The following is a 60,948-nucleotide window of genomic DNA, read 5'->3' as shown; positions in this document are numbered from 1 at the left end:
GATGTGGTTGGTGGAGCCATGAGATCTGAGTCACTGCAGATGGGAGGTGCCTGGTGTTGAGTCAAGAGCCCTGGATCTTGAAACAGAAGACCTGGGTTCCAGTCTTGGCCTTGGTGCTCCAAGCTCTGTGGCCTTAGGCAAGGTGCATCGTTTCTCCGAGCTTCTTTATCCCATAAGGGCAGTCATCCACACCTGATACAGCCAAGAGGATTAAACGCCATAAATCCCAATCCAGTGACGCAAACTAACCTCACGGTAAGAAGACAGTGAGTGGGGACCTGAAAATCTGGGCCAGGGAGGTGAGAGCCATGGAAAGACAGACTCGAATAAGAGATACAGGCTTCTTGCCCGTGAACCAGGCACTGAACTGGTTCCTCTCCCCTCCAGGCTGTTCCCCAGTTCTCTGATACCATGGAGTATATTTTAGGATTCTACAGACTCAAAAGAGAGGCAGATAACCCAAGCGTCAATCTGCATCCCCCTGGATGAGGCTCACACAGACCTTGAACCCATCTGATCCTTGCCTGGGCCACCTTGAACAAAGTCCCTCCTTGATTCTTCCTAATTAAAAAAAAAAAATCTCCAAATTACTTAACCCTAGGATCAAACCTTAGGCCCCAACGAGGAACCTCCAACCCTTTCTCCATTATCACTATGTCACACTTTGTGAGAGGCCTGGTCATAGCTGTCATTTTAGGACAAGCGGGTCCAGGCTTCCCAGGAATCAGCCCAATATGCGGCCATTTTTTCCAGGTTCGGAGCATTTAGAAGAGCTCATAGCTTAAGGGCCAGCTGCCAACTGCCTGGTTGCCAAGGGCTCCCTTTCTCCCCGCCGCCACCCCCGCTCCCCAGACTCAGAGCCTGCACTGGTTTGGGCATGAGAGAGGTCTGGCAGTCCACGCTTTCCTAGCACTGCCATAGAACCTTGTCCTTTCCCGCCATCTGTCTCTCTTTTGAGTCTGTAGAACCCTAAAATATACTCCATGGTAGCAGAGAACTGGGGAACAGCATGGAGCGGAGAGGAAACTTCAGTTCAGTGCCCAGTTCATGGGCAAGACTCACGACAAGACTCATACCCCATCAGACAACACTGCTGTTACTGGTATGTCATGATGCAAAGAGGTAGAAAGATGCCCTGTGAAGCAGCCCTGGGCAGAGAGGCCCCAAAACAAGACTCCAGATTAGGCCTGAGGCACCCCTACCAGGATGAGAAGGCAACAAGAGACTTAGGCTGAAATATCCCCAGAGGTCGCAAGAAACACGGGCTGCTCTCTGCGTAGACAGCACATGGCGTGAACACACAGACCTGCAGATTCAAACCCCCCAAAATGAAGTTTATTCTTTGCCACTTCATACTTGGCAAGGGATGATCATGATGTCAATTTACACAATGATTAAACTAGTAAAATACATCTGGACGGGAAGGAAACCTCAGAGACCAGCTTTGATTCCATGAGCACAAGGTAAAGGGCCCAAGATGGGGAGACAGCAGAGGGAGGGTTAGGGGACTGATTAGCCAGTGATTAAATGTCATTTTTCTTGAGTCAAGTGATTCTTGTTTTATTCAAGTGTCCAGGAAACAATGATGAAAAATTTTTTTTTTCATTTTTGGGGAATTCTTTTTTTTTTTTTCCTCTTTTGGTCCAATGAATAGCTCAACCATATGGTTTTATAAGTATTGTGCAATTCCTAAATTACAGCCTTTAAAAATCAGGCTGACACTGTCAACTCCTGCTGGTTGGGATTTTCTGAATCACCTACAGAAAAACGGCTGCTCCGCCGAGAGCCTGTCTGAGAAACGGGCCGGTATATTCTGTGCCCCAAAGCATCTATTTCCTCAAAGATGTAGCCAGGAGGCTCAGGGTATGAAGCCAGGCACCTACTCATTTCCTTAGGAGTAAAGCTGATGGTGTATGTGGTCTGGCCCTCCACAGGGATATTTCCTCGGGGCCCAGACCAGACGGGCTTGCAGCTTTTGGTCATCATGGGCAGGTGGGGCACATAGTGGGTTCGTGTGGTGGTCAGGCAGTCCAAGGGCTCAGTGGGAAGGTTCAGCTGGGGGATGGGCTTGACTGGCTCTGTCCGCGTGCTGGCCCACTGCTTGTAGTCCTCTTTGGTCGTGGTGGAGCCTTCAAAGCGGCCACCCTTCTTGACCGAGAGCACAGGTCGGCAGGACTCAGCTGGGGCACCCTTAGGGTACGTGTAGTGGGCTTGCACAGTTGTCAAAAGGTCCATCTTCTCTTCAGGAGGGACATACATGGCAGGAGGTTTGGAGAACACCTGGGGCGTTGGCCAGGCTTGGTACTTATCTCGAAACTCAGTGGTGTTGGAAAATGGCGTGTCGAGCCCACAAGGCCTGGCAGGTTTCAAGCTCTTGGCTGGCTCCCCCATGAGACCCCGGTATGACTCTTTGTGGGTGGTGAGGCTTTCAAAGGGGATTTCACAGGGTCTGAACTTCTCTGACTCATGCACAGAGCGCTTCTCCAAGGGGTGGGGCACGTAGCTCATCTTGTAGTTTGTCAGATCCTCCAGGGGGATGTTACAGAGCTTGGGCACAGCTGGAGGCTTACAGCTCCTGGTGTTCACCAGGCCCTTCATGGAATAGTCGTCCTGCTGTGTGGTGCGACTATCAAACTTGGTTGATGCCGGCCGGTAGTGGTGAGGTGGACGAAGCAGCTCTCGTCTTGGTTGGTTCCAGGGTAAATAGTCAGCTGAAAATAAAGCAGAAGCGGTGATTATTCATAAATCCCATCACTCAACCTGCATGTATTCCCAGAAGCCACAAGCCAGTCTTCAGGGAGATGTTTCAGGAGACAGAGGAAAACCAGACTAGATCCCTGCCACCACCTCAACCAAGGGTTTGATGTTTCAGCTTTGTGGTATTTGCAGATTATTGTGCAGCAGAAGGCTTCCCAAGTGGTGCTAGTGGTAAAGAACCCGCCTGCCAATGCAGAAGATGTAAGAGGTGCAGGTTCGCTCCCTGGGTCAGGAAGGTCTCCTGGAGGAGGGCAAGGCAGCCCACTCCACTATTCTTGCCTGGAGAATCCCCATGGACAGAGGAGCCTGGTGGGCTACAGTCCATGGGATCACAAAGAGTCAGACACGACTGAAGTGACTTAGCACACACACACATGCAGAAGAGGCTAATTTATAGGAGTCTCATCACACCCACAGTGCTGCATGTGGGGACTGTAGAGGGTCCAGGGCCATGAGTGGACCCATGGAATGGACTCCAACAGAGGAGTCCAACTGCTGGTTTTCCCTTATCCAAGAACAGTTCCATTCCTCTAAGGGAAGGTGCCCTCTGTGAATCAGCAGAGTGACTGGGCCACCAGCCAGACCTGCTAGGCCTCCTGGTCATCCATGGGGCAATTGCCATTATGTTGCTATCATCACACATACACTCCACATACATCAAATATGGCACTCCAGGGGAATAAGGGGCACAGCGCTGGCTAACCAATTCTGAATCCACAGGGAATTCTCTTGCCTACAACTTTACAAAGAGAACAAAAGTAGTCTTTGAGGTATATAGCCAATACCAGTGGAGTCCACAGGCACACTTTTTTTAAACAGCTTTCTTGAGGTATAATTCATATAAATGTAAATGTACCATTTATATTTATAGAAATATAAATATAAAATGCACCATCTTACACACATAATAATTTCTACAGAGTGGTGCAACAATTTATAATCAAAATCTAGTTATGCTGAATCCCTTGCTGTACCACATAAATTAACAAAACATCGTAAATCAACTATACTTTAATAAAAAATTTTTTTTAATCTAGTTATAGAACATTTCCATCACCACCCTAAAAATCTAATCAAGCCAATTTGCAATCTTCATTCTCATCCCTGGGCAATAATTAATCATTTCTTGGTCACTCTAAATGTGCCTTTTCTGGACATTTTCTATAAATGGAATTGCACAATATATAGTGTTTTGTATTGGCTTCCTCCACTAAGCATAATGTAAAGGAAGTTCATCCCTGTCATAGCATTCACCAGTTGACTCCCTTTTATTGTTGAATAGTATTAGAGTAAATTTTGTTTATCCATTCTTCATTTGATGGGCATTTGGATTGTTGTCATCATTTCGTTATTATGAAAATTTCTGCTAGGAACATTTATAGACAAGTGTTTCTGAGGCTACATCTTTTCATTTTCCTTAGGTAGATACCAAGAAGCAAAATTGCTAGGCTATATGTTTAATTTATGTTTAACTTTTCCACATACCGCAAACTTTTCCAAAGTGGTGCGTGCCACTTCACATTCCCACCAAGCAATGTATGAAAGTTCTCATTTCTCCACATCAACACTTGTTATTACGATTTGTTTTTTAATTATAGGCATTCTATAGTGGGTGTTTAGTGGTATCTCATTGTATTTTAATTTACTTTGCCCTAATGATTAAAATTTTTGAGTATCTGTGTATGTGCTTGTTTTTGACTGTATAGAGCTTCTCCATCTTTTGCTGCAGAGAATATAATCAATCTGATTTAGGTGTTGACCATCTGGTGATGTCCATGTGTAGAGTCTTTTCCTGTGTTGTTGGAAGAGAGTGTTTGCTATGACCAGTGCATTTTCTTGGCAAAACTCTATTAGTCTTTGCCCTGCTTCATTCCACATTTCAAGGCCAAATTTGCCTGTTACTCCAGGTGTTTCTTGACTCCCTACTTTTGCTTTCCAGTCCCCTATAATGAAAAGGACATCTTTTTTGGGTGTTCTAAAAGGTCTTGTAGGTCTTCATAGAACCGTTCAACTTCAGCTTCTTCAGCATTACTGGTTGGGGCATAGACTTGGATTACTGTGATACTGAATGGTTTGCCTTGGAAACGAATAGAGATCATTCTGTCGTTTTTGAGATTGCATCCAAGTACCACATTTCGGACTCTTCTGTTGACCATGATGGCTACTCCATTTCTTCTGAGGGATTCCTGCCCGCAGTAGTAGATATAATGCTCATATGAGTTAAATTCAACCATTCCAGTCGGTTTTAGTTCGCTGACTCCTAGAATGTCGACGTTCACTCTTGCCATCTCCTGTTTGACCACTTCCAATTTGCCTTGATTCATGGACCTGACGTTCCAGGTTCCTATGCAATATTGCTCTTTACAGCATGGGACATCACCAGATGGTCAACACCGAAATCAGACTGATTATATTCTCTGCAGCAAAAGATGGAGAAGCTCTATACAGTCAACAAAAATGAGACCAGGAGCTGACTATGGCTCAGATCATGAACTCCTTATTACCAAATTCAGACTCAAATTGAAGAAAGCAGGGAAAACCGCTAGACCATTCAGGTATGACCTAAATCAAATCCCTTATGATTATACAGTGGAAGTGAGAAATAGATTTAAGGGCCTAGATCTGATAGATAGAGTGCCTGATGAACTATGGAATGAGGTTCGTGACATTGTACAGGAGACAGGGATCAAGACCATACCCATGGAAAAGAAATGCAAAAAAGCAAAATGGCTGTCTGGGGAAGCCTTACAAATAGCTGTGAAAAGAAGAGAAGCAAAAAGCCAAGGAGAAAAGGAAAGATATAAGCATCTGAATGCAGAGTTCCAAAGAATAGCAAGAAGAGATAAGAAAGCCTTCTTCAGCGATCAATGCAAAGAAATAGAGGAAAACAACAGAATGGGAAAGACTAGAGATCTCTTCAAGAAAATTAGAGATACCAAAGGAACATTTCATGCAAAGATGGGCTCGATAAAGGACAGAAATGGTATGGACCTAACAGAAGCAGAAGATATTAAGAAGAGATGGCAAGAATACACAGAACAACTGTACAAAAAAGATCTTCACAACCTGGATAATCATGATGGTGTGATCACTCATCTAGAGCCAGACATCCTGGAATGTGAAGTCAAGTGGGCCTTAGAAAGCATCACTAAGAACAAAGCTAGTGGAGGTGATGGAATTCTAGTTGAGCTATTTCAAATCCTGAAAGATGATGCTGTGAAAGTGCTGCACTCAATATGCCAGCAAATTGGGAAAACTCAGCAGTGGCCACAGGACTGGAAAAGGTCAATTTTCATTCCAGTCCCTAAGAAAGGCAATGCCAAAGAATGCTCAAACTACTGAACAATTGCACTCATCTCACATGCTAGTAAAGTAATGCTCAAAATTCTCCAAGCCAAGCTTTAGCAATACATGAACCGTGAACTTCCTGATGTTCAAGCTGGTTTTAGAAAAGTCAGAGGAACCAGAAATCAAATTGCCAACCTTCGCTGGATCATGGAAAAAGCAAGAGAGTTCCAGAAAAACATCTACTTCTGCTTTATTGACTATGCCAAAGCCTTTGACTGTGTGGATCACAATAAACTGTGGAAAATTCTGAAAGAGATGGGAATAACAGACCACCTGACCTGCCTCTTGAGAAATCTGTATGCAGGTCAGGAAGCAACCGTTAGAACTGGACATGGAACAACAGACTGGTTCCAAATAGGAAAAGCAGTACGTCAAGGCTATATATTATCACCCTGCTTATTTAACTTATATGCAGAGTACATCATGAGAAACGCTGGGCTGGAAGAAGCACGAGCTGGAATCAAGATTGTCGGAAGAAATATCAATAACCTCAGATATGAAGATGACACCACCCTTATGGCAGAAAGTGAAGAGGAACTAAAAAGCCTCTTGATGAAACTAAAAAAGGAGAGTGAAAAGCTGGCTTAAAGCTCAACATTCAGAAAACGAAGATCATGGCATCCAGTCCCATCACTCCATGGGGAAACAGTGGAAACAGTGTCAGACTTTATTTGGGGGGGGGGTCCAAAATCATTGCAGATGGTGACTGCAGCCGTGAAATTAAAAGACGCTTAACTCCTTGGAAGAAAAGTTATGACCAACCTACGTAGCATATTAAAAAGCAGAGACATTACTTTGCCGACTAAGGTCCATGTAGTCAAGGCTATGGTTTTTCCTGTGGTCATGTATGGATGTGAGAGTTGAACTGTGAAGAAGGCTGAGCCCCGAAGAATTGATGCTTTTGAACTGTGGTGTTGGAGAAGACTCTTGAGAGTCCCTTGGACTTCAAGGAGATCCAACCAGTCCATTCTGAACGAGATCAGCCCTGGGATTTCTTTGGAAGGAATGATGCTAAAGCTGAAACTCCAGTACTTTGGGCACCTCATGCGAAGAGTTGACTCATTGGAAAAGACTCTGATGCTGGGAGGGATTGGGGGCAGGGGAAGAAGGGGATGACAGAGTTTGAGATGGCTGGATGGCATCACTGATTCGATGGACGCAAGTCTGAGTGAACTCTGGGAGTTGGTGATGGACAGGGAGGCCTGGCGTGCTGCGAATCATGGGGTCACAAAGAGTCGGACACGACTGAGCAACTGAACTGAACTGAACTGTTTGCGCTTGTTAGCCATTCATTTGTCTTTTTGGTAAAATATCTACCCAAATCTTTTGTCCATTTTTTAATACAGTTGTTTGTCTTATTTTTGAGTTATGAGTTATTTTTGTATTCTAGACTACAAATCCAATGCCGGATAAGCGATTTGTAAATATTTTTTCGCAGTCTGTCACTTATCTTTTCGTTTTCTCGCTAGTATCTTTTAAAACACACGGAGATTTTGAATTTTTATAAAATTTACTTTTTTTCCCTATGTCTTAGTTTAAAAGATTTAAATTTTTAGCTCTTACATTTAGATCTCTGATCCTTTTTGAGTTAAATTTTTAGTATGGTGTGAAGTAAGGTCTAAGTTCATGTTTCTGCAAGTGGATATCAAATTATCTCAGCACCATTTGTGAAAAAGACAAATTTTCAGCTACTTTGGTTTGACTTTCATAAATAAAATTTAGAATCATACCATGCCAATTTCTGCAACAACAAAAAACCTGCTGAAATTTTAATAGGAATAGCACTGAATCTATTAATAAATTTGGGTGGAACTGCACCTTAAACTGCATTGAATCTTCAATCTACAAACATGGATTCTCACTACGTATTTTGATACTATTTCTCATTCTACAAGGCTACCATTACCCTGATAACCAGATAACCAAAACCAGACAAAGCAAAAGTGAAAGTAAAGTCGCTCAGTCATGTCTGACTCTTTGCGACCCCATGGACTGTAGCCTACCAGGCTCCTCTGTCCATGGGATTTTCCAAGCAATAGTACTGGAGTGGATTGCCATTTGCCAAAAAGGAAATTACAGTGATACCAATATCACTGATAAACATAGATGCTAAAATCCTCAACAAAATACTAGCAAACAGAATCCCACAACCCAGTAAAAGGATCATATACCATGATCAAGTGAGGTTTATCCCAGGGATGCAATGCATATACTGATACTTCAGTATATGAAAACCAATCAATGTGATATACCACATTAACAAACTAAAGGATAAAAACCATATGATAATCTCAATCAATGTAGAAAAAGATTTCAACAAAATTAAACCAATTTATGATTAAAAAAAAGAAAAACTTTCCAGAAAGTAGGCATGGGGGAACCTATTCTCAATATAATAAAGGCCGGATACAACAAACCCACAGCAAACATTATTCTCAATTTTTGAAAAACTGAAAGCATTTCTTTAACATCAGGAACAAGATGAGGGTGCCCACTCTCACCACTATTATTCAACATAGTTTTGGAAATTCTATCCACAGCAACCAAAGAAAAAGAAATAAAGGGAATCCAAACTGGAAAAGAAGAGGTAAAACGCTCACTGTTTGCAGATGACATGATACTACACATAGAAAATCCTAAAGATGCCACCAGAAAACTACTAGATCTATTTCAATAAAAAATGTAGTAAAGTCACAAAATACAAAATAAATACACAGAAATCTCTTGCATACTTATACACTAACAACAACAAAATCAGAAAGAGAAGTTAAGGAAACAATCCCATTTATCACTGCAACAAAAAGAGTAAAATACCTAGGAATAAACCTACCTAAGACAAAAGAGCTATTTACAGAAAACTATAGACACTGATGAGAGAAATCAAAGATGACAAAAACAGCGGAGAGAGACACCATGTTCTTAGACTGGAAAAATCAATACTGTGAAATTGACTATACTATCCACAGCAAATTACAGATTCAGTGCAATCCCTATCAAAATTACCAGTGGTATTTTTCACAGAGCTGGGACAAAAAAATTTATAATTTGTATGGAAACACAGAAGACCACAAACAGCCAAAACAATCTTGAGAAAGAAAAATGGAGCTGGAAGAATCAGGCTCCCGGACTTCAGACTGTGGTTACTGCTTAGTTTCTAAGTCATATCCAAATCTTTGTGATGCCACGGATTGCAGGCTTTTCTGTCCATAGGATTTTCCAGGCAAGAATACTGGAGTTGGTTGCCATGCCCTCCTCCAGGGAATCTTCCCAACCCAGGGATCAAACTCATGTCTCTTATGTCTCCTGCATTGGCAGGAGGGTTCTTTACCAATAGAGCCACCTAGGAAGCCTTCAGACTATACTACAAAGCTACAGTAATCACTATAGTATGGTATCGGCAGTTTTTTCTTTTTAATTGATCGTACTTTTAGGCCTAAATTTCTGAGCTACCCTCTATCACAGCATAGTTTAGTAACCTGCCTCTGATTAACCAGAAGTTACACGTAAGCACCCTCCTCCTAGTGGCTCAGACGATAAAGAGTCCACCTGCAATGTGGGAGACCTGAGTTCAGTCCCTGGGTGGGAAAGATCCCCTGGAGGAGGGCATGGCAACCCACTCTGGTATTCTTGCCTAGAGAATTCCCATGGACAGAGGATCCTAGTGGGCCACAGTCCATGAGATCACAGACTTGGATACGAAAGAGTGACTAAGCACACATACTTAGGCACCTTAAGCCACTAAGGTTTTCACCATTTGCTAATGAATCTGTGTGTGAGTTGGAGAATATAGTCAAAGATTGTACAGTTTGCAACTTTTTCCCAGCTTTTATTTTCTGCCAGGCTGTCTCATATCTCCTCTGCATGTGCACCAGGCATCATGTTCAGCCAGGAAAGATGAGTGAATAACTAGACCCTTTCTCTGATCTCTTGAGCCTGCACACTGCCTTGCCCATATGCACAGTCTTCCAGACCATCAGGAATATGTACGAGCTTATCAAGGCCCACCTCTGAGTCTGTCTCATTCTCTGAGTCTCTGGTAAATTTCTGACTGATCTACTGGTCTGTTGCTTGTTTCAAGTAGTACTGCAACCTCAAACTAACCGCAGAAGCTGTCTTCCCTAATTTTTTTGCCATTAATGTCACTATTGTTTTCACTGAATTGACTGAGTACGCACTTTTCTCCAATCAGCCCCCACTGGCAGCAAAGTTGCTGGTTTTCGCAGCCTAGCCTGCCCAAAGCAGAACTACCACACAGATGGAACTTGAGGGAGGGGTGATGGAAGCAGCCCCAGGATAAAACACCACACACTCCCACTGTTCATAACATGGTTTAGTAGTTTTTCTTGAATAAATGGTTCTCAATTTGTTGTACCCCTTGGGTTGAGTTCCAGAACCCTAAAATGGTTGGTTTTTACTGTTTTGTCCAGTTTTATTGTTGCTCTTTGGGGGAGAGAATTTGTCAAGTTCCTCACTCTGCCACGCTCTAAGTCCTGACATCCCCACCTCCAGGCACACTCTTAAGCTTATTTCAGGCTAATAATACTACCAACTATTTATTTTAAATTGGCTTCATTTTAATTGAAAATCTAATCTTTCTCCAAGAGCTATTAATGGCTCTATCAGCATCTTGAAAGCATTAGGGGGCCTTAGAGGGAACCATCTTGCTGAATATAAACCACATGTTTCCCCTCCTCAGACTTCAAGCCTCACTGAAATGAGGGTATCTACCTGTAGATGCCTATACACTGCCTCAAGGTACCTGGGAGTGGGTAGGACAGGGTTTTCTGGGCCTCTCCTGTGATGGATGAAGTGTTAAGAAAACAGGTTCCTAAACTGAGAGTTGCCTCATATGATTTCTGATACCCAACAATACAGTGGAAACCACATTATTATCCAACCTCCTAACTTCCTCCACCCAGCGTATATTACAAAAAAACCTCAGAATTCCACATGACAAACTATTCACATGCCTGAAAAGCCATCAGTAAGAGCCCTTCAGGGCCAGGGTGTCATGTGCATAATTGGCAAGAACCTCTTTAAAAGGGATTCCATTCAATAATGTGTCTTTAAAAAAAAAAAGAAAGAAAAGCAAAGCTAAACCTAAAGCTGAGCATCAAGTAATTACACTCTCAATCTTTCCAATTGCACAGTGTTTTGAAAATGTTAAAATTACAACCAAATGCTGCTGGAGCAAATTTTACTAGTGGTTTTCTGGAGGCCAGTAAAGGCACTGGCCATAGAGTAGTAAGAGAAAAGTCTGCATATTTTTCCTATGCAACAATAGCAAGCAGAGCATATAGACAGAGTAGAGATGCACCCATTGAAATACATCTATTTAATGGCCTTGATCTTTGGTTTCTACCCCACCTTCCCTTTGGAAGGAGAATCAATGTATAGACAGAAAACCATAAACACTGCTGCAGAAGACTTATTAAGGCAATACTATTTCCATAAGAGAAACAAGTCATCACATGAGCGATCAGCCAACAGATAAGGCAAGGATGTGGCCCCTCAAATATGCATGAGGCTGTGCAGGAGGCAAAGAGCAAATGTCCCGGGTCTTCCCCAGGCTTCACTCCTGCCCTTGGCTGGCACCCACCGAGAAACAGACCTGGTGGGAATCTGTGCGACTGTAATGCCAAACCACGTCACCAGGAGCCCTTGTAAACAGAGATCTGGAACCATTCGTTCACTTATTACCTCACTAAACACATCTTCACCGCAGCATCCCCTGTGCTAAAAGCGGAAAATAAATGTTTGGCATTTAAGGCCAAGTTTTGGAAGCCGCTATATCCTAGAGGAGTAATGGAAAAAATTAACCAGAGATTATATGATATGGTAAGTATTATTCAAAAAACTACGTTACACATAGGTTACAACTGACACCGAATGACAGATGTTTTCTTTGACTACAAACTGAATTGATTTTAAACCTGAATTTCAGAGGAGAACTATGAAACCTACCCTCAGGTACAGATGGAGCCAGAATAAACCCCAAAGGTCTAAGCATGCCTGGTTCAGAACAGTCCTACTGCTACTTCATTAAGCCTGGGTAAGTACACGTTTGGTAGGAATGTAAATTGGTGCAGCCACTATGAAGAACAGTATGGAGGTTCCTTTAAAAAACTAAAAACAGGGCTTCCCTGTTGGCTCAGTGGTAAAGAATCCACCGGCCAATGCAAAAGACATGGGTGCGATCCCTGATCTGGGAAGATCCCACATGCCTCTGAGCAACCAAGACCGTGTGCCAACATCACTGAGCTGTGCTCTGGAGCCTGCCAGCCGCAGCTCCTGAAGCCCAAGGGCCTAGAGCCCGTGTTCCACAACAAGAGAAGCCGCTGCAATTAGAAGCCCACACACTCAACTGGAGAGCAGGCCCTGCCTGCTGGAGCTGGAGAAAAGCCTGCACAGCAGTGAAGACCCAGAACAGTCATACATAAATAAATTACTTTTTTAAAAAAGAATGAGAACAAATCTTTTGGGGAAAAAAAAAATGAAAAACAGAGCTACCATTTGATCCAGCAATCTCACTACTGGGCATATCCTCTGGGAAAAAAAAAAAAAAACAATTTGAAAAGATACATGCACCCTCAGTCTTCACTGCAACACTGTTTACAATAACCAGGTCATGGAAGCAACCTAAATGTCCATCAACAGAGGAGTGGATAAAGATGACATGGTACATGTATACAGTGGAGTATTACTCAGCCATGAAAAGGAACAAAAGCATGCCAATTGCAGCAACACGGATGGACCCAGAGATTATCACACTAAGTGAAGAAAGTCAGACAAATACCATATGATCTCACTTATATGTGGAATTTAAAGAAAGTGTACAAATCAACTCATCTATAAAATAGAAATAGAATTACATATATAGAAAAATAAACTTGTTACCAGGGGGCCAGAGGGAAGGAATAAACTGGAGTATTGGGATCGACATATACACACTATTATATATAAAACAGATAACAAAGAAGGACCTACTTTATAGCACAGGGAACTCTACTCAATACTCTGTAATGGCTTATATGGGAAAAGAATCTAAAAAAAGAGTGGAGTTGATATATAGCTGACTCACTTTGCTATACAGCAGAAACTAATACAACAGTGTAAATCAACCGTACTTCAATTTAAAAAAAAATTTAAGTCTGTGTCAGCAGACAAATTTCTGGTACCTATTATAACTGCTTTATAAAAAAGAAAATAGGGTTTTCTCAACACTAACTTTCTCAGTAAGGCAAAGTCAGCCATGACTCAGTTTTAGCAGTAGAATACTATCCTCTGGTTTGCAGAGCGTAATTTGAGATGTAAATGTTTAGAGAAGGGGAAGAATATGGCAGATTAGATATTTTTTCCTGTGTGTTGATTTTGAATGGGGATTATTTTGTGGGAGAAGTGGAGGGAGATGTCCTTTTAAATAATATCACTGGGATACTCCATCCTTGTCAACCATTAAGGAAAGCAGGGAGTATTTCCCAGTATTTCTCTCCTTGCACCCAGGGCAAGGTGGAGAGGAGAAGTTGAGCTGAGCAGACAGCTGTTCTGAGGAGCCTCTAACTCTGTCAAGACTTGTAAATCCAGGAGCCCACAGGGAGAATGTAGAGAGGAGAGGATGCAGTCAGATGAGCCCTACCAGAAGCCCTGCCTCCTCACCCATCAAAGGGAAGTGCTCAGTTGGGCTCTGTTTTTTTCCTGCCTGCTCAGTGTCCATCTTTTGCCCTCCTATAAACACTGGGATGAAAAGGGAAACAGAGGAGCCCTGCGGAGGCCAAAGTGCCACCCCATAACGTGCCTCATTGGGCTGACTCCTTAATACAACATCTGCTATGGTGCCTGCCTTGTTGAGGGTAACAGACAAAGAAAAAGGCAGACCCCTGCTCTCTTAGAGCCTGCAGTCTAGCCAAAGAGACAAATGTTAAACTAAGTTACAAAATGAATTACAAAACAAGGTAGGACAAGTCAGCCTTCAAGCACCTTACAGGATGTGTCTGGTCTGGCATCACACCTTCGGAAGGTGTGATGCTTCTGCCATTTGCAGAAGGATGAGCACTGGAGAGGGGACGGGAGAGTGGCTCTCTAAAGAGGGAAGGGCAGTGCAACATGCCCTGAGACAGAAAAGAAGTGGAGCAAAGCAACTGAAAGCACCTCCCGTGGCCAGAGCAGAGGGGCTCAGGGAGGAGGAGCAAATCTTCAAGGCAGCAGAGGAGGGGGCAAAGGTGTGGGAGTTTCTCCTAAGAACTGGAGTGATTATTTGATGAGTTTTAGGTAGAGAAGAGGTCAGCTGAGACTTCTATTTTCAAAAGATCTCTCTGCTTGCTTTCTGTGGCTAACAGAGATGAGCTGATAAGGTTGGAGAGATGCGCTGCTAGGCATCCAGTGGTAGACATGGAGAAGGCAGGGTTTGGTTGTCACCAGGAGGAGGCAACAGAAGGAGAGAAGAAAGAGGGGGTTAAGAGAGGGGCTGCAGTGATACAATGTGGAATAAGCTGCATGGGAACAGACACAGGAGGGGCTGATGATGATGAGAAGGAAGGCTGAGGCATCAGTGGGCGGGAGGTCCCAGTGAGGCCAAGGACAGTCATGGTGGGAGTAAATACAAGAGCCAAAAGGACCGGATGGTGGAGGGCATGAAGGTGGAGCTGTCTGGGGACTTGACAACATCCAGAATGTGGCTTGGCAGAAGGTGTCTATGGAAGAGTAAAAGATAATAGGTGACACTAAAGAAAGTAAAAGGACAAAAGAAAAGAAAAAGCAGAGATACTCAGCCACATTTAGAATCTTCCAGCATGATAGATTAACAGCTCCTGGAAGGGCTTCAGGAAGATTCCTACATCCCCTCAAGCCTCTCCACCTCCCCATGGCCAAGTGTTAAGCTTGACCAAATAAGCCACTACTGGGGACTTCCCTGGTGGTCCAATGGTTAAGACTCCATGCTTCCAATGCAGCGCTGCGGGTTAGATCACTGGTTAGGGAACTAAGGGGCTTCTCTGATAGCTCAGTTGGTAAAGAATCCACCTGCATTGCAGGAGACCCCAGTTTGATTCCTGGGTTGGGAAGATTCACTGGAGAAGGGATAGGCTACCCACTCCAGTATTCTTAGGCTTGCCTTGTGGATCAGCCGGTAGATAATCTGCCTGCAATGTGGGAGACCAGGGTTCGATCTCCAGGGAAGATCCCCTGGATAAGGGAAAGGCCACCCAACTCCAGTATTCTGGCCTGGAGAAGTCCATGGACTGTATAGTCCGTGGGGTTGCGGAGTCAGACACGACTGAGCGACTTTCACTTTCACAGGGAACTAAGATCCCATGTGCTGCATGAAGCAGCCAGACTTTTTAAACAATAATTTTAAAAAGCCACTATCACCACAGGCATGCAGACATCACAGACATGTGACAGGGACAGTTTTGCGCATATTCTTAGGGCAACCGTGTACATCATAAGCAGCACAGTTACTGATCACAAACCTGGCCTCCGTCCCCATGGCATCAGTCCTGTGGCTCGTGCTCCATAGAGTCAGTGACTGCCACCTGCTACACACACCACCCAATATCCTGTCTCTCCTACCAGACTACAAAGTCAAGGGCAGGTCATTATGCTTCCCTCATGGGTCCTAATACCATGCCTGGAACGCAGAAAATGCCCAATCTCATTAAAATGAAGTTCAAAACTAGCAAAACTAATTTATGAAGTTCAGAGTCAGCACAGTGGTTCTCTGCTGGGTGGGGACGGTAACTAGAAGGGAGTATCGATGCTATACATTTCAATCTGCATCCTGTTTCCATACGTATTCACTCAAAATTCATTGGTCTAATTTGCCTTTGTACTGTCAGCTATCTGGCAACTCACCAAGGGATTCTCACTTTCCTCTAGGACTTTCCTAAAACTTTTGTAGTCCAATAGGAATTAAAGATGAACAGGTCCTTGCTGGTTATCTATTTTACCTATAGCAAATACAGCACAAGGAAATCTACTCAATATTTTATAATACCCAAATGGGAAAAAAATTGAAAAAGAATAGACAGAAGAAGCACAAGCTGGAATCAAGATTGCCAGGAGAAATATCAATAACCTCGGATATGCAGACGACACCACCCTTAAGGCAGAAAGTGAAGAGGAGCTAAAAGCCTCTTGATGAAAGTGAAAGAGGAGAGTGAAAAAGTTGGCTTAAAGCTCAACATTCAGAAAACGAACATCATGGCATCTGTTCCCATCACTTCATGGCAAATAGATGGGGAAACAGTGGAAACAGTGTCAGACTTTATTTTGGGGGCTCCAAAATCACTGCAGATGGTGATTGCAGCCATGAAATTAAAAGACGCTTACTCCTTGGAAGAAAAGTTATGACCAACCTAGATAGCATATTGAAAAGCAGAGACATTATTTTGCCAACAAACGTCTGTCTAGTCAAGGCTATGGTTTTTCCAGTGGTCATGTATGGATGTGAGAGTTGGACTGTGAAGAAAGCTGAGTGCCGAAGAATTGATGCTTTTGAACTGTGGTGTTGGAGAAGACTCTTTTCAGTCCCTTGGACAGCAAGGAGATCCAACCAGTCCATCCTAAAGGTATTCTAAAGAACACCCTGGGTGTTCTTTGGAAGGAATGATGCTAAAGCTGAAGCTCCAGTACTTTGGCCACCTCATGCGAAGAGTTGACTCATTGGAAAAGACTGTGATGCTGGGAGGGATTGGGGGCAGGAGGAAAAGGGGACGACAGAGGATGAGATGGCTGGATGGCATCACTGACTCAATGGACGTGAGTTTGAGTGAACTCCGGGAGATGGTGATGGACAGGGAGTCCTGGCGTGCTGCGACTCATGGGGTCACAAACAGTCAGACACGACTGAGTGACTGAACTGACTGAAGTATACATATAACTGAATCACTTTTCTGTACACCTGAAACTAACACAACATTGTTAATCAACTGCACTCCAATGTAAAATTTAAAAATTTTTAAAGATTAAAAGGATTGATGTATATAGCAAAATTGTTATTCAGGGGGAGGTACTCAGCCCATTAAAAAACAATACAATTTTAAAAATTCACTAGTCTCTATCATTATATATTTGCACATTTTTCTGTATGTTACATTTCCATAATTTTTTAACAAATGAATGAATCAATCAGTGGAGAAACCCAACTTAGCTTAAACTTGAACTGCTTGCCCAATACAGGATGGGAATGGCAAGCTGAGGCAGGCACTGGCAAATATTTTCTGTAGGAGGCCAGATATTAAATGTCTTAGGCCTTGCATGCCATATGATTTCTACCACAGCTATTCAACTTTGCTGCCGAAGCACAAACTTAGCCATAGATAATATAGAAACCCAATGGGAGTGGCCGTGTTCCAATAAAACATACTTATGATGCTGAACTCTGAATTTCATTTAATATTCACATGCCCTAAAGTAATAGTCTTTCTCATTTTTTTTAATCATTCAAAAATTTAAAAACCATCCTTACCTCTCCAGCTACACAGAAACAGGCTGAAGGCCAGATTTGGCCACAGGAAAGACTGCCCAGCCTGTGCACTGAGGGCGTGTGTGCATAAAACCCATTTCCCAGTCAGCACCTAGGCTCAGCCCATCCTCCCCCAACCCTGCCCCTCCAGCCCTCTCCCACCTTTGTAAGTAGGCAGGCTCTCCATCTTGTCCCCACAAGGGTATTTACTGTCCCGAAGTTTGATGGGATCCACTCGACAGAGGGGGTAAGGGTTGTAATCTTGTTTATACGTGGTCTGCAGATCCATGTTCTCTTCACTGGGGACGAACGGGTTGGGCTGGTGGATCTTCACTGGTAACACTTTGTGAGGCCCAAAGTCTCTCCTGTAGGAAAATAAGCACACGCCTTGGGAGCCCTTGCCTCAGAATAAGGCTCATGGTTTCCATTCAACCCAATTCTATAGGCGCTTGCTGAGAAGCCATCCTCTCCTCTCTGCTTTCACTGCTCTGCCTCCTGTTTCCCACTTTTGACAAAGACACTGCCATCCGCTTCTCACTCAAGTTATACACTGTCAAGGGCCAGCCACTCACCAAGTGCATGCTCCCTACCTCCACCCTGCGGCTCATCGGTTCCTCTTTCCTCCTCAGTTCAGACCCTGACCATTTCTCATGTGGGTCATGTTATAACCTATAACCTGGGCTTCCTGAATTACCCCTACCACCTGCCACTCTTCTGTCCTAGAGAGCCAAAATCAACTTGTCTGAGCCTCAAATCTTATCCTTTTATTCCCTGGCTTAAAAATCTTCCAGATAAAGCCCAACGTTCTAGCACGGGATGTCAACCTTCCTGGACCCGCCTCGGCCTTCCTCCCTGGCCACATCTCCCCCTCCTCTCCCCGCTCATCTCACCACCATCCCACTGCAGCCACCCAGGACCACTGAGGTCTCTCCTGCGCCTGCTACCTCCACCTTCCCACCCAACCTGTTCACTGTGGAGCTGACTTCTATTTTTCAGGTCCCACCACCTCCTTCTCTATGCTCCCAATAGCTCATGCTAATAGTTATTTTCTTCCTCTACTTAAACTTCATAGAAAACCCAGAAGAAAAGGCCAAAAAATGCAGACAATGAACCTTTCACTTCTCAGCTCTCTGGCATCCACACTCCCATTATTTCAGGGAATATGGAAACAATGGAATAGAAAAATCAAGATATTCTATGAAAAACAAGTATCATATACAAATGCATATATATGGAATCAAGAAAAATGGTACAGATGAACCTGTTCGCAGGCAGGAATAAAGTCACCAACTTAGAAAACAGACATGTAGACACACGGCAGAGAGGGAAGGGGAGGGGGGCACGAACTGGGAGAGTGGCACTGACCTACATATACTGTGTGTGTGTGTGTGTGTGTGTGTGTGTGTGTGTGTGTCTCAGTCATGTTCGACTCTTTGCAACCCTGTGAACTGCAGAGGCAAGAATACTGAAGTGGGTGCCATTCCCTTCTCCAAGGGATCTTCTCAGCCCAGGGATTGAACCTGGGTCTCCTACACTGCAGGCAGATTCTTTATCTTCTGAGCCACCAGGGGAGCCCACGTGTAAAACAGATGGCTAGTGAGACGCTGGGTGTGTAACCGCAATGAGCTCAGCTCGATGCTCTGTGATGATGTAGAGGGGTGGGAACAGAAGCTCGAGAAGGAGGCGATAAATGTATACATATAGTTGATTCACTTTGTTGTACAGTAGAAACTAAATACAACATTGTAAAGCAATTTATACTCCCAACTTAAAAAGCATGACACTCTTTACTATACACTCCCTTCCCAAAGTACCCCACAGTTCTACAAAGACCAAGACACTGTAGCACGAAGTACCCTGGCTCAGCCTGGGCACCCACTGCCCACCAGCTGCCCGGGGCAAACTCTCTCCAGCATACATTCCCCCCTTCCTCCAAGAACTTCTGCTTCACACAACAGGCTGTTCTTGCCTGAAACTCATTTATCCAACTGGACAGGGGGAAGGTGGCTTTTCCCTAATGGCACTTCCAAAACGACCTCACCAAAGGAAGGGGAAGGCTTCCGGACAGGAAGACGTTGGGCCCAAACACCAGTAAAAACCTACTTCCCCGCCGAAATCTGGAGCAGTGTTAGTAAGCCACGCTTGACTAGCAGAGGCAACACGCTCCACTGTAACCTGTCTTGCATGAATTATACGTATGGTTGTCAATAAACCCAAACCAGGGACTGAAAGTACTTGGCGGGAGGGGAGGAAAGAGTTAGGAAGCCGGAGAATTAGTTTCCCTAGGGCTCCAAAGGGGAAACAGGAGATGCTTCAGTTGAATTCCCTGTAACACCCTCTGGGTAGGTTTAAAAATACATCTCAGCAGCAGTTACCGGGCCTGCAGCCTGGGCTCTGTCCCCAGGGACCCCATGTTGGCAAATAGCAAGAGGAAGCCAAAGACCTGAGGCAGCTGAAAGCTGACAGTTAAGTCAGGGTTTATGGAGGGAATGGGCTGAATAAGAACCCAGGGATCAGCTCCCCGCTCCTACTCTTCTAAGTGTGCAAGTACCTCACACTGATATCTGTTCAAAGCTAAACCAGCTGCAGCAGGGAACTAGGACAGTCAGGCCCCCAGGCTGCCAAGAGAAATGGGAAGGCCCAGAAAACACTGGCTGATAACCAGTTAACTGCAAAGTGGCTTTCTTGTGTTCTTGAGGAGGGCTCCCAAGGGGAGGTGGTCTCCTTACTCCCCAGAGGACTGGAGTGGGGTTGGAGGCAGCCTCCACACAAACCTGTGTTCACTGATGGCTACCCAAGAGTTCAGCCCTGTTCACTCCAAGAACGTGCATCAGAAGATACCAGGAAGCAGGTGATGAGGAACAAAGCTGAATGCCCACGCTGCCCCGCAGAGCCCTCCCCAGCCCAGAGCAGCCAGGGGTGCCCTCCTGCCATGGGCCCGTCGCACCCTGGAACCTGCACACGGAACACGAGACATTCTCTCCTGCTGATACTTCTACTGAGGGAACCAACTTCCCCTCAGAGGTGCTGTGAAAACCTTCCTGCAAGGGCTGCCAGGCTCTATGATAACTAAAAGGTACTTAATGCCCCCATTTCCTGCTGCTACAAGAGGAAAAAAAACAAAAAACAGGACTTCCCTGGTGGCGCAGTGGATAAGAATCCACCTGACAACACAGAGAGTACAGGTTCAATCCCTGGTCCAGGAAGATTCTACATGCCTCAGCAGCTAAGCCCATGCACCATGCCTAACTTAAGCCCTTGCTTTCTAGAGCCCGTGTTCTGCAACAAGAGAAAGCCTGTGCATGGCAGTGAAGACCCAACACAGCCAAAAATAAATTTTTAAACAGAAAAGCACAGATGATTGCCTACAACTAACTTCACCAATTCACGGACTTTTCCTGAAGCTGGTTTCTCAATAGCAAAAGGTGATGCAGCAAAATCCTCATTTACCATGCTCGAGGAACGAAATTGTTAACTGAATCTTCCTCTCCAACACAAAATTCAAGACAGTTTATGAAACAACATCAATGGATTGAATTTACTGATCAGTTATAACCAAGACAAACAATCTTGGGGAGGGGGGCAATGATCTACCCCTGAAGAGAGGAAAGTAGCTTAAACTTTAATTCATTTATCCTTGACCCAAAATTATTTATCATGGTTTAAGAATGAATTGAATCAGAATTTATATGTTTCCTCATTATGTTTTTATGTTCAGAACATTTACTGAAATCTATCGTTAACCGCAACATAACTGCAGGTCCCCAACCTCTCATAATCTTACAGCCTTTAAGTTCATGTAAAAGAAAAATATTTTATCCTTCCCAGAAATTGCTCAAATTTAGTTGGTTGTTGTTTTTTTTTAATAATACTCCCTTCTCTTCCTGGGGTACATTTCCTAGCTCCTGTGCCCATTTTGACTCTGAACCAAGAAAAAAAATGGTCAAAGATGTTAAGTTTCTTTTAGGTGCATAGTCATAAAAGTTATCTAGTACGGAAAGCCCTGAGTTAAACTCTGAGTTAAGTAAAGGTTAAAGAGAAACTGCTGGGAAGCCAAAACAATTTGACTTCCCATCATTAGGCAGAGTTAAAGGAAGGCATTTGACAAGAGTCTGGCAAAAGGAAGAAACCATAACATAACAGCTAACCAGGGTCATGAGCCTGGAAGAGGGAAAAGGATATTTTCATTATGATAAAAGAGCTACACAATACTTTGTTCAATCTATTTTTAATTTTTAAAAAATGCTTAATATTTGTATAAACTTGGCATGCTAGAGAATTTTTTTTTTAATCTGGCCATCCCAATTTGCATGTGGGATTGCGACCAGGGATCAAACCTGTAGCCCCTGCACTGGAAAAGTAGAGTCTTAACCACTGGACCGCCAGGAAGTCCCTATTTTTAATGTTTAGCTGTGCAAACTTCAGAATTTGTTAATATGCCCAAACAGTTGATCATATTAATAAGCAGAAATAATTTTAAGAGCTCCTGCCCAGAAATTAACCCATGCACTTATGATCAATTAATCTACAACAAAGGAACCCAGGATATATACAATGAAGAAAAGACAGTCTCTTCAGTAAGTGGTACTGGGAAAACTGGACACACACATGCAAAAGAATGAAGTTAGAACATTCTCTAACAATACATACAAAAATAAACTCAAAATGGATTAAAGACCTAAATGTAAGACCAGAAACTGTAACATCCTAGAAGAAAACAGAATACTCTGACATAAATCATACCAATAGTTTCTTTCAACCTGCTTTCAATATCTCCTAAAGCAAAGGAAATAAAAACAGAAATAAACAAATGGGACCTAACTAACGTTGAAAGCTTTTATACAGTTCAATGAAATGAAAAGACAACCTACAATAAGGGAGAAAATATTTGCAAATGATATGAGCAGTAAGGGGTTAATATCCAACATATATAAACAGCTCATACAACAGAAAAAAAAATTTATTATAAAACAGAAGAGCTGAACAGTCAAAATTTTTCCAAAGAAGACAGGCAGATGGCCAACAGGCACAGAGAAATATGCTCAACATTGCTAATGATCAGGAAAACACAAATAAAAACCACAATGAGATATCACGTCAGACCTGTCAGAATGACTATTATCAAAAAGAACACAAATAACAAATGTTGGAGGGGAAGTAGAATAAAGCAAGCTCTCGTACACTGTTGGTAGGAATGTAAATTGGTGCAGCCACTGTGGAAAACGGTATGAAGGCTTCTCAGAAAGCTAAAAACAGAACTACCATATGGCCCAGCAATTCCACTCCTGGGTATAGATCTGAAAGAAACAAAAACCCTAATTCAAAATGATACATGCACTTCTAGGTTCATTGTGGCACTACTTAAACAACTGGCAAGATGTGGAAGCAACTGAAGTGTTCATTAACTAATGAGCAGAAATTGTGTGGTGGGGGTATACCACACCTTTTCTGATACACACACACACACACAATGGACTACTACTCAGACATAAAAAAGAATAAAGTTTTGCCATTTGCAATAACATGGACAGACTTGGAGGCTATTATTCTAAGAGAAATAAAACAGAAAAAGAGAAATACTGTGTGATATCACTTACATGTAGAATCTAAAAATTTCAACAAACTAGTGAACATAACAAAAAAGAAGCAGACTCAGACCAGGGGTTACCAGTGGCGAGAAAGAGGGAGGGGCAATGTAAATAACAAGTAGAGGATTACATTATAAATAAAAAGTAGGGGATTAAGAGGCATAAACTATTATGCATAGAAATCTACAAGGGTATACTGTACAATACAGTAAAGGTAATATTTTACAATAGCTATTATGAAGTATAACCTTTAAAAGTTGTGACTCACGCTTCCCTGGTGGTCCAGTGGTTAAGAATCTGCCTTGCGATGCAGGGGACACAGCTTCTGTCCCTGGTCCTGGACAATCTCACATGCCTCGGAGCAACTAAGCCCATGTGCCACAACTGCTGGGCCCGCACTCTAGAGCCTGCGCTCTGCAGCAAGAGAAGCCACTGCAACGAGAAGGCCGCTCACCACAGCCAGGGAGCAGACCCCGCTCACCACAACTAGAGAAAAGCCCATGCTCAGCAAGGAAGACAGAGTGCAGCCAGACAGAGGATTCTTTTTAAAAAGTTGTGAATCACTACATTGTACACTTATAACCTATATAATAGTATACATCAACTACACTTCAATTCAGGGAAAAAAACAAAGCTCCTCCTCTTGGCCCAAAGGCAATCCTTTCACCCCACCCTAAATCTCCTCCCTCTTTCTCAAGGATCAGTGGTTTCACCTTTTCCTCTTACTGGCTGCTTTCTGTCAGTATTTAAACATTCTTCAGTCTTCCCCATTTTCAAAGAAAAACAATAAACAACCCTCATTGCAGTCCACTCCGCATCTCTCCTCTAGACAGTTATCATTGTTGGTTAGTTGCTAAATCCTGTCCAATCTTTAGCAACCCCAACGCAAAATTCAAGTTAGTTTGTGAAAGAATATCTATGGATTGAATTTACTGATTAGTTATAACCAAGACAAATGATCTTGGGGAGGGGGGCAGTGATCTACCTCCAAAGAGAGGAAAGAAGCTTAAAGTTTAAGTCATTTATCCTCCACCCAAAAATATTTACTGTGGCTTTAGAATGAATTGAATTAAAATTATATGTTTCCTCATTATGTTTTTATGTTCAGAACATTTACTGAAACCTGTCACTAACCACAGCATAACTGCAGGTTATGTTCAGAGGCATGTGAGATTTTCTCCAATCAGGGATCGAATCCATGTCTCCTGCATTAGCAGGCAGATTCTTTACTGCTGAGTCACCAGGGAAGACCCCTCTAGAGAAATGTTGTTGTTCCATTGCCCAGTCGTGTCCAACTCTTCGCAACCCCAGGGAGGCAGCCAGGCCTCCCTGTCCCTCACCGTCTCCTGGAGTTTGCCCAAGTTCATGTTCATTGCATCAGTGATGTCATCCAGTCATCTCATCCTCTGATGACCTCTTCTCCTTCTGCTCTCGATCTTTCCCAGCATCAGGGACTTTTCTAATGAGTCGTCTGTTCGCATCAGATAACCAAACTACTGGAGTTTCTGCATCAGTCCTTCCATGAGTATTCAGGGCTGATCTCCCTTAAGACTGACTGGTTTGATCTCCTAGCTGTCTAAGGGACTTTCAAGAGTCTTCTCCAGCACCACAGTTCAAAAGCATCAATTCTTTGGTGTTCTGCCTCCCTTACGGTTCAGCTCTCACAAGTCCCGTGTGTGACTACTGGGAAGACCACAGCCTTGACTATATGATCTTTGTCAGCAGTGTAATGTCTCTGCTTTTCAACACACTGTCTAGGTTTGTCATAACTTTTCTGCCAAGAAGCAATCGTCTTCTGATGGCATGGCTACAGACACCATCTGCAGGGATTTTGGAGCCCAAGAATAGGAAATCGGTCGCTACTTCTACCTTTTCCCCTTCAATTTGCCATCCAGTAATGGAGTCGGATGCCATGACCTTAGTTTTTTTAATTCTTAGTCTTAAGTTGGCTCTTTCACTCTCCTCCTTCACCCTCATCAAGAGGCTTTTTAGCTCCTCTTTGCTTTCTGCCATTCGAGTGGTATCATCCACATACCTGAGGTTGTTCATGTTTCTCCTGCCTATCTTGATTCCAGCTTATAACTCTTCCTGCCCAGCATTTCTCATAATGTGCTCAGCATATAGGTTAAACAAAGAGGGTAACAGCAGACAGCCCTTTCATACTCCTTTCTTGATCATGAACCAATCAATTGTTCCGTATCAAGCTCTAACTGTTGCTTCTTGACCCATATACAGGTTTCTCAGGAGACAGGTAGGATGGTCTGGAATTCCCATCTCTTTAAGAGCTATCCACAGTTTGCCATGATCCACACAGTCAAAGGCTTTAGTGTAGTCGATGAAAGAGATAGATGTTTTTCTGAAATTTCTTTGCTTTTTCTATAATCCAGCAAATGCTGGCAATTTGATCTCCAGTTCCTCTTCCTTTTCTAAACCCATCTTGGACATCTAGAAGCTCTTGGTTCACATTATGCTGAAGTCTAGCATGCAAGATTTTAAGCATGACCTTGCTATCCTAGCTTAGAGAATCCCAGGGACGGGGGAGCCTTGTGGGCTGCCGTCTATGGGGTCGCACAGAGTCAGACACGACTGAAGCGACTTAGTAGTAGTAGTACTAGCCTAGGAAATGAGTGCAACTGTCCAGTGGTTAGCACATTCTTTGGTACTACCCTTCTTGGGAAGTATAATGAGGACTGACCTTTTCCAGTCCTGTGGCCACTCCTGGGTCATCCAGATATGCTGACAATTCAGTTCAGTCGCTCAGTCATGTCCGACTCTTTGCGACCCCATGAACCACAGCACACCAGGCCTCCCTGTCCATCACCAACTCCCGGAGTCCACCCAAACCCATGTCCACTGAGTCAGTGATGCCATCCAACCATCCCATCCTCTGTCGTCCCCTTCTCCTCCTACCCTCAATCTTTGCCAGCATCAGGGTCTTTTCAAATGAGTCAGTTCTTCACATCAGGTGGCCAAAGTATTGGAGTTTCAGCTTCAACATCAGTCCTTCCAGTGAACACCCAGGACTGATCTCCTTTAGGATAGACTGGTTGGATGTCCTTGCAGTCCAAGGGACTCTCAAGAGTCTTCTCCAACACCACAGTTCAAAAGCATCAATTCTCCGACGCTCAGCTTTCTTCACAGTCCAACTCTCACATCCATACATGACCACTGGAAAAACCATAGCCTTGACTAGACGGACCTTTGTTGGCAAAGTAATGTCTGCTTTTTAATACGCTGTCTAGGTTGGTCATAACTTTCCTTCTAAGAAGTAAGTGTCTTTTAATTTCATGGCTGCAATCACCATCTGCAGTGATTTTGGAGCCCAAAAAAATAAAGTCAGCCACTGTTTCCACTGTTTCCCCATCTATTTGCCATGAAGTGATGGGACTGGATACCATGATCTTAGTTTGCTGAATGTTGAGCTTTAAGCCAGCTTTTTCCCTCTCCTCTTTCACTTTCATCAAGAGGCTCTTTAGTTCTTCTTCACTTTCTGCCATAAGGGTGGTGTCATCTGCATATCTGAGGTTATGGATATTTCTCCTGGCAATCTTGATTCCAGCTTGTGCTTCTTCCAACACAGCGTTTCTCATGATGTACTCTGCATATAAGTTAAATAAGCAGGGTGACAATATATAGCCTTGACTTACTCCTTTTCCTATTTGGAACCAGTCTGTTGTTCCATGTCCAGTTCTAACTGTTGCTTCCTGACCTGCATACAGGTTTCTCAAGAGGCAGGTCAGGTGGTCTGGTATTTCCATCTCTTTCAGAATTTCCCACAGTTTATTGTGAGTCACACAGTCAAAGGCTTTGGCATAGTCAATAAAGCAGAAATAGATGTTTTTCTGGAACTCTCTTGCTTTTTCCATGATCCAGTGGATGTTGGCAATTTGATTTCTGGTTCCTCTGCCTTTTCTAAAACCAGCTTGAACATCTGAATGTTCACAGTCCACATATTGCTGAAGCCTGGCTTGGAGAATTTTTAGTATTACTTTACTAGCGTGTGAGATGAGTGAAAGTGTGTGGTAATTTGAGCATTCTTTGGCATTGCTTTTCTTTGGGATTGGAATGAAAACTGACCTTTTCCAGTCCGGTGGCCACTGCTGAGTTTTCCCAATTTGCTGGCATACTGAGTGCAGCACTTTCACAGCATCATCTTTCAGAATTTGAAATAGTGGAACTGGAATTCCATCACCTCCACTAGCTTTGTGTGTAGTGATGCTTCCTAAGGCCCATTTGACTTCACATTCCAGGTGTCTGGCTCTAGGTGAGTGATCACACCATGGTGGTTATCTGGGTCATAAAGATTTTTTTGCATAGCTCTTCTGTGTATTCTTGCCACTTTTTCTTAATATCTTCTGCTTCTGTTAGGTCCATACCATTTCTGTCCTTTTTTGTGCCCATCTTTCATGAAATTTTCCCTTGGTATCTCTAATTTTCTTGAAGAGATCTCTAGTCTTTCCCATTCTACTGTTTTCGTCTATTTCTTTGCCCTGTTCACTGAGGAAGGCTTTCTCATCTCTCCTTTCTATTCTTCGGAACTTTGCATTCAAACGGGTATATCTTTTGTCTATAGAGGTGAGAAAGTGTATCCCCATTGGGATAACTCTGGGTAAAGAAATACATATTTGAACAGAAAGTGTGTAATATTCAATAGGTAGGAAAAGACACAAGCCTACTACCAACTTTACTGCTTCTCGGAACAGATTCCAAAAGCCCTGCCCCGGACTTCCCTGATGGCACAGTGGATAAGAATCTACCTGCTAGTGCAGGGGACATGGGTTAGATCCCTGGTCCAGGAAGATTCCACATGCCACGGAACAACTAGGCCCAGGTGCCACAACCACTGAGCCTATGGGCCTAGAGCCTGTGTCCACAGCAAGAGAAGCCACCACAATGAGAACCCATGCGCCACAGCTAGAGAGTAGCCCCCGGTCTCTGCAACTAGAGAAAGGCTGCACACAGCAACAAAGACCCAGTGCTATCAAAAATAAGTAAACATAAGATCTTTCCCTTTCAGCTCTTTCTCTTTACTCTTCCACTTGCTAAGGAGTCTTGTCAGTAAACAAAGGAATCCGTACCACTTCCTACCCTTTTCCCTGCAGCCAAATTCATCGTGTGAACCCAATTTCACCCATCCCCTTGCATCTCTATCTCTCCCTACCCACAGCCCCACTCCCTTTAGAATAAAGGTCTTATACCACCTTGAAGACCCACCTCTTTCTTCTGAGGCTATTCACTTTGCTCGTCTCCAGGGATCTCCCTTAGCTAACAAAACAATGTCCAAAAGTGCGGCCCAAGTGTCTAACGTGGTGACATGCCTAAGAGGAAACAACGCTTGAAGTACAAACCTTTGTTCATAAATTGATCTCAGGTCTATCCAGACTAAAGGCAGATCCTCTGTGAGAGAATTACCAAAGGGCTGCAAGAAACTACTCAATATCAAGAAGGGCTGAAAAGCAAAAACGAATATTCGCCTCACGGCACCTGCTGTAAATCCCCAAGATTTACAGTCAGTAAGAGTGGTGTGCAGCTGCAATCACGCCTCATGCTGGGATGATAACTGTTCTAGAAACCAGGTGTTTTTTGTGTCTGGGCTTCATCACCAGACCCAGCCAAGCCTCGGGCCATATGACTTTGTCATGCAGCAGGTGGCATGTCAAGCAGTCCCAGGTCCAACTTCAGAAACTAAGCCAGGTCTGCCTTTACATAGCAAAGTGGGCCGGACGTTCTGACCACCAGATTCCAAGAGCAGAAGGATGACAACCTTCACAGACGCAGAGGTGTGCAGACACAAGGCCGACCCACCCCTTCCTCGCCAGCCTCTGGGGGAGCACCTAGATGACATCTCCACATTTCCCTGCGGGGAATAGTTTTATGTATTCAGAGATATGGACCAGAGTCTCTGCTGAGTTTACAAGGTTCAGAAAAGATGGTTAGTAAAATCTTGATTTTTATTGATTTATGTCAGTAAAATCCCACCAAAGCTAAAAAAAAAAAAAAGGCATCCTGATAGTGGCATGGTTGTTTTGTTTGTGTTTTTCATTCTATAAAAATGTGCTCAGCAGGGCAGGCACGGGACTGAGAAATGATGAAACTGAGGGACAGGAGAGAGAAGAGATGCCTTCTGCTCATCTCCACCTTAGTCCTCTTTCTGGGGAAGAAAATAAAGGAGAGGAGAGAGGTATTTCCGTTCTTTTTCCTTCCTATAGTTAACCATGATCCTGCCACTTCTTGTTTTTAAGGTCTTTATGATCATTAATAAGTTGTTTTGGAAATTCTTTTACTACCTGCCTTCCTCCACTTTGGCCACATCTTCACATGAATGATTTTATTATTCTGGCCTTGGCAGGGACAGAGAGGATTTCTGGGTGATATGTTTATTGTTGTAAGTGACACAGGCAAGGATAATTTAGAACAGGTCAAAGGGCTAGTTTTTGTTTTGCAAAGAAGGAGAGCATATGGGGGAGGGGGGCATGATGGGGAGGAGACAGGGAATGTAGGGTTCCACTGCGGGCTCATAGCTCAGGCATGGGCAGGACTACTGCTCCAGAGAAAAGGTTTGTCCTCAATCTCCTGAGCTTGTGGGTAACAAACAAAAAGCATCCTTCAACATCCAGCCCTCCAAGGATTCAAATATTTCCAGGACAGTATCTGAAGCCACTCTGCACTCTACATTCCATGAGGCACTCTTTACACTTGGGTATAAAGAGAAGTGAAGACTAGCATCTTAAAACCAAATGTGATATTCACAAGCCATTTCTCCATACTGCTCTTATCTTTTCCTACCAACTACATGTCTGTTATACACAAGCCTAGTTCTTTTCATGAGCATCAACCGTAGATTTTTCAAATGAAAAGCAACATTTGAGAATGTTCCACTTCTCTCTCTTGTTGAGGTCTTTAGATTCTTAGAAACAAAGGATGCTGTTTTCTTGGTAAAATGAAGCCCAAACCTTAAGGTTTATGTTGTTTAGTAAGCAGGTTGCATAGATTACATTTTTTTTTCATGAATCAGGACCCAGAAACCCTGTGCTTAAATCAAATCAGTTAATACAACTACTCAGCATAAAGGTGGCCTGATTCAAGAATCAGACAGGACCCTTGACTCCCTCCCATTCTCAAACTGCCTCTGTCCACCAGTTCCCACTAAGTCCAGGGATCACTTGGCTTTGACCTTGCCTGGTGGGTCTTTTCTACCCCATCACCCAGACATGGACTTCTTTGGATATACAAGATAAGCAGCATATAGTGCATGCCTCCAACCCACGTTCTCAACATAGGATGTTTCCAGGCCTATCCTGGAGGAAACCTGGAGGCAGAAGGAATGGTGTTCTGCTTAGTCTGGGCCATCTGGGACCTTTATCAAAAAAGCACAAAACTGCAAGGCAAAAGTGGGGGCAGCATGCAATAGGAAGAAAATTTACCAGATCTTGAAAACCTATAATATGTGGGCATCATACTAGGACTAGTTCATCTCCACTGCACAGCAATGCTGCCCCTCAGGGATGAGGATCATCAGAGGCAGAGAAGGCATCCAGCTCTCAGGTCTTATCTGGGGACTAAGCTATATAACCTGAAACACTGCCCAAGAAACTCCAAGGTGTTGGTACTCCTCTGGGTCATCAGTCACAGGTCAGATGTCACTCAATGAGTTGTCAACAGCCTGATTCTGTGAGAGCCTTGCAACGCAATGTGTAGAACAATCCTGAGACTGACCACATGTCCCCACCCCCTCAATACAGATAACCCTGCGGCCGTGATACGTTGAGCCACGGGGCTCAGTCTCTGTACAGAGCTGGACCTCAAGAATCAGAGTTTCTAAGTCAAGAGTAATTAAAAAGGAAATATTCTTTGTTTATATTCTTGATGTATGGTCAAGGGGACCTCAATTCAAAATCTATAGCATAACTTCAAAAACGCTCAAGTTCTCTTTCACCACTACCAACATCACTACCACCACCCAAGCTGAACTAGAGCTTATGTGCAAAAGCCCAAAACTCCTTTTTCTGCAGCAGCCCTCACCCCTTTCAAGTTATTATTTCCCTTTAATACTTTAAGCCTTTCCATGCAGGTCAATTTGCAATTCCTGCCCCATGGCCCCACCCCTGCCCCAGCCCCAAGCAAGAATCCTTGCTCACTAAAAGAGTGATGGGGAAAACTAAACTGGCTAATAAATGCAGGATTCTCTTTCAGAGATTCTGAGTAAATTAACATTAAGGTGTTAATAGCATGTATTGGCAGTGCACATTAATGTAATATTGAACATTAGGTTAATGTACATTACTCCATCAGTGCTGTGCGCTCATACATTCACACCATGCCCTCACCTCGATGTGGTCAGGCCTTCCATCGGCGTGCACGCTCTCTGGTAATCCATCTTGGGCTTGAAGGACTCTCTGGGCAGGTAAGAGTGATAGACAGGGTAGTTCTCGGTATATTCGGAGAGAAGACACGGTTTCTCTGTTTTGTCATAAATCTTGGTAGGGAGGTGTGGACAATGATGCCGCCTAGTTAAAAAAGAAAAATGGAACATGAGGCTGGTTACCTTCTTGCGAAGAATACATTCAGGCTGCTACCTACTCAAAATGTGACCCAGAGTATAGAATCATGACGGCCAACATTGAAAGCAGGAGTTTAACCCTTCTTTTTCTCTACTCAACTATATGAAGTGGCCAGAATTTTTTAAATGATCTGTAACTGCAATTGGTTAATTGTCAAAATTCCTTGGATCATAAAGTTACAAAGCATAGCTGATGCTGAAACACTCACATACTGTAGGGAAATGGTTGTGGCCCCTGAGGCATCTGAGTGCCAACCCAGCCCTCCCAAGACCCCACTGTACCTCCCAGCCACCCAGCAATTAAGGGTTTAACATCTGACCTAATAGGGGGCTTCAAGGCTATGCTCAAGGGCCAGGTTACTATCTTTCCTCATTGGTTCCTGGGTCAATTGAGAATATCACCCTCACACACAAGTGGCATCACACAGAGCAGAACCACCTCAGTTCTGAGTATACACCACTGACTACGTGAAAACATTTTTGCATTGAAAGTCTGGTTCCTTTCTTCTTTCAGGTCTCATTTCAGTTGTTGCCTCCTTAGACTTCGCTGATCTGATCATCTTAACCTAAAAGACACCCCACCCGCCCCTCCCATCACTCACAGAGCTTCTCTCATCACGTGTATGACTTTCCCATCACTTACTATTATCTGTAACTTGCACTTCTGTTGATGAGTTTATTATCTATCAAGCTCAGCACCATGTTCTGTCTTGTTCACTGCTACATCTCTAGTACCCCTCATATCCTGCCTGCCATACAGCAGGCACTCAAAATAACATTTATTAAGCAAATACTGGGGCTTCCCTGGTGGCTCAGTGGTAAAGAATCGCCTGCCAATGCAGGAGACATGGGTTCAATCCCTGGTCTGGGAAGATCCCACATGCTGTGGAGCAACTAAGGCCATGTGCCACAACAACTGGGCCTATGCTCTGGAGCCCAGGAGCAGCCCATGCGCCGCAACTAGAGAGTAGGCCTCGCTCTCCCCAACCAGAGAAAAGCCCACGCAGCAAAAAGACCCAGCACAGCCAAAAACAACAAATAAATTTTAAACACAAATATTGGACATATGAATGAATTATTAAATAAACATTATGCCTCATTATCCAGGTTGATGACTAATAGATAATAACTTGAATTTATAGTGTATAGTGAGTTTTTCCATTTATTATTATTTCCACTTACAGTTTATAGTGAGTTATTCTATTACCATAAGCACCTTAAGAAACAATCATATTATTCTACTTACAGGTGAATAAAGGGCAGCTATTTGAGCTGTCAAAGCTAAGTAGTATATCAATTATTTGTACACCCACACACAATCCTTACAAACCAGCTGGGTATCTCTTATCATCAGACACCAATACATCAACAAAGCTCCATATTAGTGATCTCCAAACTTAGAGATCAGAAATGACATCCAGAATGTATATCCAGAAATGACAAATTTTTTTAATAACTTTTTTATACTAAACCAATTCTAAGATCATGGCATCTGGTCCCATCACTTCATGGCAAAAAGGTGGGGAAATAGTGCAAACAGTGACAGACTATTTTTGGGGCTCCAAAATCACTGTAGATGATGCCTGCAGCCATGAAATTAAAAGACGCTTACTTCTTGGAAGAAAAGTTATGACCAACCTAGACAGCATATTAAAAAGCAGAGACATTACTTTGCCAACAAAGGTCTGTCTAGTCAAAGCTATAGTTTTTCCAGTAGTCATGTATGGATGTGAGAGCTGGACTATAAAGAAAGCTGAGTGCCAAAGAACTGACGCTTTTGAACTGTGGTGTTGGAGAAGACTCTTGAGAGTCCCTTGGACTGCAAGGAGATCCAACCAATCCATCCTAAAGGAGATCAGTCCTGGGTGTTCATTGGAAGGACTGATGATGAAGCTGAAACTCCAGTACTTTGGCCACCTCATGCGAATAGTGGACTCATTGGAAAAGACCCTGATGCTGGGAAAGACTGAGGGTAGGAGGAGAAGGAGACGACAGAGGACGAGATGGTTGGATAGCATCACTGACTCAATGGACGTGAGTTGAGTAAACTCCAGGAACTGGTGATGGACAGGGAAGCCTGGCATGCTGCAGTCCATGGGGTGGCAAAGAGTCAGACACAACTGAACGACTGAACTGAACTGAATTCTAATTACAGAAACTAAAATACACAGTACTCTGGGGCATCACATCAGAGAAAAAAGAAACAGACATACAGAGAACTCATTACTGCTCCAGCCAAAAGCTGGTTTCCAGGCAACAGTTGGCATGCTGCTCCTGTTGTTAATAAGTGCAACCCTCTACATAAACATTGCTGCCATCACTATAGCTACTGTGTGCCTCTCTTCAACCTCCAACCCCCAGGGAAAATGATCAACACCTGTATTGTTTATATGGCTAGAACTGCACATGGACAAGTATCCCTAGAAATAGCCCTATTTTCATTTCACATGTAGATTTGTCTATCAGATTAGGATTCCCTCAAACCTCAAATCAAAAGCCAAGAAGTGCTGGTTACTCAAAAATATTTCTGCAGATATATTTTATTTACCCACACTCTGAGGGGAAAAAAATCAATATATTACTAAGGGTAACTTAAGAGGGTACAAACTTACCATATTTACTTTTTCACTTCTGTTGTAAGAGTACTATTGGTTCTAAAAGATGCTAGTTCCTGGAAGAAAAACTATGACCAACCTAGACAGTATATTAAAAAGCAGAAACATTACTTTGCTGACAAAAGTCTGTATAGTCAAAGCTATGGCTTTTCCAGCAGTCGTGTATGGATGTGAGAGTTGGACTATAAAGAAAGCTGAGTGTTGAAGAATTGATGCTTTTGAACTGCGGTGTTGGAGGAGACTCTTGAGAGTCCCTTGAACTGCAAGGAAATCAAACCAGTCCATCCTAAAAAAAATTAGTCCTGAATATTCATTGGAAGGACTGATGCTGAAGCTGAAACTCCAATACTTTGGCCACCTGATGTGAAGAACTGACTCATTGGAAGAGACCCTGATGCTGGCAAAGATTGAAGGCAGGAGGAGGAGGGGATGACAGAGTATGAGATGGTTTGGTGGATGGCATCACCAACTCAACAGACAGGAGTCTGAGTAAACTCTGGGAGCTGGTGATGGACAGGAAAGCCTGGCATGCTCCAGTCCATGGGGTCACAAAGAGTCAGACACAACTGAGTGACTGAACTGAACTGATAGTATGAATATCTGAATTCCAGTGTTAAATACATTCAAAAGTTTCTCTTTTTAAATTAATTATTTGGCTGCACTGGGTCCTTGTTGCTTTGTACTGGCTTTTTCTAGTTGCAGAGAGCAGGGCTATTCTTCATTGTAGTTGGAGGGCTTCTCATTGCTGTGGCTACTCTTCTTGTGGAGCACAAGCTTTAGGCACACAGGCATCAGTAGTTGCAACTCACAGACTCAGTAGTTGTGGTACATGGGCTTAGCTGCTCTGCAGCGTGTGGAATCTTCCCAAAATCAGGGTTCAGACTTGTGTCTACTGCACTGGCAGGCAGATTTTTACCCACTGCACCACCTGGGAAGTCCCAAAAGTTTCCTCTTTTAAAAATGTACATTAAAAAAAAATGTACATTACTGGTATTTAACGTATGAAGATGCATATTTATATTTTATATATATTTAATAGGGCTTCCCTGATAGTTCAGATAGTAAAGAATCTGCAAGTATCTCTTAAGTATAGGCACAGAAATGAGTGCTCTATTTTGTTTTGTTTACTATGAAATACATTTCCCACAGTATATGTTAGATATTGTTAGCATTACTAGGCTCAAAATCAGTCCAATTATCTGAAATTTCAGTTTAAGCCAATTAGTACCCTATCATTTGGGGATTCCTACAAACCTCAAATCAAAAGCCAAGAAGTGTTGGCTACCCAAAAATATCTCTGCAGATATATTTTATTCACCCACACTTTGGAGAGAAAAATCAAGATTTTATTAAGGGTTACTTTATTGCAAGTGCCTGAATCTAAGTTAACTCCAGACTTAAAAGAATTTTCCCTCTCTAGTGCTCTTGCTTTTTAAACCAGTAAAACTTTGCTTTTATATAACCTCCTTTCCATATTGTTATTTTTTCAAATTGTAACATGTTGTAAAGGTTCATTACTACAGAAAAATAAATTCAATGGCAAAAAATACATTATAACTGGCATCATGAGAGAGGATTTCAGTATAGCAATACACTTGCCTCCAGGCATTGATGTTCCATTAAATGGACTTTATATATTTACAGGGAAGATTTTATTTGAGATGTTGCTAGGTTAACTAAGACTTTCCGGGTGGCTCAGACGATAAAGTGTCTGCCTACAATGCAGGAGACCAGGGTTCAATCCCTGGGTCGGGAAGATCCTTTGGAAAAAGAAACGGCAACCCACTACAGTAGTCTTGCCTGGAAAATCCCATGGACAGAGGAACGTGGTAGGCTACAGTTCATGGGGTCGCAAAGAGTCAGATAGACTGAGCGACTTCACTTTCACTTTCTTTGGTTAACTAAGACCTTGTTTCACTTTGAAATATCAAAGACTCTCAGAAACTCAATGTTTCATCACCTGAGTGTGCTCATGCAGTGACCTTCTTTCCTCATCTGTACCCACTCCAAACTGAAAGTCCCTCTCAAGACCCCAAGTACTGTGTCTTCACCTTATTGGTCTTTATCGGGAGTTCCTCACGGATAAAAACCAAGTCTTACACATGTGTGTTCTGGAAACTAGCTAGCCTGATATTTCAGATATTTTAAGAGCTGGATGGACAATGTATAGGAGGATAAACTACTGGAGAAAGATATGGACAAAGACACGACTGATTTGTGTTAATAATATTAGTAGAGCCAAAAGGGAAAAGGCAGAGCAGATTCTGTTTTTATGGACCTAGTGTCTAAATACAGAGTGTGGGATCACAATGCATGGTTTATTTGAAAGTGGGCTTAACAATCATGAACCAAAGAAACACAACTCTTCGTTCTAGCTCTCTGATACCTGTACCAATTACCTCAGTCACCCAGCTCAGGAGAACATTCAAACAAGCCTAGAAAGGCCAGCAGACCAAGAAGAGAGAGAGAGAGTAAGGTCTCCTTAATCTATCAGAACTCTGAAGTTTTTCCACTCCAAGAATTACTAAAGGACCAGCAATAAAAGGAAATAACCCTAATATTTTCTGCATTGGTAAAGAGACAATAGAGACCTTTCAACAGAACCCAGAAAAAAAAGTTGTTAACAACAGTTGATTCCAAATTAGAATTATAGAATTTTTAAATTTTTAAATGGAAAACATCTGATCCAACATCCTCCCTATGCAGACGAAAAATCTGAACCTCAGAGAACCATGCAACCTAGCCAGAGAGAGAACCTAGACAACATATTAAAAAGCAAAGACATTACTTTGCCAACAAAGGTCCGTCTAGTCAAGGCTATGGTTTTTCCAGTAGTCATGTATGGATGTGAGGGTTGGACTATAAAGAAAGCTGAGTGCCAAAGAAATGATACTTTTGAACTGTGGTGTTGGAGAAGATAAGAGTCCCTTGGACTGCAAAGAGACCCAACCAGTCCATCCAAAAGGAAATCAGTCCTTAGAATATTCAGGAAGGACTGATGTTTAAGCTGAAACTCCAATACTTTGGTCACCTGATGCAAAGAACTGACTCACTAGAAAAGACCCTGATGCTGGGAAAAATTGAAGGTGGGAGGAGAAGGGGACGACAGAAGATGAGATGGTTGGATGGCATCACTGACTCGATGGACATGAGTTTGGGTGGACTCCGGGAGTTGGTGATGGACAGGGAGGCCTGGTGTGCTGCAGTTCATGGGGTCACAAAGGGTTGGACATGATTGAGTGACTGAACTGAACTGAACTTCCTTACTACATTCTCAAAATCTTATGTGTGTCTCACATTGACAGCACATATCAGGACCACCACATTTCCAGGGCTCAAGCCACATGTGGTGGTGGCTTCCCTGCTGAGAAGGGCAGGTCTAGAATCTGAAAGTACAGACAAAAGAACTGCAAGCACTTGGGTGCTGGAAGCTCTCCTGACAAATGCCTAGAAATGCTTTTGTTGACAAATAGGGTATTTGTCTCTTAGACTCTCTGGCCTGCCTTCATGTAACAGAATCAAGGCATATATTAAAAGACATGAAAAATTAATAGGCAGATTTTTTCATTATCTCCTCACTCCACAGAGCTATCTCCAGTTTTAGGCACCCTAAGCTAACCTCTTTCCTGCCACCTCCACTCTTTCAAAATGTTCCCCTTCCTTCAGGGCCAATCATGAATGCTACTTCTACCACCATCATCACCACCGCCGCCGCCACCACAGGGAGCTACCGATGATCCCGCTGCACTCTGCTGCAGGCTGTCACTTTCTATCTCTGTGCCTGGCATTGTGTCCCTACCTCTTTGAGGACCCCGTTACTGTCTGCTCTGCCTTCCATGCTTCTCTACTTAAAATTTTTGACGTTAAGAATTTTCATGTTTGCAAACAAAGCTGTTCATCAGGGAGAAAGTATGGCAATTCTTCTTGCCACCAAGAGGCAGCATGATATTCAAAGTGGATAACCGGCAAGAACCGACTGCGTGGCACAGGGGGCTCTACTCAATGTTATGTCACAGCCTGGATGGGAGGGGGGTTGGGGGGAGAATGGATACATGTATATGCATGGCTGAGTCCCTTCGTTGTCCACCTGTAACTATCACAATATTGTTAATCGGCTATACCTCAGTACAAAATAAAAAGTTTCAAGTTTGAATAAAGAAAAAGAGGCGTCATGAATCGTAGCTGCTGTAACTTTAGACTTTTCAAACAAATGAACTTCTAATAGTTCTTTAGAACCCAATCTGTTTGTAAGCAGGACAGCATTTGGTGGGTACCAGTGACTCATCTGGCCTCTACTGTGGTCTTTTAGAATCTCTTGCTAAACCCTGTGGGCAGTGAGGAGGACTCTCTACTCCACGGTGCAGAGAGCATGGCAGAAAGGGACTTTGGAAGAAGGAAGATTGTTTTCCAGTCCTAGCTCTGCCACTGACTGCTTGTATAATGTTGAGAAAATTACTTAACTCTTCTGAACTTTGATTTCCTCCCCTATGGTATGAGGATAACAACTTCTACTAAGTGTGATTGTGTGGATTAAAGCAGATAACTGGAAGGAAAATGTCTAGCCCAGCCTAAGGCAAGCACTCTGTGATTAATAGGCTATGTTAATTGAGCAATTATTACACATCACATGGGCTAAGAGTTCTACGTCTCATCCTGTCTAATCCTCACAGCAGTGCCATAATGGAAGCTCTCTTATTTTCCCTATTTTACAAACATGAAAATTGAGGTTTATCTCACTCAAGGTCACATAGCCAGAAGGTAACAAAGTCAGGACTAGAACCTCAGGCCTTTTGCCTGGTTCCAAAGCCTGTACTCTTAACCACAGCCATATCTACTGTGTGGCTTAGTGGGATGCCAGCCTGTACCAAACACCTGTTTCCTGGCTGCTCTGCCCTTCCCTGTTGTCTTAGCTACCCTCAGCCTTCCAAGAAAGAATGCACTCCCCTTTCCTGACGATCCCAAAACCTTTCAAATACAAACCAAAAATAGATGCAATTCCAAGTGCTTTTTAAGACTCTGATCTCTCCACAGAACTTTTTTTTTTTTTTACTGTCTAAAAAACAGTCTCATTACATAAAATAATAGTAACAACCAGGAAAACAAAGAACACAGAACACTGGGTCTAGAAGGATGCTTGAGATCAGCCAACCCCTTTGGCTTCATCAGTCAGATGTGGCCACTGAGAACAAGACATACCAAGCTTCTGCCCAAGGTCACACAGCCGGTCAGCAGCAATATCCACTCCAGGTCACATATCAACTCCCACATCATTGACTTCCATTTACAACCTGATTTAAAACTCAAAATGCAGGCTCTTAGAGGATTTGCAGCACACTTCCCCCTTTGCCCAGTAGTTGGGAGCCTGTGACCTGTCACAGCTGCTGTGCAAGGGAGGAAATGTTTCAAGCAGAAGATGCATTCTTGTTCTAGGAGAGGAGAAGGTGCCAACCATCACCAAATCTCAAGTCAAAAAGTCCTCATTCTATACCGATGGTTTAGAATGATTCCAAGGTAGAGCAAACTCCAGGAGATGGTGAAGGACAGGGAAACCTGACGTGCTACAGTCCATAGGGTGACAAACAACAACAGTTGTTAGCGACTGAACAACAGCAAGGTATCTAGAGTTAACAAGAACTCTGAGACCCTAGAGGCAGGTCCTCTCAGAGGAGGACGTACATCTTTGAATGGTCTTCTCCTGGACAGTTCACAAAGCCAACCCAGTTAGCCTCCATGCATGGACAAAGCCAGCGCTTTTACCAAAGTGCATCTGTATCTACTTGCAGTTGTTTATAAACTTTTAGAATATTTTCTAAAATTTGTTCTTTCATATCTATAACATACCCAGAGGCAAAGGGAGAAATGAAAATGCTTTTATGAACTGAAAAGTAAGACCACTGTTGAAGATACATATATTTCATACCAATCTTAAGATGACTCACATTTCCTCTTCTACATAGATCATTATTTTTTTTTCTTCCTTATCAGCTTTTTTTTTAATTTTAAAATCTTTAATTCTTACGTGTGTTCCCAAACATGAACCCCCCCTCCCACCTCCCTCCCCATAACATCTCTGTGGGTCATCCCCATGCACCAGCCCCAAGCATGCTGTATCCTGCGTCAGACATAGACTGGCGATTCAATTCTTACATGATAGTATACATGATAGAATGCCATTCTCCCAAATCATCCCACCCTCTCCCTCTCCCTCTGAGTCCAAAAGTCCGTTATACACAGCTGTGTCTTTTTTCCTGTCTTGCATACAGGGTCGTCATTGCCATCTTTCTAAATTCCATATATATGTGTTAGTATACTGTATTGGTGTTTTTCTTTCTGGCTTACTTCACTCTGTATAATCGGCTCCAGTTTCATCCATCTCATCAGAACTGATTCAAATGAATTCTTTTTAACGGCTGAGTAATACTCCATTGTGTATATGTACCACAGCTTTCTTATCCATTCCTCTGCTGATGGACATCTAGGTTGTTTCCATGTCCTGGCTATTATAAACAGTGCTGCGATGAACATTGGGGTACATGTGTCTCTTTCAATTCTGGTTTCCTCGGTGTGTATGCCCAGCAGTGGGATTGCTGGGTCATAAGGTAGTTCTATTTGCAATTTTTTAAGGAATCTCCACACTGTTCTCCATAGTGGCTGTACTAGTTTGCATTCCCACCAACAGTGTAGGAGGGTTCCCTTTTCTTCACACCCTCTCCAGCATTTACTGCTTGCAGATTTTTGGATCGCAGCCATTCTGACTGGTGTGAAGTGGTACCTCGTTGTGGTTTTGATTTGCATTTCTCTGATAATGAGTGATGTTGAGCATCTTTTCATGTGTTTGTTAGCCATCCGTATGTCTTCTTTGGAGAAATGTCTATTTAGTTCTTTGGCCCATTTTTTGATTGGGTCGTTTATTTTCCTGGAATTGAGCTGCATAAGTTGCTTGTATATTTTTGAGATTAGTTGTTTGTCAGTTGCTTCATTTGCTATTATTTTCTCCCATTCAGAAGGCTGTCTTTTCACCTTGCTTATAGTTTCCTTTGTTGTGCAGAAGCTTTTAATTTTAATTAGATCCCATTTGTTTATTTTTGCTTTTATTTCCAGAATTCTGGGAGGTGGATCATAGAGGATCCTGCTGTGATTTATGTCTGAGAGTGTTTTGCCTATGTTCTCCTCTAGGAGTTTTAAGTTTCTGGTCTTACATTTAGATCTTTAATCCATTTTGAGTTTATTTTTGTGTGCGGTGTTAGAAAGTGATCTAGTTTCATTCTTTTACAAGTGGTTGACCAGTTTTCCCAGCACCACTTGTTAAAGAGATTGTCTTTACTCCATTGATATTCTTGTCTCCTTTGTCAAAGATAAGGTGTCCATAGGTGTGTGGATTTATCTCTGGGCTTTCTATTTTGTTCCATTGATCTATATGTCTGTCTTTGTGCCAGTACCATACTGTTTTGATGACTGTGGCTTTGTAGTAGAGCCTGAAGTCAGGCAAGTTGATTCCTCCAGTTCCATTCTTCTTTCTCAAGATTGCTTTGGCAATTCGAGGTTTTTTGTATTTCCATACAAATCTTGAAATTATTTGTTCTAGTTCTGTGAAAAATATGGCTGGTAGCTTGATAGGGATTGCGTTGAATTTGTAAATTGCTTTGGGTAGTATACTCATTTTCACTATATTGATTCTTCCGATCCATGAACATGGTATATTTCTCCATCTATTAGTGTCCTCTTTGATTTCTTTCATCAGTGTTTTATAGTTTTCTATATATAGGTCTTTAGTTTCTTTGGGTAGATATATTCCTAAGTATTTTATTCTTTTCGTTGCAATGGTGAATGGAATTGTTTCCTTAATTTCTTTTTCTACTTTCTCATTATTAGTGTATAGGAATGCAAGGGATTTCTGAGTGTTGATTTTATATCCTGCAACTTTACTATATTCATTGATGAGCTCTAGTAATTTTCTGGTGGAGTCTTTAGGGTTTTCCATGTAGAGGATCATGTCATCTGCAAACAGTGAGAGTTTTACTTCTTCTTTTCCAATTTGGATTCCTTTTATTTCTTTTTCTGCTCTGATTGCTGTGGCCAAAACTTCCAGAACTATGTTGAATAGTAGCGGTGAAAGTGGACACCCTTGTCTTGTTCCTGACTTTAGGGGAAATGCTTTCAATTTTTCACCATTGAGGATAATGTTTGCTGTGGGTTTGTCATATATAGCTTTTATTATGTTGAAGTATGTTCCTTCTATTCCTGCTTTCTGGAGAGTTTTTATCATAAATGGATGTTGAATTTTGTCAAAGGCCTTCTCTGCATCTATTGAGATAATCATATGGTTTTTATTTTTCAATTTGTTAATGTGGTGAATTACATTGATTGATTTGCGGATATTGAAGAATCCTTGCATCCCTGGGATAAAGCCTACTTGGTCATGGTGTATGATCTTTTTAATGTGTTGTTGGATTCTGATTGCTAGAATTTTGTTGAGGATTTTTGCATCTACGTTCATCAGTGATATTGGCCTGTAGTTTTCTTTTTTGTGACATCTTTGTCAGGTTTTGGTATTAGGGTGATGGTGGCCTCATAGAATGAGTTTGGAAGTTTACCTTCCTCTGCAATTTTCTGGAAGAGTTTGAGTAGGATAGGTGTTAGCTCTTCTCGAAATTTTTGGTAGAATTCAGCTGTGAAGCCGTCTGGACCTGGGCTTTTGTTTGCTGGAAGATTTCTGATTACAGTTTCAATTTCCGTGCTTGTGATGGGTCTGTTAAGATTTTCTATTTCTTCCTGGTTCAGTTTTGGAAAATTGTACTTTTCTAAGAATTTGTCCATTTCTTCCACGTTGTCCATTTTATTGGCATACAACTGCTGATAGTAGTCTCTTATGATCCTTTGTATTTCTGTGTTGTCTGTTGTGATCTCTCCATTTTCATTTCTAATTTTATTGATTTGATTTTTCTCTCTTTGCTTCTTGATGAGTCTGGCTAGTGGTTTGTCAATTTTATTTATCCTTTCAAAGAACCAGCTTTTGGCCTTGTTGATTTTTGCTATGGTCTCTTTTGTTTCTTTAGCATTTATTTCTGCCCTAATTTTTAAGATTTCTTTCCTTCTACTAACTCTGGGGTTCTCCAATTCTTCCTTTTCTAGTTGCTTTAGTTGTAGAGTTAGGTTATTTATTTGACTTTTTTCTTGTTTCTTGAGGTATGCCTGTATTGCTATGAACTTTCCTCTTAGCACTGCTTTTATAGTGTCCCACAGGTTTTGGGTTGTTGTGTTTTCATTTTCATTAGTTTCTATGCATATTTTGATTTCTTTTTTGATTTCTTCTGTGATTTGTTGGTTATTCAGAAGTGTGTTGTTCAACCTCCATATGTTGGAATTTTTAGTAGTTTTTCTCCTGTAATTGAGATCTAATCTTAATGCATTGTGGTCAGAAAAGATGCTTGGAATGATTTCAATTTTTTTGAATTTATCAAGTTTAGATTTATGGCCCAGGATGTGATCTATCCTGGAGAAGGTTCCATGAGCACTTGAAAAAAAGGTGAAATTCATTGTTTTGGGGTGAAATGTCCTATAGATATCAATTAGGTCTAACTGATCTAATGTATCATTTAAAGTTTGTGTTTCTTTGTTAATTTTCTGTTTAGTTGATCTGTCCATAGGTGTGAGTGGGGTATTAAAGTCTCCCACTATTATTGTGTTATTGTTGATTTCCCCTTTCATACTTGTTAGCATTTGTCTTACATATTGCGGTGCTCCTATATTGGGAGCATATATATTTATAATTGTTATATCTTCTTCTTGGATTGATCCTTTGATCATTATGTAGTGGCCTTCTTTGTCTCTTTTCACAGCCTTTGTTTTAAAGTCTATTTTATCAGATATGAGTATTGCCACTCCTGCTTTCTTTTGGTCTCTATTTGCGTGGTATATCTTTTTCCAGCCCTTCACTTTCAGTCTGTATGTGTCCCTTGTTTTGAGGTGGGTCTCTTGTAAGCAGCATATAGAGGGGTCTTGTTTTTGTATCCATTCGGCCAGTCTTTGCCTTTTGGTTGGGGCGTTCAACCCATTTACGTTTAAGGTAATTATTGATAAGTATGATCCAGTTACCATTTACTTTATTGTTTTGGGTTCGGGTTTATACACCCTTTTCGTGTTTCCTGTCTAGAGAATATCCTTTAGAATTTGTTGGAGAGCTGGTTTGGTGGTGCTGAATTCTCTCAGCTTTTGCTTGTCTGTAAAGCTTTTGATTTCTCCTTCGTATTTGAATGAGATCCTTGCTGGGTACAGTAATCTGGGCTGTAGGTTATTGTCTTTCATCACTTTAAGTATGTCTTGCCATTCCCTCCTGGCCTGAAGAGTTTCTATTGAAAGATCAGCTGTTAGCCTTATGGGAATCCCCTTGTGTGTCATTTGTTGTTTTTCCCTTGCTGCTTTTAATATTTGTTCTTTGTGTTTGATCTTTGTTAATTTAATTAATATGTGTCTTGGGGTATTTCACCTTGCTGCTTTTAATATTTGTTCTTTGTGTTTGATCTTTGTTAATTTAATTAATATCTGTCTTGGGGTGTTTCGCCTTGGGTTTATCCTATTTGGAACTCTCTGGGTTTCTTGGACTTGGGTGATTATTTCCTTCCCCATTTTAGGGACGTTTTCCTACATAGATCTTTAGAGAAACATAGTGGTGGGAGAAATCTGAATTACTCACGCCTTTATCCTGCCTGTGGTGTTAGGGAATTGAACAGTGATTATAAAGTAAACCTTTGGTAATGACTAATACCAAGGGAAAATTTCATGCAAAGATGGGCTCAATAAAGGACAGAAATGGTATGGACCTAAGAGCTGCTGCTGCTAAGACACTTCAGTCGTGTCCAACTCTGTGCGACCCCATAGACGGCAGCCCACCAGGCTTTCCCATCCCTGGGATTCTCCAGGCAAGAACACTGGAGTGGGTTGCCATTTCCTTCTCCATGGACCTAACAGAAGCAGAAGATATTAAGAAGAGGTGGCAAGAATACACAGAACAACTATGCAAAAAAGATCTTCACGACCCATGATGGTATGAACACTCATCTAGAGCCAGACATCCTGGAACATGAAGTTAAGTGGGCCTTAGGAAGTATCACTACAAACAAAGATAGTGGAGATGATGGAATTCCAGTTGAGCTATTTCAAATCCTGAAAGATGACGCTGTCAAAGTGCTGCACTCAGTATGCCAGCGAAATTGGAAAACTCAGTTGTGGCCACAGGACTGGAAAAGGTCAGTTTTCATTCCAATCCCAAAGAAAGGCAATGTCAAATAATGTTCAAACTACCGCACAATTGCACTCATCTCACATGCTAGTAAAGTAAAGCTCAAAATTCTCCAAGCCAGGCTTCAGCAGTACATGAACTGTGAACTTCCAGATGTTCAAGCTGGTTTTAGAAAAGGCAGAGGAACCAGAGATCAAATTGCCAACATCTGCTAGATCATCAAAAAAGCAAGAGAAACATCTATTTCTACTGTATTGACGATGCCAAAGCCACTGACTGTGGATCACTACAAACTGGAAAATTCTGAAAGAGATGGGAATAACAGACCACCTGACCTGCCTCTGGAGAAACCTGTATGCAGGTCAGGAAGCAACAGTTAGAACTGGACATGGAACAACAGACTGGTTCCAAATAGGAAAAGGAGTACGTCAAGGCTGTATATTGTCACCCTGCTTATTTAATGTATATGCAGAGTACATCATGAGAAACGCTGTGCTGGAAGAAGCACAAGCTGGAATCAAGATTGCTGGGAGAAATATCCATAACCTCAGATATGCAGATGAGACCACCCTTATGGCAGAAAGTGAAGAGGAACTAAAGAGCTTCTTGATGAAAGTGAAAGAGGAGAGTGAAAAAGTTGGCTTAAAGCTCAACATTCAGAAAACTAAGATCATGGCATCTGGTTCCATCAGTTCATGGCAAATAGATGGGGAAACAATGGGAACAGTGGCAGACTTTATTTTGGGGGTCTCCAAAATCACTGCAGATGGTGACTGTAGCCATGAAATTAAGAGACACTTACTCCTTGGAAGAAAAGTTATGACCAACCTAGATAGCATATTAAAGAGCAGACACATTACTTTGCCAACAAAGGTCCATCTAGTCAAAGCTATGGTTTTCCCAGTAGTCATGTATGGATGTGAGAGCTGGACTATAAAGAAAGCTGAGTGCCAAAGAACTGACGCTTTTGAACTGTGGTGTTGGAGAAGGCTCTTGAGAGTCCCTTGGACCGCAAGGAGATCCAACCAGTCCATCCAAAAGGAAATTAGTCCTGAATATTCATTGGAAGGACTGATGTTGAAGCTAAAACTCCAATACTTTGGCCACCTGATATGAAGAACTGACTCATTGGAAAAGACCCTGATGCTGGGAAAGATTGAGGGCAGGAGGAGAAGGGGACGACAGAGGATGAGATGATTGGAGGACATCACTGACTCAATGGACATGAGTTTGAGTAAACTCCGAGAGTTGGTGATGGACAGGAAAGCCTGGCGTACTGCAGTCCATGGGGTTGCAAAGAGTCGGACACGACTAAGCGACTGAACTGAATCTTTCAGGGGACCAGATTCTTGGTAAGAGAAAGCAGGGCCATCTGGTACAAATTCGATGAATAGATAGAACTGATGTACCAACTAGCAGTGACTCCCTAGGAGCCACGCTAAAAAGCTACACATCTCAACCAAGTGAGTGAGAATGCCCATCTTGCCAGGCAGCCGTGTCTGTCAAGGTTGCTGGGTTAGGGAAGTGGGGGTCGGGGGTAAATGTATGAATGAACCTATCAATGAAAAAGGAGGAAAGAGAGGGAAAGAATTCTGGTGGAAATGTCCCCCAACTGTTGAAAATGGTGACATACAGGAATCAAACTTTGGAAGACATCTAGAAATGACAAAGCATACAAATATGAAAGCAGTTGCCAAGACGAGAAAAGAGGACTGAACACAAGGCCAGCGTTTTGAAGAACATCAAATTTAGGGTGCAAAGCAAAGCTCAGGAGGAAAACGCTGACAAAGAGAAGACAATTCAGGGACAGGTCAAATAAAGGATTTTAAATCTTTAGCAGTTAAATACCACAGAAAAATCTCATATGGTGACTAGAAAGCAGCTTTAGCAGAGCAGCTGGGCAGGAACCCAGGAATGGATGCTGCTGACAAAGTGGAGGAGGGCAGGGAGGCCATACTGAAAAATCTGGTGACAAAACCAACAAAAAAGTCCATTAGGAGCTCTAGAAATTACACAAGACAGGCACAAGAATTGTAAGCTGTGATTATCATCATGGGGTACTGGGTAACAGAAGTGAAAGCAGGTCTTCTCTGCAGGTAGAGAAACAGAGTATAAGTCAGGGATTCTTTGATGAGCAAAAACAATTGAAGAAGCCAGAGCCTGGATATAATGAAGGAAATATGATTAAGTTGGGGGGCGGGGCAGCATGGCAGGGAGAGATATGATTATGGCAGATACGATTAAGGTTGGGGAGGGCGCCCAGTGGGGAGGTGGGTGGGGTTCAAGGCAAGGGACAATTTGAAAGGAGAGATGTGAATCTGAGCAGCACCAGTCTGGAGGCCTTGATGCAAGGCACAAAGGCATCAAGGCAAAGCAAACAGAGGAGGCGGAAGGCTCAAAGCATCCATAGGGCAGCCTAGGGAGGGTGCTAAAGCAGCAGCCAGAAAGAAGGCCGACTTGATTCCAAGGACTAGCGATGCCGAGGGAGAAGGGCCCAACCAGGACATGGTGTAGCGAGGCTCAGAAGCTCTGGGAGAAGATACTCTGCTTCAGCAGGATGGGAGGCAGAGGGTTTGTGGGGTGGCAGGCACCAACAAGAGGAGCTCTGCTGGGATGTGCAGCCACCAGGCTGAGTGGGCAGGAAGGCAATCAGCAAGAACCTGTGGTCCATGGGGAAATCAAGAGCCTGGAGAGAGTGACAGAGAATACATTCGGAGCCATGGAGGGGATCCCAGAGGCTCTCCTTGCCCATTCCTCCTTGGCAGATGGAAGAAAGAAGAGTTTCTTTTGTGGAAAAAAAAGTTAGGTGAATTGAGGAAATCTCTTCAATGAGGTGCAGTTGGAACCTAGAGCCTGTTATACAGAGTGAAGTGAGTCAGAAAGAGAAAAACAAGTATTGTATTTTAATGCATATATATGGAATCTAGGAAAATGGTACTCATGAACCTATTCACAAGGCAGAAATAGAGACTCATACATAGAGAACAGACTTAAGACACAGAAGGGGGAGGAGAGGATGGGATAAATTGAGAGTAGCACTGAAATATATACATTACCATAAATAAAACAGATAGCTAATGGGAATTTGCTGTGTAACACAGGGAGCTCTAACCCAGTGCTCTGTGACAACCTAGAGGGGTGGCAGGTGGAAGGGAGGTTCAAGAGAGAGAACATATGCATACCTATGGCTGATTCTTGCAGTATGGCAGAAACCAACACAACACTGTAAAGCAATTATCCTCCAATTAAAAATAATTTTTTAATAAAATTAGTCAAAAAAAGGAGGAGGAGGTACAACTGGTTAAGGTATCCACAAGAGATGTAGGGCAGTCATTGCAGCAATGGCCCCAACAACTGGAGAAGGCAATGGCACCCCACTCCAGTACTCTTGCCTGGAAAATCCCACGGATGGAGGAGCCTAGTAGGCTGCAGTCCATGGGGTTGCGAAGAGTCTGACATGACTGAGTGACTTCACTTTCATTTTTCACTTTCATGCATTGGAGAAGAAAATGGCAACCCACTCCAGTGTTCTTGCCTGGAGGATCCCAGGGACAGCAGAGCCTGGTGGGCCGCCGTCTGTGGGGTCACACAGAGTCGGACACAACTGAGGCAACTTAGCAGCAGCAGAGTCTTGAAGAGACATGCAGAAATAAGCATGCCAGTCACCAAGGCACCTTCTCTTTCCATTTCTTTAACAACCAACCCTCCAGGGGAAGGCAGATGCCACCTGAGCTGTTCTAACTTGGCACATCTCCTCCCCATCAGCTCTGGCAACACTGCCAAGACCCTACTCCCACCTAACCCCCTTCATGTCCTTCATATTGCAGCTCAAAAACCTCTCCTGCCAGGAGGACTTCCCAGATCCCTGATCAGATCATGTTCACTCTGCTACTCCCCCCATTCACGCATCACATGCTGGCAGCATCCTGCTCGGTTCGACACCCTGAAAGGCGAGTCTTGGCTATCGTTGCCTCAGTGCCCAGCATATGGTGGGCACTCAAGAAGAACAGGCAACAAGTATTCCATGTGGCTAAGCTGTGTCCATTGTGGTCTGACCCAGCAGACCACTTACAACTGTTTAAAAAAAAAAGGCAGCTTAGACTCATATTTTAGCAGTTTAGCCATGTTCCATGGCACTTCCTAGGTAAACAAAGCCTAGATATTGATTTTAAAAAACAAATTCTTGAACCCAATCTCAAGTCACATATATACATAATTTAAGATGGATCACAACAAACCTTAATGTGAAAGCTAGAATTATAAAGTTCTTAGAGGAAAACACAGACAAATACCTTTTGAAGAGTAGAAGGCAGATTTCTGAGTTAACAGGAAATAATAACCATAAAGGAAGGAACTGGTTGAGTTATTTAGGCAAAGTCAAAAGCTTCTGCCCATCAAAAGATACAACTATGAAAATAAGCAAGCCACACATTTGTAAATAATACTTGCAAAACAGATACCTAGCAAAGGACTGGTAGCCAGGGTATATAAAGATAGATAACCCAATAACTCAATAAGAAAGTCACAAAAAGAAAAAAATCTGAACAGATACAAACAGTCAATAAACATATACAAATCTGCTTAACATCATGGAGGAGGGCACGGCAACCCACTCCAGTATTCTTGCCTAGAGGATCTCGTGGACAGAGGAGCCCAGCGAGCTACAGTGCATAGGGGTGCAAAGAGTCAGATACGACTGAAGCAATTTAGCATTACAAGAAATAACACTCTACACACACCAAATCAGCTGAAATTAAAAAGACTAACAAAACCTGCTGTTGGTTGTTGGAATAACTAACACTGTCATTCACTGTTGGTAAGACTGTACCAAGGTCCAAACCAATTTGACAAAAGCTATGGCAGTTTCTACATGCTGATCTACCTGCTAGTCCAGCAATTTCATTCCTAGGAATTTATCCAAAGAAATAAAAGCCATTCATTCACAAAAAAAAAAAAAAAAAAAAAAACAGTTGGACAAGAATCTTCATAGGCGCTAATTCATATAAACAAAAAAGTAGAAACATCACAGGTGTCCATCAGTGAGAGAATAGATGTCTTGGTATCATCATTTAATGGAATACTACTCAGCAGCAACCACAGAGTAGCAGTCACATAACATGGATGAAGCCCATGAACACTTTTGCTGAGCAAACAAAGTCAGGAGTACATACTTCATGATTCCATTTATATGAAATTCTGGAACATAAGGAACTAACCTTTAGTAGGAAAAAAAAAAAATCCATTCAGTGGTTACCACAAGCAGAGAGAAAGAAGGGAATGACTGGGGAGGAGTAGTCAGGAATTTGCCAGGGTGCAAGTATGGTTCTACAATTTTTTAGTGATTGAACCCACCAGGCTCCTCTGTCCACGGAATTCTCCAGGCAGGAATACTGGAGTGGGTTGTCCATTCCCTTCTCCAGGGGATCTTTCTGACCCAGGGATCGAACCCACGTCTCTTGCATTGCAGGCAGATTCTTTACCATCTGAGGCCACACCAGGGAAGCCCTGGAGTTACACAGACACACGAATTTGTCAAAATTAAGCCAACATCTCAAGATGTGTGCATCTCATTATAAATTTACCTCAAAACAAAAAGTTAATCAATATTGAACTGTGATATGAATCCTTAATTATTTAGGGGAGAGGTTTACTGATGTCTGTGAGTTACTTTGAAATACATAAAAAAGATGGATGGATAGATGGTCAGAGGGGTAACAGGAAGACCAGATGGAGAGATGTGTCAATGTGGATGAGAGCACCTAGGCAGCAGATATATAGACGTGCATATTAAATTCTCAACTTTGTCATATGCTCAAAATTTTTTATCAAAAAATGTTGGAAAGTGAAAAAGTTCCTAAAAATCCTCTGCTTTCAGATGCAATCATGGTATTATGCTAACTTAAAAAAAGTGTCCACAAACTTAGAGAAGCATAGTGAAGTACACAGGGGTAAAATGACAAGATGCCTGGAGTTGATGGATGAACCAAACATGACAAAACCTTGACAATTATTGATGCTTTGGAGATAATTATTGACAGGGACGGGCTCATCACTCTTCTCTTTTTTGCAGTTATAATTTTTTTCTAATTAAAGAAATATTAGAACACATCCCTAAAAGGCAGGGCCTGCATGAAACAAGTGTGTATCTGCTTCAGCAAGAGTTCCCCCGAGGCCAACCCGGCTTTAGTCCAACCACCTGGGACAAAACAGGATCTTGATTTAGGCTGATGATAAGTGCAGAGCCAGCAACCAAAGGCAGCTTCCCTTCTCACACTCTGAAGTTTGTGTCAGCTGCACCGGGCTTGTTCCCACATGGCCTTTTCACACTCTGAAGTTTGTGTCAGCTGCACCGGGCTTGTTCCCACACGGTCTTTTAGTGTCCTCCAGCCAAAAAGCAGTGAGCACACATACCTAACCAGAGTTTCATTCTCTTCTCAAGAAATCAAGTGAGCATCCCGTGCATTTCGGATAAGATCCGACAGCTGTGCTCAACAAATCTTCCCAAGGCACTCATCCAGGCATTGCAAAAAAAAAAAAAAAAGAAGGCTCTTTAATCCCTATTTTAAAACAATGACTGTCTCTGACCCACCACCTCACCCCTAACCCAAGATTGCATTGCCGCCAGAGCACTGCATAATTATTCCTATCACAGCATTTAATCAATGATATTTTTTTTAATGCTTGTTTTTGCCCAGACTAGGCTTCTTGGTGTGGCGACAGGGAGGGTATCATGTTCACTATTATATAACCAGCTAAGCTATGCCCAGAACACCTACATGCTTCCTAAAACAATTTTGGGCAGGTGGGTGAGCAGTTGTAAAACACAGAGAGTTTACAGAGCCTCTCCATTCGATCTCTTTCCTCCTGCAAACCTAAAAGCTAAGGAGGGCAGAAATGATCCCTCTCTCGAAATATCCTTGCAGATAAAGGAGCAAGGCCAAGAGGGTGCTAAAGATGTGCTTCAATCTCACAGAACAACCAGTGGTAAAAGCAGGACCAAGGCTGGTTCTGCTAACTGCCCAAGATGCTCTCTCCATCATATCAAATTCCTTTCTGATGAAAAAACAAGTGGATCACTCAGAATACCAGACATTTCTCTACCACCATCAAAGAGCTCAGAGTTAGGGATCGTGTAGACAGGACCCAATGAGCATGGCTCTTCCTCAGAAAGCAGGCAGAATAAATAGCTGGATAAACACCACTACACATAAAAATCCAGATGTTTGGCTTGATGTTTCAACATGTTAAATGTCTCATATAATTAATTAAGGTAAAAGGACAACAGTGACACTACCCACTATGTTAATTTCCACGAGCCAGCTGACATCAACTGCTCAACATGCGTTAATTTGTTGCATAATTTCTCCTGCCAAACATGCCCCTTCCCTCATTTTGCATAAATAACAACCAAGTACTGTTTTCACAGCCCCCCTGGAAGGGTCAGGAGCTGGCTAAGATTACCCTGAGCTGTCACCTTTGAGGTCAACCTACCCCCAAGCATTGTTAGTTCATACAGACTTGTCCTCCTCTCTTAACTTAAAGTTGGAGAAAAGAACTGGGAGTTCTGGTGGGTCTATAAATAAAGCTGGCCATCCGCCTCAGCATGCCCTTCGCAAACCCATCTGTGCACACATCCACTGCAGCCCAGGATTTCTGCTTTGAGTTTCAGCAGGTGAACTGGCAACAACTTGCACAGGGCTAAAGGGCAGGTTTCCAGGCACAGCCTCGCTCCCTCCCCTTCAGAAAAGCAGCCCAACATCCTGTCACCAGGAAACAAGCATGCTCTTTACCCCCTATACAGAGTTACCATATGGAACAACAGATTGGTTACAAATCGGGAAAGGAGTACATCAAGGCTGTATATTGTCACCCTATCTATTTAACTTATATGCAGAGTACATCATGAGACATGCCGGGTTGGATGAAGCACAAGCTGAAATCAAGATTGCTGGAAGAAATATCAATAACCTCAGATATGCAGATGACACCACCCTTATGGCAGAAAGTGAAGAACTAAAGAGCCTCTTGATGAAAGTGAAAGATGAGAGTGAAAAAGCTGACTTAAAGCTCAACATACAGAAAACTAAGATCATGGCATCCTATCCCATCACTTCATGGCACATAGATGAGGAAACAATGCAAACAGTGAAAGACTTTAATTTGGGGGCTCCAAAATCACTGCAGATGATGAAATTAAATTCACCAGGCATGAAATTAAAGCCTACATCCATGAAACTAAAAGATACTTGCTCCTTGGAAGGAAAGTTATAACCAACCTAGACAGCATATTAAAAAGCACACACATTACTTTACCAACAAAAGTCCGTCCAGTCAAAGCAATGGTTTTTCCAGTAGTCATATATGGATGTGAGAGTTGGACTCTAAAGAAAGCTGAGTGCCAAAGAATTGACGCTTTTGAACTGTGGTGTTGGAGAAGACTCTTGAGAGTCCCTTGGACTGCAAGGAGATCCAACCAGTCCATCCTAAAGGAGACCAGTCCTGAATATTCATTGGAAGGATTGATGTTGAAGGAAAAGGAACACATCAAGGCTGTATATTGTCACCCCACTTATCTAACTTTTATGCAGAGTACATCATGAGAAATGCTGGGCTGGAGGAAGCACAAGCTGGAATCAAGATTGCCAGGAGAAATATCCATAACCTCAGATATGTAGATGACACCACCCTTACGGTAGAAAGAGGAAGAACTAAACAGCCTCTTGATGAAAGAGGAGAGTGAAAAAGTTGGCTTAAAGCTCAACATTCAGCAAACTAAGATCATGGCATCCGATCCCATCACTTCATGGCAAATAAATGGGGAAACAGTGGAAACAGTGGCTGACTTTATTTTTCTGGGCTCCGAAATCACTACAGATGGTGATTGCAGCAATGAAATCTAAAAAGGCTTACTCCTTGGAAGGAAAGTTATGACCAACCTAGACAGCATATTAAAAAGCAGAGACATTACTTTGCCAACAAAGGTCCATCTAGTCAACGCTACGGTTTTTCCAGTGGTCATGTATGGACTTGAGAGTTGGACTATAAAGAAAGCTGAGCGCCGAAGAATTGATGCTTTTGAAATGTGGTATTGGAGAAGGCTCTTGAGAGTCCCTTGGACTGCAAAGAGATCCAACCAGTCTATCATAAAGCATATCAGTCCTGGGTGTTCATTGGAAGGACTGATGTTGAAGCTGAAACTCCAATACTTTGGCCACCTGACGCGAAGAGCTGACTCATTTGAAAAGACCGTGATGCTGCAAGGGATTAGGGGCAGGAGGAGAAGGGGACGACAGAGGATGAGATGGTTGGATGGCATCACCGACTCAATGGACATGGGTCTGGGTGGACTCTGGGTGTTGGTGATGGACAGGGAGGCCTGGGGCGCTGCGGTTCATGGGGTCGCAAAGAGTCAGACACGACTGAGTGACTGAACTGAACTGATTGACTGAAATTCCAATACTTTGGCCACCTGATGCGAAGTACCACCTCATTGGAAAAGACGCTGATGCTGGGAAAGATTGAAGGTGGGAGGAGAAGGGGATGGCAAAGGATGAGATGGTTGGATGGCATCACTAACGTGATGGACATTGAGTAGGCTCCGGGAGTCGGTGATGGACAGGGAGGCCTGGCATGCTGCAATCCATGGGGTCTCAGAGAGCAGACACAACTGAGCAACTGAACTGAACTAAACAGTTACCAACAGGCCTGGGAACTGTCAAGGCCCTTGTGAATTACTGTGGTATTACCAGGCACTTTACTGTATTTATCGATGTCCCATTGCCTTGGGCTCCAAAACTCGATGCAGAAGAATCAGCCTCCACATGACTTTCAACGTCAAGGTCTTTCTGTGTCAGGATTACCGGAAACGTTCCCTTCTCTAAATGTGAACCTGTCTCATGTTGCGAGTAATGAGGAGGAAGTGGCTTCCACTGCCTCCTGCCAGCACCGGCCCTCCTGCCCAGTTGGGGCTTCCCGGGTGGCTCAGTGGTAGAAAGAACATGCCTGACAGCGCAGGAGCTGCAGGAGATAGGAGTTCGATCTTTGGGTTGGGAAGAACCCCTGGAGGAGGAAACTGCTACCTACTCCAGTATTCTTGTTTGGGAAATCCCATGGACAGAAGGGCCTGGCAGGCTATAGTCCAGGGGGTCACAAAGAGTCTGACACAGCTGAACAACTGAACACACACTGCCCACCTCCCCAGTACTATTTCCCACCTTGGCAGCCACAGAAAAGAGCACTTTTGCCCTTCACAGCAGCAAGTGCCCAAGCACATGCAGACAGAGCAGGTCTGAATCTAGTAGCCAACGCCCGATTTCAACAGTGAGAATTTTCTCCACTGCTTATTCATAAGCTACTGACTTTACCCTCATAAACTGAGCATTCCCCAAACCCCACTGCTGCTTGCTTCAGTGCTGGAAACCTTTGGAATTTCAACTGATACTGAAATTTCAACAACTGTTACATCCTCCATTAAAAAAGATTTACCAGTGCTAATCTATGCTTTTTTCCCTCTGCCTCTAAGGAGCTTTTCAAAATTTGAGCCAGATCTCCTATAATGTCATTAAAGTAAAAGAAAAATAATTTAAGCAATGAGTGGAATAATTTTAGAAAAATAGCCGCATTGCATTATATTTATTCCTTTGAGTGCCATAAATATTTTTCAACAAGCATTTGATTCTTAGGGACTGAAGTCACTGTTACAAGACACCCCCCCTGCCCCAAAAAAGCAGAAGACCAAATTTCTAGTTTAATTATGACCACAGCTGAGCAGCTGGAATGAAATTACTTCACTGTGCTGTGTGTTCATAATTCATCATATCCAAGTGGTCTCTGACTTCACTAATGATTTTTCTCTACTTCTACTCAGATGTTTTGCTTAAAGGGAAGTTTTTTAAATTACCTCTTTCCAAAAGTACTTTTTCAATATACTTGTCTCTCTGGAAATTCAAGTTTACTGATATTAACTTTATACCGATGGTGTGAAACCCACCCCTTCAAAAAAAAATGACCTTATAAATGTTAAAGGGAACCCACTCTTATCTCTGAACAAATATCCTGCTTTATATCAACTGCCCAATAGCCAATAACAAAAGATCCAGGTTTTATTATACTTTTACTTGACAAACACACAAAAGATTTCTGGCATAAAGAACCGAGTTACAGAAATTGTATTTTTTTTTTCTTTTTTGGTTTATATGTTCTAGCTAAAATCAGAACTTGTTAAACCCCTTGGGCTTCTGGAAGAATGCAGAGGATTTAAAGAGCATTTCTTACTGGACCTCCCAGATGCTGGCAAAGTCCTAGGGAATGAGGAGGTGTTAGGAGAGAAGAGGCAGATATACACACGCAATGGGTGTTAATTCCATTCTTGATTTCTGGTAGAACAAAGTCCTTCACCAAAAGAAAGAGAGAGATTCACAAAAATAAAATTCTTGGCTCTCTATCATCTCTGCAAAGTGACCACCTCTTTCTCTTCTCGAATCACTGAAAAAATAAACACCATACATTTCCATTAGCCCAGATGAAATCTCTTCTCCATGAGCACTCCACTTTTCATGAAGGTAAAAAATTGGTCCACCGGTAGATTTGTACACCCTCAAAGGTAACGATAATGAATACTCAACATTGAAAGAGCACTGACTATGTACAAGGCACAGCTCTTAACTCTCTATCTGTATTATCTCAAACTTCACAATAGTCCTTAGATGGAAAGGCTTACAAAAGACTCAGATCCTTAGGCTGAGGGCCCTGGGCTGCAAAGGGGACCAGCTCAACACAAAAAAGCACACAAAGGCCTGAACAAGGAAGTGGACCTGAGTGTCCACCTCTGAAACTCCAAGAAGCCTAGGTGCTAAGGGCAGGCCTCCTCCAGTTTCCATGAGACCCCATCCCTTTCCTCATTCTCTCCCCTATGCTCTTCCCCTCACTTTTCTCTTGGTGCCCACGCAGTACTCTAAACCTTGACTCCTTCAGGCTCAAAGCCAGAGACCATTCCAGCAGGCAAAGACTATTGAGAGAACACGGTGTCAGCAGCCCTAGGTACTTAGGAATCCAGCCCTCTCTAACCAGATAAAGGACAACTGAAAGACACTTCCTATAAAACTTTCAGTGACTGGAATCAGGTCATAAACCATACCCAGTGGCAAGGGGAGCCACGAAGTCAAGGGTCAGGCTTCTTTAGTCACCACTGCTGCAGTGGGCAACAAACAAGAGAGAGAGGGATAACTTCGAGTGGCCACCCAACAGAATCTGTTGTCAAAGTGCTTCTAACAAAATAAGGCATTTTCACAAATTGTCATGTAGTACGTGCAGGTACCATGTAAGGGCTAGTGAAAACCAATGAAATGGTAATGAGTTTTAAGTATTTACAAAACTAGTATTATGCACATTTATTTACAGTTGCAGACTATCAGAGAGGATTCTAAAGTACTAGCACCTTTACCCCAGCAACTGGCTAGCAAATGTCCCAATGCATGCTCAGTCATGTCTCTTTGCTACCCTCCATGGATTATAGCCTGCAAGGCTCCTCTGTCCATGGGATTCTCTAAACAAGAATACTGGAGTGGATTGCCATTTCCTCCTTTGGGGATCTTCCTGATCCAGGGATCAAACCCATGTCTCCTACCTTGGCAGGTATATTCTTTATTGCTGAGCTACCTGGGAAGCCTGCACATCCCAACAGAGTTGGACATAAAACACTGCAAGCTCAGTAGAATTTCAGAAAACACACACATGAGCAGGGACTATTTACTCTGGGTGCTGCCTTGTATTAGCTCTAACACACAATCACACATACACACACAAATCTCAAAGAAAATGAAGCAGCCAAAGTTTAGACTGTTTCTTGCATTTGTTCCCATAACTATATCTCCTGGTTAAAGGGGCCCCTGGAGCTGTGCTGGATACAAAGATAAGCTGGTGGCCTCATCTGTCAACTGACTCCAGAGTTCACTCAGCTTCTCTGGCTCCTTGAGCAGCTATTCCCACATCTGCCCCTTTCCCCCTCCCTCATCCCCATCTTAGCCTTCCAAAGCTGCTTGCAAAGGTGAAGACACAAAAATGTTCTTAGATAGAGAAGATACTTTGGTCTTACCTATCCTATTCTCATCCTGATAATCCTAACGTAACATTCACAAGTTAAACAATGAACAATCGCAGAAGAAAACTGTTTACTCTCATTTGTTCATTGGTTCATTTATCTATCCCTTCATACAGCATTCATAAATCTCCTATTATGTCATGTACAATGTTGGATGGCGAAAAGAGAAGGCACATATCTCCCACCTAAAAGCACATATCCATTACTTATCTCCACTTCTTGACACTGGCACTCAGATTCAAAAATGTGGGGAGACAAAAGAAGTCTTTATGCCTTATGAAGACATTGGTGGCAATGTCCTCCCCAAGGGTCAAGGAAGCAGGCAGTAAGAGGTTGGAGACAGAGGCGGCAGACAAAAGAGGCAGCCAGATTAGTCAGGAAGACTGGTAACACTGAACAAATAAGTCAATACAGTGAGAATAAAAGAAGGGAGATTTCTCAACATGGAAAGAAGGCTGGAAAGACCTCTGAGATGTTGGACTGGAATTAGGAGTATTGGCATGAAGTGATGGGTTTTTAAATAAGAATTGGATAAAATATTTATTTTCTCTGTATTTGTGAGTATGTCATATTTATGCATATAGCTGTGTTTGTACATACAGAAGCTATGAGCACAGTGAATTATCAAATTTTGGTTTGCAAATATCATCCTCCACTAAAATTAATCAGAACACTTTGAAGAAAAGTTTATTTCAGGGCTGGAGAAGAGAAAACACAAGATGATTCTGGAACATCTTGTGTCGGAACACAAGGAAACATTTAACAGACGATGGGCACCTGTGAAGAGGGCATAGGAGCGCCTTGAACATAATCAGGAACAATTTCAGGATTAAAATTCTACTTAACAGATTATAGTCCATTGGTTAAAACAGAACCATAAGTCCATACTGTACATATATAAACAGAGGAGAAGGGAGCCCTCTTACAGTAGAGAGCCAAGTAATAAATGTAGAAACGGTGGAGACAGGTCACTGCCATTCAGCATCCGTGGTAAGGGCGGATGCAGGTGGGACTCACCCATAAAGCCAGGGTTCATGGGTGACATTTTGAGGAGGAACAGGATATTAGCGTAACACTACACACCACAGTGATCAAATACAAAGGCACATGACAACTTTACAGTAGAGACACCTGGCCGACCCCATCATGATCAAGGTAAACATCACCAGGAATAAGATGGGTCACCATCACGTGCCTCTTGACGAGATACACCTGGAAGAGCTCAGATCATGGCCTGAGTCCAATCATGCAGGAAGCACCATCTGAGTGAAAGGCTGTCCTATAGAATGAAAGGGCATGAGTCACAGGAAAAGACTGAGAAGTGTTTCCAGGTTAAAGGATCCTGATGCGGTAAGATAACTAAATAGAATGCATGTTCCTAGATAGGATCCTGGCCTAGAAAAGAGAAAGGACACTTTTAGAACGCTTGGATAAGTCTGAATGGAGCCTGTGGACCATGTTGTCGTTGCTGTTCCATCCCTAAGCCATGTCCGACTCCTTGCGACCCCATGGACTGCAGCACGCCAGGCATCCCTGTCCTCCATCTCCCAGAGTTTGCTCAAACTCATGTCCATAGAGTCAGTGATGTCATCCAGCCATCTCATCCTCTGTTGTCCCCTTCTCCTCCTGCCTTCAGTCTTTCCCAGCATCAGGGTCTTTTCCAATGAGTTGGTTCTTCGCATCAGGAGGCCAAAGGGTTGGAGCTTTGGCTTTAGTCCTTCCAATGAATATTCAGGACTGATTTTCTTTAGGATTGACTGGTTGGATCTTCTCACTGTCCAAGGAACTCTCAAGAGTCGCTCCAACAGCACAGTTCAAAAGCATCAATTCTTCGGCACTCAGCCTTCTTTATGGTCCAAATCTCACATCCGTACATGACTACTAGAAAAACCAAAGCTTTGACTAGACAGATCTTTGTCAGCAAAGTAATATCTCTGCATTTTAATATGCTTGATCATAGCTTTTCTACTAAGCAGCAGGCATCTTTTAATTTCATGGCTGCAGTCACCATCTTCAGTGATTTTGGAGCCCAAGAAAATAAAAGTGGTGGGACCGGATACCATAATCTTAGTTTTTTGAACGTTGAGTTTTAAGCCAGCTTTTTCACTCTCCTCTTTCACCTTCATCAAGAGGCTCTTTAGTTCCTCTTCACTTTCTGCCATTAGAGTGGTGTCATCTGCATTATCTCAGGTTATCGTTATTTCTCCCGGCAATCTTGATTCCAGCTTCTGCTTCATCCAGCCTGGCATTTCACATGATATATTCTGCATATAAGTTAAAT

At 42.8% G+C, this 60,948-nt stretch overlaps 1 protein-coding gene across 1 annotated transcript; it reads right to left on the bottom strand.

Moving 5' to 3' along the window:
* Nucleotides 1-1,710: 1,710 nt before the first annotated feature.
* Nucleotides 1,711-38,117, bottom strand: SAXO1 (stabilizer of axonemal microtubules 1). Its single transcript, XM_068973574.1, has 4 exons — nt 37,999-38,117; nt 31,482-31,661; nt 17,729-17,931; nt 1,711-2,711 (listed from the first exon to the last, which is right to left on the bottom strand). The coding sequence occupies exons 1-4, from the start codon at nt 38,115-38,117 to the stop codon at nt 1,711-1,713; spliced, it is 1,503 nt and encodes a 500-aa protein (XP_068829675.1).
* Between the last annotated feature and the right edge of the window lie 22,831 nt (nt 38,118-60,948).

This window comes from Capricornis sumatraensis, chromosome 6 (genome assembly GCF_032405125.1).
Source record: "Capricornis sumatraensis isolate serow.1 chromosome 6, serow.2, whole genome shotgun sequence".
NCBI classification, from domain to species: domain Eukaryota; kingdom Metazoa; phylum Chordata; class Mammalia; order Artiodactyla; family Bovidae; genus Capricornis; species Capricornis sumatraensis.
Note: the sequence above shows the minus strand (reverse complement) of the source record. Positions and strands in the feature narration are given on the sequence as shown.

Coding starts and splice junctions, on each gene's coding strand:
- SAXO1 (XM_068973574.1), bottom strand. CDS start 38,117: ATGCCAGGCACAGAGATAGAAAGTGACAGCCTGCAGCAGAGTGCAGCG. Junction 17,932..31,481: donor GAAGGCCTGACCACATCGAG/GTGAGGGCATGG, acceptor ATTTTCCTACAG/GAGAGACTTTGGGCCTCACA. Junction 2,712..17,728: donor GAGCCTGCCTACTTACAAAG/GTGGGAGAGGGC, acceptor CTTTATTTTCAG/CTGACTATTTACCCTGGAAC.